The following is a 67,804-nucleotide window of genomic DNA, read 5'->3' as shown; positions in this document are numbered from 1 at the left end:
AGGCAGAGAGGGTGCATCTCCATGTGCAGCGATGTGTGTGGGTCTGTGTTGTGGTATCAGGTGATCCAGCATAGGTGTGTGCACGTGAGTGTGGCAGGTGATGCATGCGTGGTTCCTGTGTGCAGAGACTGGAAAGAGACCAGAAGAGAAAGAGCAACACCTGGATGAGGAGAGCGGTGCTGATGGGGGAGAAAGCCAGACTGTCACTTCTTTTGGGAAAACAGTCCAGAGTGTAGAGGAGGTGGGGGCAGGGCGCACCCCACAAGTTCACTACTCCTGCATCCTCCCACTAGCATCCTGAGAAAAGGCAGGGAGGGAGCGGGGGCCTGGAGCCTGAGGTTGCCGCCTGAGCCCAGCCACAGGCTGGCTGAGACCTGCATGCAGCTCACTCCTCTGGGATGCTCTGCGCCACTCCCCCCGCTTCCCATAAACCATAAACCCGGAAAGGAGGATTGAACCCAGTCAGAGAGGGCGGAACAGGAGGGAACCCCTCTTGCATCTCCTTTTCCCATCGCCTCCCCCCTTCTCTTTTCCTTCAGCGATCCTGCCCCTCTTCGCTCCTTTGACAGCTTCTGTCCTTCCAGGTGATGAAGTATTTGAGACCAGAGATAAGCCCAAGGGTCTTGCTGAGAAGCCTGTTTCCCTGTGCCCTGCTTTTTCCTGGAAGTTTAATGGGTTGGGGAGGACGGGAGGAGGGTGTTAGGGAGGCTGGGAGAGCAGGCGAGGGCCCGTGTCCCGCTAGTCCAGTGCACCCCTCACTGCCGAGGAGTGGCCCACGACTCAGGCCCTCCTTTTCTCCACTTGTTCCTGAAAATTTGATGCAGACGTCAGGGGCAGAGATCTTGCTGTCCTGCCCTGAATGGACGACCTTGTCCCTCTGACACCCTGCTTGGGATGCTGCCTCCTCGTCGTCTCCTTCAGGGCGCAGACAGCCTGCTCTCGCACAGGCCTGTGGGCAGTCAGGAGTCCGGGTCCGACCTTCAGCAGAGTAAATGACAACTCCAGCCCTGGATCCGGGGTCCTTGTTCTCCCACCACCTGGCTGCCCTAACCAAGCAGGTGTGGGAGGTGTGAGAGAAGACATCTTCCCTTGGAAGAGTTGGGAGGGTCATAAGGACCTATCCTGACCCACCTACTCGGGTCTCTAGGAGCCCTGCCTGGAGTTAGGAGGCCTGGGTGCTTATGCTGGTTCCTTGGTGGATCCTTTCCCAGCTCAGGGAGTGGACACTGAGAGATGCTGGCCATCCGCTCAGCTCCTACCCCAGGTGACTTTGACTCAGCCCGTCCACAGCCTGCCTCCCTAGTCCCTCTCTCCCTCCTTTGTTCTCCATGAAGAGTAAGACCATGGACTGGGGAAAATTCAATGTGACTGCGCCATCTCCCCCTGGCCCACCCTCCCCCCAGTGGCACTGCAGGCCCCAGCAGGGACTGGCTTGGCCCCCTGCTGCCCCCACCCACATTTTTTTCCTGCGCTGGAACTCCCTTTCCTCTATTAGTCCTTTATCTCTCCTCCTCTCTTCTCAGTAGCTCTCACCCTCTACTTCTCCTTCCCACCCTCCCTTCGGGCCAATCCCCACATCTTCATTTCCTTGGACAGTTTGAGACCAAGAGGGAACCCAGTGTGTTGGCAGTGGGGGTACAAGTCATTATTTCCTTACTCCCTGAATAGAATCAACCCAAACCCTCCTCTATCCCGGGGGGGACTTGAAGTGGACGGCCCTCAAGGGAAGAAAGAGAATGAGCGGAGGGGACAGGCTTGGGCCTCTCCTCCTGCCCTTTGGCACAGTGAACTCTGTACAGAAACCTGAGCGCAGTAACGGAAGCAGTGCCCCAGCTTTACAAAATAAAGTGTTTGTTTATTATGAAATTAGAGATGGAGGCCCCTCCCCTTCCTCCCTCTTTCCCCTTCCCCAGCTGCCTCCCCCATTCCTTCCCCTCCCCGCACCCTGAGGCCCCTGGGAAGCATAAAAGACAACGCCCAGAACTGGGAGGCCAGGGGCAGGCAGACAGCTGGGCAGAGCTCCAAGGAGGCGGCCACTGGGGCTGGAGCTCTCGCCCTGGGAGGTGGGCTGGCTCCCTCTCTCTGCTGGAGGCCGTGGAGCCAGGATGAGGCCATGAGTGATGGATGGAACCATGCGGGCGGGTCTGTAAAGACAGGAGAGCCTGGTTAGAGGTGGTGAGTGGGGGCGGGCCCTGGGCCACCCCTGTGCCCCACATGGTCTAGGAGCACTGACCTGGGACAGAATATCCCCTGCAGGAGGGTGGGCAGCAGTGGCTGGAAGTTTCTCTTGCTTTTGGGATGGACAACGAAAAAAACCAAAAAGCCAGTCACAGGGACCCAGAGAGAATGCGGGCAGATGTGGGCAGGAGACAGACACAGAGTGTGTGTGTGGGCAAGGGAGACAGCGAGAGCGTGTATGAGAGATTTAGAATTGAGGAGACAAAGACAGAGCCACGGAGAAAGTGGAATCACAGTGAGAACAGACTGCGAGTCGGAGCCACACAGCCCAGACGCGGACAGGGAGAGTGTTACAGACAGACAGAGATCCCTGGAGAGAGACACACAGACGACTCAGGAGAGGGAGGTAGGAAGGAGGTCGCCCTGGGGAAGCTGGGAGGAGGGACACGGGACCGGAGGAGGCCTGGGGGCTCCTGGGCTGCTGCCGCCTGCCTGGACCCCGGGGGGCTCACTCAGAGGGCCTGTGCGGGCTGCCCCACGGCGGCGCTCAGGGGCCCGGGGGCTCCTTGGCCCCGTACAGCTCGGCCAGGGTGCGGAAGAGCGGCCCCCAGTCGTCCAGCGGCTCAGCCGGGCCCGGGGCGCCGCCGGCCTCGCTGCCGGAGCCCAGGGAGCTGAGGGAGCCGCAGGAGGAGCCGCGGCCCTCGTAGCCGTACACCTGTACCGAGTCGTAGGGCGGCATGCTGGGGTCGTCGTCCGCCTCGCGTAGCCGCAGCGCCAGGAGCTGCGCCACGTCGGCGGGGCCGGGGGGCCGGGGCTGGCGCGGCGCCCGGGCGCGGGGCAGCACGTCGCGGCGCGCGGCCGGGCCGGGGGCCGGCGGGGCCGCGCCGTCGGGGTTCTGCAGGGCGCTGATGTCGAAGGCCTCCGTGTCCTCCTCGCCGCCGCCCTCGTCGTCGTAGGTGATGATGTTCTCGCGGACGTCCTCCTCCTCCAGCACCATCAGTGCTTCCTGCTTCTGCCGCCGCAGGGCCACGAAGAGCACTACCAGGGCTGGGGAGAGGCGCACACGGCCGCTGAGCCCGGAGCACGCAGACGGCTTGGGACAGAGCGGGCAGTGAGGCCTAGGGGTGGCAAGCCTCGTTTGAATCCTGACTTCACCCCTTACTTGCTGCGTGACCATGGGAAGTTGCTTAACTTCTCTGAAGCTTTTTGGCCCTTAGATTGCTTGTAGGGAAAACATATTTAATATTGACCTCTTAGGGTTGTTGGAAGGATGAAATGAAATACCACAGTGATGTGCCCAGTGCCACACGTGGCCCAGAGTCGGGGTCAATAAACAGTTCTTATGGCCTGTTCCTGTCATTACAGACTGGTATGTCAGGGATATGAGGCCAAAGCTTTTCTCTTGGATGAATCAGGCAGTGGGAACAGCCAGGCATGAGGGTTCCTTCAAACCCTACGGTGGTTTCCCTATGTCCAGGGTCCTGGCTCCTCTACATACCCCCTGCAGGCCTGCACCCCACATCTGTGTCCCACTGAGGCCTGACTCACCAAGCAGGGTGCCCACACAGGTGACGATGGCAAGCAGGGCCCCAGTGCTGAGCCCAGTGGGTGAGAGCTGAGCCTCAGGCCGGCAGGATGCCACGGAGCCATCAGGCCGGCAGCGGCACACGCTGACAGTCACGGTGGCCGTGCTGCTCAGTGCTGGCTGCCCCCAGTCCCACAGCTCTACGGGAACCAGGTAGGGGGCCTGGCGGGGAGGAGCAGGGCGGGAGGGCAGCAGCAGGCTGGCGGAGCCATCTGTGGGAGAGGGAAGGTGTTGGGGGCATTCCTGGGACACTTGCCCAGTAGGGTCGGTGCAGTCCATGGAGACAGCTTTCCATGGGGAAGGTTTGCAAAGAGCTAACATGTGCAAATCCACATCTACCTTCTGTTAGGTGGAGGGCCCAGAAAGGTGGGCAGGGCTCAGGTAGGCTGGGGTAGGGGGTAGTGGAGGAGGACAGGAGGATGAGGCAGGCATGGCCATGGTTGCATGAGGCCACCCACCTCGGTTGTCCCGGACAGTGAAGTTGGCATCAGGGCCCAGAGGACCTTGTAGGGAGACACGGCTACTGTTGCCGACTTCATCTCTGTCCAGGGCCCGGATAACCTGAATCAGCTGCGAGGAAGAAGAGAGGCCTTGTATGGAGTGGGCAGCTGGAGGTCTTGAGGTCCCAACTCCTCTGCCTCAGCAGCTCACCTGGCCAGGGGGTGCAGAATCACACACAAAGGTGTCGTAGGGCTCAGCCAGCTGGGGAGCATTGTCATTCTCATCCAGGGTCTGGATGGCCACTTGCACCCGGGAGGCCTGTGCAGAGCTGTCTGAAGCCAGAACACGAACACATACACCCCACACACGCACACACAACAGTTTATACACAACACACATGATGCATGGGCATGGATGCCACAGGGAGCACAGAGCACACACATGTAACACATGAAACACGCATGCAATACAGGTAGCAATGTTGTGAAATGAATGCAACAACACCAAGTGCATGCAACATTCAGGTAGTACCCAAGATGTGTGCAATACACATTATACATTCAACAGAAATGTAGCCCCCATGATATACATATACAATAACCCACATGCAGGGCACATGCAGCATAAACAAAAGGCAGACAGAAGATGCATACAGGACACACACAGACAATAGCCATGAAATATACAAACACATTCATACCATATATTCGATGTACACTCAGCGTTTAAAACAGATGCAACATACATGAAGTGGATATTTGATATATACAGTGAATGCAGTGTCCCACCCCGCCAGGGCCCAGAGAATGCATTTTCATGCACGGCACCGGTGGGATGGACACACACACACGCACGCCCCATCAGAGGTCTGGGAGCTGTGGTATAGCAATGAGTATCACTTAGAGTTGACTTTGGGGAGGGATGCACAGGGTACAAAGCCAGGCCAGCCTGGGCACCACAGCCAGACACAGGCCCTCACATCACACATCCCTTCATCAGGTGGCTCCCACCATTACCCTGCCTTGCTCCTCACTTGCCATCCAAGAGAGGATGGAAATCGTGTATCCCTGCTCTCTTCTCCTAGGCTGAATCTCCTGGTTCCTCTAGCCTTTCCCCCGGGCAGGGGGAGAGCTGGCTGGCCCTGGTGAAGGGGCTGAGGTCGCAGCCTGGGCAGAGGAGGCTGAGTGGGCTGCCTGGGTAAAGGGTCTGGGATGCCCCAGAGATGGGATGGGGCTGGGGTCCATTCCTTCACTTCAGTAAGGGTCCAGGGGCTTCTAGTTGATGTTGGGGTTTGGGTGGGGTTGCAGGATTTGACAGGAGGGTGAGAAGACAGTGAGGGACACAGGCACACACACACACAGGGCTACATATACACAGGCAGCTACAAACACGCTATGTATACACACATATACACACAGGAACATTCATACAGACAGATGTACATGCACTGCCACGCAACACGAAGCTGCATGGACATGAACGTGAACCTATACACCTACAGTTCCACACCCGAGAAGCAGTGTGGTGGAGCGGTGACAGCTCAGACGCTGCAGCCTCACTGGTCTGATGGCTCCGCCACTTCATGTCTGGGTGACTTTGGGAAGTTAGTTAGCTTCTCTTTGCCTGAGTTTTCTCATTTTAAAATGAGGAGATAATCATACCTCCCTCATAAAGTTGTGGTGATGATTAAATGGATTAATCCATACTTGGTACTTAGAACAGTGCCTGATACACAATAAGTAATAAGTTAATATTATCTGTCCACGAACAGTCACATACATAAAACAACATATACAGACAGCTATTTGTACCTATCACCGTACACATCCAATTATACATGTGCACAAATAATAGACATATAACTCTACACACTTAACTATATACACATATATGTTCAGTTACAGACATATACTTACAGATATATGTGTATATATATGTATTTTTCACACACATGGAATTATATACACAGGTAAGTACATGCCCAGGTGCACATACACATCTAGCCCTTTGCTGACATGTACAAACATCTACGCACTCAGCGACAACTCTCATAGACAGGACACACATAGCAGATGTGGGAAGCCCTGGGCATGAGCAGGGTGATGGGGGAGGTTCATAGAGGGGAGGGAGGTCTCCCCGCCTCCACAGGCCCAGGCTGCCCAGAGGCTGCTGGGGACTGGGGACTGACAGGGGCCCTCCAGTCAGCCCCCAGAGGAGGTGCCCAGCCCTTCCCTGGCCCCCGCCTGCAGCCTGAAGCAGAGAGTGGGCAGGGCAGGATCTGCCAGGGTGCAGGTTTGGGTTCATTAGGGGTTGGGAGCTATTTGAGGTTAGGTTTATTTCCAGGTTGGGGAAAGTCAGGTATGGGAGTGAATTTAAGGTCAGGCAGACCCGCTGTGCCCAGCCCAGCTCAGCCTAGACCAGGAGGCCTGCCTGTTGGTGATGGTCCAGGCTGGGGACCCAGTGGCTGTAACCACCCGTCCCCACCCCCACGCTCAGGGACAGCCCCTCTGCCAGGAGGCTGCTGCTTCTCCCAGGCCTCCTAGGGGGCCCAGGACTCCTCACCGAGCTCTGTGGCCAGCACTGTGATGTTGTGCCAGACATGAGCCTCGCGGTCCAGGGGCACTGCCGTGTGGATGGTGCCGTCTTCGGGCTCGATGGAGAAGCAGAGTTCCGGATCCGAGTGGGGGAGGATGGAGTATCTGGGGAAGGTGGAGCCAAGCTGGGGGCTGATCTGGGGGCAGGGCCAGAGCTTGCTGCCACCCCTCCCTCCTCTCTGTTCCCCTTGCTGGGCCTCATGGCTCATCTGGGCAGAGGGCCGGAGCTTGTTGGGCAGAGCCTGCCCCACCCATGCACCCAGAGCCATAATTCACATGAGGGTCCCCTTAAAAGATGAATATCCTGAGAAGTCATCAACATGAAGCACCTGTCCTAAGATTCAGGGGGACTGGGTTTCCTGGGTGAGGGGAGAGAGACACACAGAGGTGGAAGGGGGTAAACTCTGCCTGTCTTTCAGATGTCTGGGCCTGTTCTGGGGGCCCAGGGACCTGTGTTCTAGCCCTCCCTGCTCTGCCTCAGACCAACTGTGTGACCTTGGGCAAATCATTTAACCTGTTTACTCAACTACCGAATGGGAATGACACCAGCTCCTCCTTCAGTGCTGTGACAGGGATGCTGGCGGGGGTGGAAAGAGCGGCTCCTCTCCAGGCCCACAAGTCCGGATTTGAATCCCAGCTCTGCGACCTACTGACTGTGTGACCTTGGGCAGGTTACTTAACCTGTCAGGGCCTGGCCTCTCAAACAACTGGTGATGACAAAGCCTACCTCATAGGGCAGTTGTGAGAATTAAATGTTACCACGTGGGTAAAATAAACTGTGAAGTGCTGAGGGAGTGGTCAATAGTGACAGCGATCAATTGGTCAATCGCACTCATCAGATGAGGTAACATCTGATTGCACTGCCACTGGGAGGCGCCGCTCTTACCTGCCCAGAGGGACGGGGTAGAGTGGGGAGTGGTTAGCCAGGTCCTTCAGCACGCCCGTGGCCCCCAGACCCGCAACCGGGGAGACCACTGCCAGGAGCTGAGTGTGATTTGCGGTAAGAGGGGCACGTCCTTGGATGGAAACAGCCTGTCCTGGGCTCCTTCCTCGAGGCCCGGCCCTGCCCCGGCCTACCGCCGAGCTCACCTGATTGGGCTGGCCGGGGAGTCCAGGTCAGTGGCTGAGACCTGGCCCACCAGCGTCCCGGGAGCCTTGTTCTCGGGCACTGCCAGGTGGTAGGCAGCCTGGGTGAAGGCAGGTGGCTCTGGGGCATCCTGTACAGCCACGCGCACCGAGGCCACGTCCTTGAAGGGCCCTCGCCGCAGGTAGGCTGGGTCAATGAGCGTGTTGGTGGCCTCCACCCGGAAGGAGTAGGAGTGACGGGTCTCGAAGTCTAGGGGCTGTAGTAAGGGGAGATGAGTGGCTGAGGCGTGTGGAAACCAGGGCAGGCCCAGGCTCCTGGAAGGTGAGGAGTCCCTTCCCCACATGCATCCAATGCCCAGCCCTCCTGAGAGGAGAGGTGGGCAACAGGGGGGCAGTGCCTGGGTAGTCAGGGTGGGGGCAGATTAGTCAGTAGCTCTAGGTCTGCCCCCAGCTCCATCATAGACTTGCTATAGGAAAGTCTTGAGCCAGTCACTCAGTCCCCCTTTCTGGGCCCCAGGCCCTCATTTGAAAGATGAGGAGATGACCATGATCTCTGAGCTCCAGTATAGGGGTCCTGAGTGTGTTGTAGACCAGTTAGAAGTGTGTCTCGTGGGGCAGGAGGAAGGTGTGAGTCTGCAAGTGTTAGCAGACAGGAGGCTAACCTTGCGGACAGTGAGGAGCCCGTCTCGACCTTGGGAGTCTGTGCTGATGCTGAAGGCCTCGGAGCCCTCCCCATCCAGGATGCTGTATGCCATGAGGGCGTTGTCTCCCAGGTCTGGGTCCTGGGCCCGCAGCCGGCCCACCAGGGTGCCCGGCCCAGCTGTCTCCACCACAGAGAACTGGTACAGGCCTTGAGGGTGGATGGAGGGAGACACTCTTAGAGAGGTCCCCAGCCCTCCTCCCTCTCCCAGCACTTCCTTTTCCCCGGGGCCTGGATAGGGGAGTGGTGGGGAGGAACGGTTTCTCCAGAGGCTGACAGGGTGGGGTGGTCAAAGGATGGCTCAGGCTGAGCCCTGGCCCCTTACTCTGAGGGAACTTGGGGGGGTTGTCGTTGACATCGCTGAGGGTGACCGTCACCGTAGTGCTGCCCGACAGCCCCCCCATGTGGCCGCCCATGTCCTTGGCCTGAATCACCACCAAGAACTCCTCCTGCGTCTCCCGGTCCATGTTGGGGATGGCAGTACGCACCACTCCTAGGGAGAGATGCTGGGTCAGGTGGTGCCGGTTACCATGGCTGCTCCATCAGGCCCCCGACCTCCATCCTCACCAGTCTGGGGGTCCACAGAGAAGAAAGGCAGTCCGTCCAGCACGGTGTACACCAGCTTGGCGCTGTTCCCATAGCTGGGGTCATCGGCGTCGTGAGCAGTCACCTGGATCACTGACGTCCCTGTGGGGGATCCCGGCACCTCGCTCAGCAGGGGCAGGGCCGGGTGGGGAAGACCAGCAGATGAGGGGGACCCAGACATGAGTGAGGCCGAAGGAGGTGGGTTCTGGGGCAGAAAGCACTGGGGGAAGGAGAGGTGAGGGCGCTCCAGGAGACAGGCTCTGGGACATTTGGAGTTGGGGTGCTCACCGACGTTGGACATCTCAGGCACTGTGGCGTGGTAGGGCCCGAGGGGAAAGATGGGTGGATTGTCGTTGATGTCTTGCACCTTGATGATGAACTCTGATGGGGGCTCCAGGGGCCGGTTGGAGGCTCGGTCCACGGCTTGGGCCAGTAGCACATACTGTGCCTTCTCCTCCCGGTCCAGGCTCTTGGTGACATGAATATTGCCTGTGGCCTCGTCAATCACAAATACGGTGCCTGCCCCCTCCCCCGTCAGCAGGTACTTGGTGCGACCCTCGCCCCTGTCCACATCCGAGTGCAGCTGTAGGGGTCAGGGAAAAATGGCACTGGGTTCCAAGCATAGGGACAGAAGGTTAAAGAGTCCAAGTCTAGGACTGGGGGAGTGTTGGGAGTCCTGAGTGACCAAGGTCACTGCAGAGTGATGAAGGTGCAGGGCAGGGCCTAAGGGCCTCGAGAGTCAGGGCAGACATGGAGGGGTTGATCCTTACCTTGCCAATAAGGACAGGCTCTGGACCGGCATATTCCTCAATGACAAAGAACTGGTTCCACACCCAGCTCCTTCGGGTCCGCAGCAGTGTGGGTCCTGGGCCCCCCCGGGACCCTGCCCAGGCCTGGGCTGGGGCTGCCAGGCGCCCCATGCAGCCCCAGCCACCCAGCCAGGCCAGCAGGAGCCTCACCAGGCCCCACATGTTTGGGTTCCAGCCAGGGCTCTGTTCACTGCCCCTGGGTGCTGAGGCATGAGCTGGCTGGGCAGAGGAGCAGAGGCGTTGGGGCTACCTCATGGATCCACACCTGCGGGACAGGTAGCTGTTCAGGGTCAAGGAAACCCTTAACCCTCTCCCCCAACCAAAGTTAGATGCTGAAGATGCAGACCTCCAAGGAACCAGACACCCCACTGCCCACCCAGACTAAGACAGAGCAGACAGTCTGGTCCTTCCCTCCACCCAGGCTCGCCTGTATTCACCTCCAGCCCTCCAAGCTGATAAATCTCCAGCCAGTCAACTATGAGTAGAGAAGCTGGGGAAGAAAACAGGAGAGGGGGTGCTGGGAGCCCCAAATCTGGCCCCTGTCCTCCCAGGTTGGGCATGCAGCCAGGGGGCTGGAGGAGATGGGGGCTACCAGGGAAAGGACTTAAAATCCAGGGGTTGGGATCCATGGAGGTGTGGCCTCAGGGTGTCTAGGGTCAGGCAGAGAGATGACAAGGAGTGCAGCCTAAGACAGGCCTGTGAAAGTCGCTCCTCCACAGGGAACCACACCTCTCCAGAACCTGCCCCCAGCCCACCCTGCCAGCTGAAGACCTTGATGGGGCACCCGGTTCATGAGGCAGATTGGAGGGCCAGAGCTGAAAGAAGAGGGGGTAGAGTTGGGGGCAGGGCCAGGAGACTGGGGTGGGGGAGCAGAGGCAGACCCAGAGGCTAGAGACACAGCGTGATTGAGGGTGAGACCAAGACTCAGGGACTGTCTGGCAGAGACAGAGACAGAATGGCAGCAAGAGACAGAAGGAAAAAGACCAAAGGAGGCAGCTGGGCATCTGAAAGGCAGAGAGGAGTCATAGGTACCAGAGTTGGGAGAGTGTGTGTGTGTGTGTGTGTGTGTGTGTGTGTGTGTGTGTGGAGGGGTGGAGGGCAGGGGGGCTCTCATCCTGTGTGGTGGGCGGGCAGGGGCAGCCTCCAGCTGCAGGGGTCAGACCAGGCCGCCAGAACTTCATTCTGGGAGAGAGGGCAGCCAGGAGGGGCTGTGAGGGAGAGGACCCTTCCCAGTGTGTCTCCTTCCTCTCTTCCTGGGGGGACCCCTCAGGTAGCTGTGGTTGGGTCCCTCCTCCCCCAGAGCAGACACACACTTGACAGTCCTTTCCCTCCCTGGGGAGGAGGGAAGCCGGAGGGAAGCTGGGGGACCAGGGAGGGAGGCGGGATGAGGAGAGAAGGAAAGGGATAGAGGAGTGGGAAACAGGATAGAAGGAAAGGGAAGAGGAGAGAAGAGGAGGGGACAAGGGATGGAAAGGAGAGCGAGAAAAGGAAAGAAAGATAGAGGCAGAAAAAGGCAAAGAGGAAGAGGCGATGGAGAAAAACCGGGCAAGAGAGAGAGAGAAGGGTTGGGGAGACAGAAGGAAGGGGCAGAGAAGACAAACGGGCAGAGAGAAGGCAGGCGAAGAAAAATCGAGGGAGAGGAAAATGGGAAAAAGAGGAAGAGAGGTGCGAGGCAAGAAGGGAAAGAGGTAGAGCGCGGGAGAAGGGAGCCGGCAGTGGCTCCCAGCCGCGGAGCGCACCGCTCGGAAGACACCCGCAGCTGCGGGCCCCCTGCTGCCCCTCCGCGGATTCCCGACCCCGGGCTCCGGGGCAGTCGCCCTTACCTGGCAGCGCCGAGGGGCCCAGGCCCGGCAGGGAGCGCCCCCGCCCGCCCCCGTCGCCGGGTCCGGGGGCGCAGCCCCAAGCCGATCCGAGCGGGCGCCGCGGCTCCGCTGCAGGTCTGAGCGGCCCCGGCGAGAACAAGGGAGCGAGACGGAGGGGGCGGGGGAAGGAGGCTCCGCCTGCGGAGGAGCGAGGCGGCTCCGCGCCGCGCGGGAGAGGAGAGCCCAGCCTCCGACCCTCCCCGGCCAGCCCGGGCTGCGCGGCGGGGGCGGGGGCGGTGCCTGGCTCCCGCCCCCTCGGCGCTGCTGGGCCGCCGGGCGCATACAGATGCGACTTCCCTCCAGGGCCGGCCCGCAGCGCTCGGCGGGGCACTCGGGCGGGAGGACGGCCAGGCCGTTTCCGAAGAGCTGGCGGGGAGGGCGCACCCGGAGGCGCGAAGCGGCCCGGACGCCCCCGGCAGCGCGGCCCCCGTGCAGGGCGAGCGCGCGGTGAGGCAGGGAATTAGGGGTCCACTGCGGAGAGGCCCGGCTCCCCGCTCCCGGACCGGCCTTTGGGGCTGGTGTGGACCCTAGCCGCACGGCGGCGGCGTTTTGGGAGCCCGAGCAGGGAGGGCACGGTAGCTGGTCGGTTGGGGTGCGCTTAAGGACGGCAGAAGGGTCCAGAGAGTCCGCGGGCTGGGCCCAGGGAACAGGGACGGAGGCACGACATCGGCGGGAGGGGACGGAGGTGGGGAGTGGAGCGTTTTGGGGAAGCTCCTTTACAGGCGCCCACTGAGCGAGCGGCTGCCGCCCCCTGGTGGCAATTGTGGGAGGCACCTTGAAGGTGGTGAACAGGTGACCAAATGCCTCTAGCACAGGACCTGAACAGGGAACAGAACCCTCCTTTTCCCAGGGGGTCTTCCCCTCTACCCTCCAGTGAGAAAGACAGTTGTGGTGTGGTTAGAGCCAAGGCCGGGATGGAGAAGGGTGGGCAGTCCCCGCTCCAGGAAGCAGCAGCCTAAGTAAGTGTATGGAAAGGAAGTGATGCTGGCTCCATGCTACAGCCATCCTCTTCAATTGGGTTTGGCTCTCACCCGGGCCCTGCCCAAAGAAAGCCACTCACACACTAGTTAAAACTAAGTCAGATTTTTATTATTTTCCATAGACCACATCATTTAATAATAAAAAAAATAAAAATAAAAATTGAACGAAAGGAAAAAGGTGGATATAAAGTGGAACCGGTGGGCAAGAGGCAAAGGCTGCAGGACAGAGACTGGGAACTGCAGGGGCCCTGGGACTCAGGAGGAGAGGCTGATTCAGCTCATAGGTGACCCAGTCCTGGCCCCGGCTGTTCCCAAGAGGGGGTTGTGAGTGCCCAAAGGAGGTGGTGAGCAGGATGGAGGAAAAGTGAGAGGTTTGGGGCTCCTAGCTGTTCCCCACCTCTGGGCCATCTCCCTTCCCTAACCTAGCTCTTCCCCCCTCACAGACTTAACAATGGGGAATGAGAGGGAGGAGAGGGCCAAGTCCTAAGAGACAGGCTATGGGGTAGGGGGAGATGGCCACTGCTCCATTTGGTATGTGGGGACAGGTGGCAGCCATACTTCAGCATTGGGCAGATGGTGTGAAAGAGCCCTGGTTCCAGGGTGGTGGAGATTGTACCTATCCCTTGTGGCCTTGAACCCCCGGGGGCAGATGGCTGGTGCCTGCAGCTCTCCCTAGTGTTCTCCCAGCTAGCGGCGCCCACCCCGGTCCCGCACAGGTGTGCTCCGACTCCGGCTCCTGCTGTGGCGCTTGGTGTCTCTGCGGTCCCTCTCCCTGCCTCGCTCCCGGTCCCTTTCCCTATCCCGATCTCGATCCCCCCTGTCCCGCTCCCTGTCCCTCTCTCTCTCCCTGTCCCTCTCTCGGCTGTGCTCTCGCCGCTTCTCGCGCTCCAGCTGTCGGGTCCGCTCCCGCTCCGCTTCCTTCTCCCGCTCCTTCTGCTCCTCTTCTTCTTGCTCCTTTCGCCGCTTCTCACGCTCCTTGGCCCGTTCAGCCCGCTCGGCTTCCTTCTGAACAATCTGTTGCAGGCAGGAAAGGCAGAGAACAGGCACCTGAGCCCTGTGCGCAGCATTCCCGGCTGGTCTATGTGCCCCTGGACCCCACACTCCTAGCTCAGGGTCACTGTCAGCTTTGCTGTTAAGCAGGAAGTGAGGGCCCCCCTTTGCTGGGGCGGGGGGGTTCAGCAATCACATCTGTCCTTGCCCCAGAGCCCCAGTCGCTCCCTTTTATACCCATGACAAGTAGTGGCACCATCCATGCCTGGCCTCTGGTATTTCCCTAGCTACTTAGGGACAAATCTCTTCTCTCTTTAGTTGAGTAGCCTAAGCATAAAACTCCCAAAAGGCCCATCACAAAGAAACTTAAATTTAAAAAGCAGAGAAATGGATGAGTTTACCAAATACAGATTGCTCAGCTAACTAAAACCAATTTCCACGAAGCGAAGCTGGCTCAGCCACCTACCTAGGACGCACACAGTTCCTGTCTTGGCATCTCCCTTCACCCTCTGAGGTGTGGCTTCTCTACGACAGACTCATCAGCTGGTTCTTAAAACTGCCTCCTTGATGCTTAGTTCCTTCCCTCATTATCCTAACCTGGGCCCACTAGCTCTTGCAGGCTGGTGACTCCCCCCTTGCTCTGCCCCGCTTCCCTGATGCAGCTCTGAGCAGGGCAGGAGGCGGGCACTCACCTGGCTGTCAGTCAGCGGGAGCCAATAGATGCAGGGAGCTGCTTTGGTCTTCCGAAAAAGGTCGTCCAGCAGCTTGGCAGGTGGTTCCTCCTGAGCTTTCTCTGAGGTGGAAGAAAGCGAATCAGACTTGATGCCTATGACCCTGTGCCCATCCCACCTACCACTGAGCATGGGTGCCCCCAAGGCTAAGCACCTTTCTTCTCACTCTTCTTTTCTTTAGACTTTGCACGTTCCTTGCGGCGGCGGTCACGGGACCGTGATCGGGAACGGGGCCCTTCTCGAACTTTGTCCCGATCCCATTCGCGCTCTGATCGAGTTCGCTCTCGCCGCTCCATTTCCCGTTCCCGCTCTGCCCACTGTTCTCGCACTGCCCGCTCCTGTTCCCGCTGCTCTGCCCGGGGATGCTGTGGTGGCTGGGCTGGGGGTGGGGGCGGAGGGTGCAGAGGCCGTGGAACTCCCTGCTCCTCTGTCTTAGTTTCAGAGGGACGGTCCACCAAGAGGCCCCGATGATAATCTAGCTGTGGGCAGAGGAACAAGGACAGTCAGGATGGAGATGACATCACTCCCACTGAAGCAGCTCAGGACCCCAGGGCACAGAGACTTCAGAGCCCCATGGTTCAACTAAAGGAACCAAAGGGGAGGGAGAAGGAATCCCAGTGACTGCAGGTTTGGCCAGGATCTTGGCTGGAATCTAGCAGATACTGGCCTCCCTTGCCCCTCCCCTCCCTCCTTTCCCCAGGTTTCTTACCTCATCTTGCTCAGCATAGTCAGCACAAAGGAATTTGGGATTGGACTGGGGCCATTTGACCCCATGTAGAGCGGTACGGGTAGCAACTGCTTCCTCTACTGTTGAGTACTGAGGGAGGAAGGGAGAGGGCAGAGGGTCACGACAGGCCTTCAATCCCTCTCACTGGCCACAACGCCCTCAAACCTGCCCACACTGGTCACAAAAGGAAGTATATGCCACAACCTGGAGAATCAGCTTCTTGCCCTCACCGTTACAAAGCAGTGGGATTTGATCTTGTCAATCCAGAAGGCCTCTTCCACCAGAGTTCCCGTACGTCCCAGCAATTCCTTCAGTTGGCCTAAAGTGAAGGGACGAACCTGCCAACGAAAATGGAGTTTCAGGGTCTTGAAGAAGGCAAGAACAATGCACATCTCACTGGTCTCAAGATTTCCCAAGCCGCTGTCACAGGAGTACAGCTTCAAAGTCTGGATGAGGGCAGAGGTTAGGAACCCTCTAGTAGGAAGGAGAGAAGAGTGGTAACACTAACTGAGACATTATGTGCCAGGCTCGCTTCAAACCCTCAAGACAACCCTGCAGGCTGATGCTTTTTTCAGATGAGGAGACAGGTGTGAGATGAAGCAACTTGCTCAGAGTCGATGAATGAGTAAGCTGGCAGGTCTAGGTGCTGAACCTAAGAAGCATGAGTCCAAAGCTCCAACTCTTAACCATTAAACAAGGCTGCACCGTGGAAAATGACTTACCAAATTGGAGATGTGGACGATGTTACTGATCTTGCCCCGGGGCGGGGAGGGCACCTGAGCAGTTCGGACTGGGTCATCAATTGTAATGGAAACTCCAGACTTCTGCTGGCTAATGGAACGGCGAGTTAAAGTATCTCCTAAAGTCACTATCGAATAGAGCACACGAATGGTTTCAGTAGGGAGCACTGATGGCTCTTTCACCTCCAATATGACTTTCTTTTATTCCCTACCAAGCAGTCACTCTTCTGTCTAAATGTGCTGAGCACCTCTAAAGAGCAAGATACTGTCTAGGCTAATCTCCTGACTATGGAGATTCAAAGATTAAACAGATTCGAACCCAGCCCTCACGTAGTTTAATAACTAGAAGGGGGAGATAAGACAAATATGTAAAACACTAATACAAGGCAGAAAACATGAAATGCTGAGAGAGATCCAAATAAAGAGCTCTGGGAATTCAGGGAGCTGCATTACTTTCCACTCAACGCTTCACCCACCTTTCTTTACTTCATGCTCCACAGGTGGGGGCAAAGCCACCTCTACTGAAACCTGGGGAGGTATAGGGGGTTCTGCTTCAGGCTCCTTCTCTTCTTCCTCCTCTTCCCTCTGCCCATTCTCCTGGCCCTCTGCAGGCACTACCTGTAAGGTATCAGATAAAGTAGAGGTTCTTAAACACCAAACTGGCACATTCTTTTCAGCTCCTGGCTTCCTGGTGAGAGAGGGTGGTACACTCAACTTAGCATGTTCCTTCCACTGGGGGAAAGATTTCATTATTAAGTTCACCTCCGCCAGACCCTGGGATTGTTAATGCCTCAACTCTGCCATGAGGAAAACTAAGGCAGGAGTCGGCATTTTTCACATTTTTTCTGTATAGGGCAAGATGGTAAATTATTTTAGGCTTTGTGAGCCATACAGTTTCTGTTGCAACTGTTCAACTCTGACATTATGGCACTCAAGCAGCCACAGACAAGAGTAAATGAACTGGTGTGGCTGTGTTCTAATAAAACTCGATTACAGGCAGCAAGCTGGACGTGGCAGCCTGCTGACCCCGAGAAGGGCCAATCAGCCCCACCCTCTGCACAGAGGGGCGACTTCCCTTCTAGGACTCCACCTTAGCTCCTCAGCTCTGCGTCCGCTGCCCCCTCCCCTGACACTAGGGTGCAGGAGCCTTACCTGAGTGACGGTCCGGCATATTTTCAGCCCCTTGTCATGGGTCCCATCGTCACCATTACGCTCTGTTTCATCCTCAGAGATTCGGGAGTCATCAGCATGAAGATCCACAACAGCCTCCTGCCCCGCCAGGGGTTTGATGTCGGGGATGAGGCTCTGGGACACAGATACCGCCCCCCCCGTTACACTGGGCCCATGTCTACTCCCATCTCAACATGTCTCGTCCTCCCTTCCCCGGCTCCTCCCACCTCACCTTAAGTGATTCAGTGGTGATACTGATGGAGGGTTTCTTCTGTGTGGTGGCTGTGCTGGCTCCCCAACGCCGCTTCCGACCAGGCTGGCCCCCCTCTGTGTCACTGTTTCCAGCTGGAACCCCCTTGGAAGCTGCTGTCCCCAAGAAATAGGACCCAACAGTTAGATGGTCTCAGGCCCTCTGCTGGTTCACACCACAACACCCACAGATAGCCTTCGACTCAAGTTTTAGTAAAAGGTAAACCTAAGGAAATGATATTTGGGGGCTGGGGAAACCGTGCTTCAGAGTGAACAACAGAAGGACTGGAGCCACTGCCTGACAGACGGAAACTACTGATCTTGAAGGCAATGTGGGCGGGGTAACTAGACTGGTGAGCAGTTGAAACTTTTAGTGGTAGAAATATCTGAAGTGCTGGAGAAGACAGACTCAGAACAAGGGAATGCAGAAAAAACAAGACTACGTGATACTAAAATCTAAGTCAAGTTAATTTAAGATCATGATGTGATCTATAAAGATCTCTCATACTTTTCTCAATTCAGAGTTCCTCATTGGGAAAATGTTAAAAATGTCACTGTTTGAGGAGTAGAACCCTCTCATTTTCTCAGATGCTCTTTTAGAATAAAGCATAGACTGGTAAGCATTATATAGGAGCCCCTCAAAGTCACTCCTGGTTCTGCGGGTTCAGATATCTGAAAGAATAAATGCATGTAGGACTGCACAGGAAACAGTGAGACACCTCAGTTTATCTTACTAGAGTTAAGAAAGAAATATGACTGCGAAAAATGACAGGGATTGTCTGAAGTTTTGAATTTCAAAATGGAACCCTACATATGCCAAGAAGGTTGACTGGCTGGGTGGAGGTGGTGGGGTGGGAGGGGGTGACCCAAGAATCCCACTGAGAGCGAACAGGAATCTATTTCTCTATGAACTCGGATTTTCCTGGTATTCTTGACCTTGATCAGGGATGTGGGGCTGGACTTACAGACAACGGAGATCTTCCTCTTGAATGATTTGGGCAGCGAGCTCTGTATAGAGAAGAAAAAGGGAAAAAAGAGAAAGAGACACACCCCACAGAGAGGGGGGAAAGAGGTTAGATGGGGCAGTCTCAGCATAGGCTCCAAAGACACAGAGAGAGAGAGACACAGAGACAGACAGAGACCAAAACAGAAGCGGCAAACGGCAAAAACGAAGCAGAATCAATGCAAGTTAGAGAAAAAAATAAAACCAAACATCACAGCAGGGAAAAGTCATCTAGTCCATATCACACCTGTGTATTAGCTTAACCAGAAATAAGCTGGAAGAGGAATTCAGCAGTCTCACAGCCCTTTAAAGGCGTTGGTCATGCCCTCTTCCACTGTCTCTACAGGGCGAGAGGATGCCAGCCCAAGAAGCTGTGCCCAGAACTGGGTCATCTAGTCCTCCGAGGTCTTCCTTGCTACCTCGAGGAAAACACGAGGAAACAAGGAAAACCAACTCTGGGATGGCAACTTCAACAAAGTAACCCTCCTCCTTTTCTCAATGTCCAGCCTGACATCCACCGACAGTGGCTGTGAGTCACTCAGACAGCGACTGTCAGGACCGCCCAGACCCCCGGCAGCACCAGACCCAGCGGAGACGAGACTCCTGCGCCCAGTGGCCGCAGAAAGAATTGAAAGGTGTCTTTGCTAAAGGAAGGTTTTTACAAAGGCAGACTGTCCCCAGGGGAAGTCTCAGACTTCCCAACCACTGTACAGAGCTCTCGCAGAGCCTGAATGTGTCCTCTGTGGCCAGGGTTTAAGCCTTAGTGGCTCTGCCAAGGACCAGAAACTTCCAAACTTTCTTTCCAGCAAGTTTCTGCCCCAAACATTCAGTAGGGAAAGACTATGGACAGAGCAAAAAGAGGAAGAGAGAGAGAAAAGGGGAATAGAGCATTTTTAGATTTAAATGCTTATTTCTGGAAAAACTAAGACCTACCACCCTTCTAAAGGGTAGGGCAGGACCCTCTTGATAAAATCCCTTTTCCCCATCCACCCCTCAGCCCCGTTTGTGTCGTCTAACCAAGTCTCCTTGGTCTCCGTTAAGGGCCAGCCTGACCCCTAGCCGGGCCGCTCTCGATGGGTAAGTTAGTGAGAAAAAAAAAGGTCTTAATTAAAACAGGAAAACATGAACCAAATAAATAAATAAATCCAATAAAGAAATCAGAAAAATAAAGATAAAGAAAAAAATTAAAATAAAAGATTTAAAAAAAAGAAGAAGAAGAAAATAAAGAAGAAAATAAACTAGGAATATGACAAATGTTCCAGGTACCATCTCACACCTGGGATCTTCAGTTCAGCCAATCGCACCTCACTGTGTACTGTATCTAGTCAACCGCCGGTCCAATCAGAATGAGCCCTCCCTGCTAGGCGCTGTGCAATTGGTGGGGGGTTGGGTTGGCAAAAAAGGTGGGCGCACGGCGTGGTGGTCAGCACGGCACTGCCAGAGTCCTCCCAGGGGCGCAGGGGGGGCGGGAGGGAAACGTGTAGGGGGACGCTGCCCAGTTTCCATGATGTCAAGACAGTTCACTGGTGGTGGCCAGGCTCAGCGAGGGGTACAGGGGGAAAAGGGGCAGAGACATCAGTCCCAGCCCTGTAGGGGCATCATCTTGCAGTCCCTGATGAGATGGCCTGTGAGTAGCAGGAATGGTCCTGGCCTTTCATCGTGAGAGGCAGGCAGGACCCTATGTCCACCAGTGGCAGGCTGCAGCAACACCACCACCCAATACTTGGAATCCAGGTGATGACTCCAGAGTCCCTTTCTCCTCTGCCTGTAACTGGGGAGGGGGTCCTCTCACCGAGTGGGATCATGGAGCCTCTGATGAAGGCAGCCTGGGGGTAGTAGTGGATAGCCCCAGGACCCGGCACACATTCAGCAGCAAGGTCAGAATACTTTTCTTCTGAGTTGTGTGTGGCATCTCCTCAGGGACTCCAGCTGAGACAGTGGTTCCAGTCAGGTGGATGGATGAGCCCCTGCCTCCAGGGATGGAGGAGAAGTTGGAGCAACCAACATGCTGCCCTTCACCATGGACAACAGGGACCAAAGGGAAGTCCATCTGATGAGCAAGTGGTGATACATGGCTGGGCTGTCATCAGCATTAAATCCCTGGGCTCAGACCCTAGACATCTCTGCAGGGTTCCTAGTCGTCACAGCTTAAGCAGAGAGCCCCACTCGGTATTTTACAGCATGGCACTGTGATCACAAACATTGACTCTTTAGGAGGTCTTGGTGCCCTAGATGGGAATCCCAACAGTCTGTAGCAAACAAGGCAACCCACAGTCCTCAAAAGGGCAAGGGCATGTGGGCAGGCGCCCCAGCAATGATACAAGCTCTTCTTGGGGTGTCCCAAATAGGGAGATGATGCAAGTCCACCCCTTTCCAAATGACTTTTGCTTTCTCAATAGAAGTCTCTCCAGAACAGTGCTCTTCTTGGCCCCCTGATGTAAGCAAGGCAGGGAGGCAAAAGGGGGCCCATCACAGGATCCCATACACATGCCCCCCTCTGGCCAAGACACCTGGATAGCAGACTCGGCTCTGACTGGGCAGCTCAGTAGCAGCGGGTGGGTCCAGAGGAAGAGGCGGCATCAGCGATTGGCCAGTTGGGCAGGGTTATATTTTACGGGCGGATTATCGTACATGAGGTACTTGGACAAAGTTTTACGGGGAAGAAGGACCTTGTAATAAATAATATTCTGCACATCAAATCACTTTCACCGGCCCCCACCCCCGCAACACACACCAAAGAAAGGCTACACACACAACACTCCCTCCCACCCGTTTACCCACTCCCAAACCCAGCTAATTCTTCCTCCAATACTTTAAGAGCCAAGAAGACTTCGCTGGCTCTGATGGGGGGAGCCCCCTGAATTGGGTGCAGGACACAAGATAATATATATGCCAAAAAAAGAGGTAGAGGGGTCAGAGAAATGGAGATGGGGCCTTCAGGATCATGCCAGGTGCTGGCTTCCAAGTGGCTACATCTCTGCAAAGAGACCACTGGGGGGCAGATGAGGAACAAAAATTCCTCAGCATGGCTGGTCAGCTGAGAAACACCAAAGACCACTAGGTGGCGCTGAGCTCCAACAGGCTTTTAAAAAGGAGGGAAAGCTAAAGGAGTTAGTTACCTCAGGGAGAAGCTTGAGAAGGTAGCAGGGAAAGCTGAGCTCGGGTCTTAGATAATCTAAGGGCCATTAACTGACTTTCCCAATAGTTACAAACTTCCAAGAGACTGCACTGCACTACCTCCCCAACCAGGGAAGGGGAACGAATGAGCCCTGTCTCCATCACAAGGGGTCTCCCTTGCTAAACCAGCGAATTCTCCCTTGGCCCTATCCTGATCCAAGTCTCCATCTAGCCCCTTCTTTAACCTATCCCACTGTGTAAGAGGGATCACCAGAGTGTCTACTCTTTCCCCTAGGTCCACTCCTGCCCACCCACCCCAACAGGTGGCTTGGATATTTACCTCTTTCTTCTCCTCATCTTCGGCACTGCCTTCTGGGCGGTCATCATTGCTGACTTGGTCTGCACTAGGCATGGGGGCCTCGGGAACCTCATTTTCAGGTCTGTTTTCACTTGTGTCCATGGTCACTTCCTCCTTCTCCTCACTGACAGTATGGGGGGAGGATGGGAGGGAAGGGCAGGAAAGAACCAAGGGGAAGAGAGAGCAAGACTTTAGGTTTTGGGTCAGGAAACCCCCATGCCTCATCACTTGGGTGGGAATAGGAGGGCTGCTTTTCAGATCAAACTAGAGAGCTTGCCCCCACAGGAAGAGTGGGAAACCGTTTTTCTTGGGGAAAGAGCATAGATCACAGCAACCACATCCACCCACTGCCCAGATGGGATAAAGCTGTGTCGTGTGGGGTCAGGACTCCAACTGTTTGTTCTTAGGTAATTCACCAGAGTACTCATGTATGAAGAGGAGAAACACCCTCTCTGGAAACAATCCCTCAAAAGTGACTGTGATTTGCGCACAACCCTGTGGCCTCCCTATCCCCTGGCACCTTTATTTAACAAAACTGCATAAGAAACTAAGGGAAGGCTGATTCCTTAAAAAGACGAGCAGAATGGCCATGGTTGTGGCAAATGATCCCAACCTTGTGTTTAATCAACTGCTTAATAAGTAAAGGCCTACCGACCCAGAGGCTCTGGAGACACCAGGAATGGAGAAATGGTGGGGGTGGGGCTGCAGAGAAAGGAGGGCTGGTGAGGGTTCAAGCTTCAACAAGGACCCTCTCTCTTCCAGAAGGGAAGACTATAACTGCTGGAGGGTATGAAAGCTCAGAGAAGAATCAGGCCACTTTTACCTGCTCAGAGGTGTAGGAATTGTTCTTATATTCAGCTTTCGCCCAGTTTCTCCCACTCCCTCATTCCAACTTCCAAGAGATAAAGAGAGCAGGCCTCCCAGTCAGGACACGCCCTCCCCCACACCATGCACCCCCCCCAACACTGAACCCACTCCCCCACTGAATCACACAAGTTAGCTCCCATTTCAGGCAATGAATCCCAGAGATTCACTTCAGATAAACTATCTTCCCATTTTCTTTTTCTGCCTTCATCTCTAACGTCCATCTCTAATCTCACCCCCACTACCACCCAAACACTGGGGAAAAAATATCAAATCAAGATGATCAGAGGCCTAAGTTTCATGAGAGGGGAAAGCAAGCCTCCCCAGGCTGATAACCACCACCAAAAAACTCAGCATTCCTGACAGGCTGCCTGACACCCAGAGGTCAGAACAGCCTCCCCAGAGCAGGCAGGGAGGGATGCACGGGAAGGGGGAGGGGAAAATCGGAACTGTGCCCCCAGCTAACAGGCCCCCACAGAAACACGCGCTTCAACTGCTGAAATCTAAAGAAAAAGCTTATCCAAAAAATACCTATTTCCCACATAGAAAGGGCAAGTGGGGCCAATTAGAAATCGGGCAGGAAGGACAAAGGGGGAAAGCAGAATGACTGAAAACAAACCAAAACGAAAGACGGAGTGAAAGCCATGGGGAAGAGAAGGAAGATGAGGTGGGCTAAGCGGTGGGGAAAAGGGATACATGGAAACTTGAAGCTCTCACCCTTCTTTGCTTTCTGATAACATGATTTTTTTTCTCCCCCTGGAAGTGCTGTTTATCCCTTTCTGGAATGGAAGAAATAACAAAAACCAAACAAAAAAAAATCCTAAAAAAATTTTTAAAAAAACAAACACCTTCCTTGTCCCAAGATCCCACCACCTCCTCCCCAGCCACCCGATCCAGAGAGAGAAAATCAAGATGCAGCAACTGGGGATCCAAAAAATGGTAAATGGAAGGGGAGGTGGTGGTGGTGGTGAGGGGAGGCTAAAAGAGATCTGGCTTTTAAGAGATAAGCGTTAGGTCCTCACGGCAAACCCCGAGTTCAGCTGGATTGGTCTCTCTGGAGAAGGAGGAGGAAGCGGGCCAGGCTGCTGGTAGTGGCTGGCTCTATTGTATTGGCGGAGCGGCGGCGATCAGCCGGAGACATGCAGGGGAGCCATCTTGCCACTTACCCAGCAGCCCGTGTGTGCGGATGGGGGAGGGCCCTGCTGCAGCAGGGGAGGGGAAAGAAAAGAGGGAGGGCGCTGAGTGAGCAAGGTTCTTATCCTCTGGCAGGCCACAGGGAGCTCACTGCTGGCTCAATAGGCCTGGCCTTTTTCCTTCTTTTCTCAGGTTACAACAGCTACCGAGGCCTAGCCCCACAGGGAGAGGGTGCTCTCTCCTTGTCTTCCCAGGGGGCGGGGAGGGGGCTGGGTGGAGAGGACACACAAAGTTACAGCTGCTTGCTTGGAAGATTCCAGAGAAGAAAGGAAACAGCAGAGCTGGGAGTGAAACATGATTAAAGAAGGAAGATAACAAAGCCAAAGTTGAAAGAGACACAGAATGGAAGAGTATGAACAATTTTTTATGTGCCCACCTCCCTCTCTCCAAGAAGCCACTCGTGGAACACTGAAACCAACTCAGTCAGTCAGCTGTTCAAGGTGGGGAGGTGGGATGAGAATCGGCACTATCCAATCACTACAGTAAGTGGCTGCTCACCCCAGCAATGACCACGTGTTACTACTCCAACCTGCCCTCTCGCCAGGGATGGTGGAAGGAGTGGATAAGCAGAGAGTTCCTTTCTGAATTCCCTGTAGAGGGGGGAGAGGTGTCTCTGAAGAGATGACAGACAACTTTGTTTCACAAAGTCTTTAATAAGGTCACCCTGCCCCAGGGTCCACTGGAGCCAGAAAGGAAAAGGATAAACAGCACAAGGGGACCTTGGTTGGCTGAAGCCTGAAGGCCACTTGAAGCAAGGGCTCCAAGGTGAGGGCTGTGAAGTAGATAAGGGTGGGGGTGATCCGGCAGAAAGTGACTGGGAACTAAACGGAAATTATTAATCATGGGCATCTTCACCAGACTAAATGTGAAACAGGAAGCTGACTCTTAACCATTCAAAAAAACACTTGAGTAGATGTTCAAAATGCTCATTTGTTGACTGCAAAGGTGCTCCTTTTGTATCCTAGTGGCAGTAGAGGTTTAGCACTAAGACAAGCTTCTGGGTACTTAACCAGGAATAAAATTTCCTCCCTGCTGCTTAAAATCTTAAACTTACACGCCAACTGCATGCTAAAGCAGTCATGCTTACACATTACTCTAAGAGTTCCTTTTCACTGGGTAGTCCCGGTCTGCTCAGTGAGATTGAGAGTTCTAGAGTCAAACTGGCTAGGGCCCAATCTTGGCCCTGGCCCCACCCCCATATAAGTGATGTGATACTGGGCAAGTCCCTTATTCTGTGCATCTATTTCTTAACCTGTGAAGTGGAGATAACAACAATACCTATCTCACGGAATAGCGTGATAAGGGTTCACTCTTAAAAGTCTGGTTTGGACGACACCCCAGGTCAAGGTAAGGATGGGCATAAACACATATACATTTAATAGGCCATTATTTCATTTGATGCCACCTACGGAGTTTTGGAGTTTCCTCAAACAGTAGACTGCTCTTTCTCGGATGCAAAGGCATTCAGTAACTGGCTTGACAGATTTTCGGTAATGCCCTCATCACTGTATAATAACCGCTGGTTTACTTGCCCCTCACCTCCACTCTGCAGAGTTCCTCAAGGTCGGAGACTGCATCCCTTGGCCCCTAGCCCAGGGCCTAACACAAAGAAATTCTCAGTAAATATTTCTGAATTAGGTTGTCATTGTGGGTACCAAGTGGACACTTTAATAAATGCTTGCTGAACTAAAAGTATTCTTCTTAAAAATTTTTTTCAGATACAATTTCTACAGAGAACATTATCCTCAAACACCCTCAAATAAATGTTCTCTGTCCATCAATTGTCCTAAAATACCTTCAGCTGCCAATATGCCTCTCCAGAAGTAGCTTCCTTGGAGGAAGAATTTTCTTGTATTGGAAATTCTATCTCGTTTTTTCAAGAATAAGAATGTTACCACGTTATCTTTGGCCTTCTTAAGACACAGCGAGTTTGTGCCGCCTATTTCCCCGTGATCAATTCTGTGGGATCCAAGAATTCCCAAGACTTTATTTTCATAAGAAAAAGAGGAATTCTTGAAATTGCCCCAAAAGGGGACTTGATCTACTTGTAGGACCAGTCCCAAAGCCTTGTCAGCTATGTGTCAGAGCTCCACACAGCTTTTCTGTGTAGTCTCTTTGAGACAAAAGGCATCTCCCTTCCCACTTATTTAAGTTCTTGCACAAATGTTTCTGATATCTTTGAAAAATATGTGAAATTGCATGGGGGTTGGGGGTGGGGGATATCTATCCACAATTAAATAGCACACAAAGCATTTGTAGCCCCGAAGAAAAGGACAGAACTACTTGGAGGCTAGTAACATCACATTACAGTTCATATCTGATTATGAATGAGATTCAGAGAAGCTAATGGAAAAGGAAATTTCTGTAAGCATATATGTTTGAATTTTAGTTATTGTACAAAATTCATGAGCAGCTAAGAACCTGATGTGAAATTTAATAAGAAATAGTGGGATTTGACTACCCTCAGGCAGTGAGATTTAAATATAGAATACCCTCAGGAGCATGCTAGTTCCAAGATAATCAAGGACAGTATGATTTTGGGGGTGTGTGTTCTTAGATACCAATTTCTTAGTGATCAAACTCTACCGATGACAATAAATTCTACTTTTTTAAAATATGGGTCATTTGCTATATTGGTATTGTAGGTCCCCTGGGGAGTATCAATTACACTGTCATATTGGCTTAAAGGGCCATTTCCTTCCTCCTGCTCAGGTAAAAAGACAAATAAGCATAGTGCCAAGAACCCAAAGCTGCTATTGCCTGCAAGGTTTGTGTACACAGGAAGTTTGTACTCAGAAAAATTCAGGTTTGAATTAACTACTGCTAGATGATACAGCTGCCCATACAAAGTTCTTTTTTTTCTCTCTCTTTTTTTTTAACGTAAAAAGAGAGTACCATTATTTTCTGCCGTATGAGGACCTTTTGGTTATACGCGTAGCAGGCAAAAGACTGGATTCTGGAACAGGGCTCAACTGAAATAGGACTGAGGGCTCATAAATTCCTGCTCCAAGCAATGAAAAAGACACCTTACCTCATAAATCTAGAATTCCTTAGGCCACAATCAGAATCAGAATGTATTTAACCAAGCACAGCAAAAAAGTTAGGCAATGTCTTCCAAGTGGTGAGAGGTCCTTGAAGTAAAGCTTAATTTTTTTCTTAACATGTTATTGAATCAATAGGCCCTAGCTCTGTTTTTTAAAGTCATGTGACTTCTTGTTGAGACAGACAGGAAAACCAAGGTTAAGCCACAAATGGTCTTTTCCATTTAGTACTGTTGATGCCATTTCTAAAATTGGCCAGGACTCCAGAGGTCACCAGGCTGAACACTAGGACTCTAGAGAGGTGAAAGGCCAGGAGGAGTGTTGTGAATCAGTTGTAGGGCCTCCAGAAATGTAGGCAAACTTCTCAAAGATTCATTTACCAAATCCATTGCCAGAATAGCCCATGGGTTTAGGCCTTTGGGCATGTCTTTTGGATAGGCTGCTGAATAGACCATCTGGAAAGCAGGCAGAAGGAAAGCAGGTAAGAGGGATGCATGTGAGATACTCCTGAGCTCACACTGCATTTCTAATCTATAGGCTGCTCCACTGAAGCCTGCCTAGGCAACAATGGACAACCTCAGTATTTGCCCAAGGGGCCACTTGTCTATCACCTTGCCAGAATCAATGTGACTAGATTACCTCAGTCATAAAATGAAGATCAAAGCCACCCTTACCTGGGGAGAAAAACCCTGTATATGACTCCAAACTTCATCTGTCCTGGACTTGCATGCAAAAGTCCAGAAATAAAGATGCTTCAAAACAGCATAAAGTGCCATTCTACTGCCAGGATGTCATAGAACTCCAGGGCAAGAAAAGAGCTTTTCAGAAAATTACTTGTTCTCAAGGTGCATAGGAGGCAGTTGCTCAGGCCCAATTAGTAGCAGGCTGTCAACACCTACTTCGAAACTGCCATTATACAAACGACACGCGGTACCCCCTTGGGATGGGGGAGGGGAGGGCAGCTATTATCTCTGGTTGATGGATATGGAAGGGAAGGTGTCACCCCATCTCCTCATCGATGGTGTAGCTGGGGAATCCTGAACACCTTCCAGAGAATCCGCTGGATTTTCACTTTATGGTCCTAGAAGAAAAACTCTTTTCCAAAGGATAATGTACCCATCCCAAAAGGGAAAAACAAAAACTTTTCAAAGGAAGTAGAGTGAAGTTTTGGCTTTCAAACCAAAAATGTAATGGCCACAAGATGGCAGCAGAGGCAAAAATATTAGAAGGGACAGTAGCAAGGGTATATCCCAAGGCAAAAGATACACAGTAAGGAGCACAAAACTATTATTAAAGTCATAAGGAAATGAGATAATAAATCACGTCACCTGCCCACCACCCTCCAAAATCACAGGCAAAAGACAGTCTGAAGCTCTCAGAAGAATGTAAATCATTAGTCTTTTACATAAGGGGGAAAAATCATACTGATGGTATTAGTGTTAAAATGACATAAAAACAATCATGGAACAACTTTAGGCCAACTGTCTATACAGGACATTCCCCAAAGCAGTACAGGATTCCTGAAGTCTAAAAGCTAAGCCATCTTATTTCCACAATGCTTTTCTTGTTCATTTCCCAGGAGACTTTGAAGTCAGGCATTTTGTTTCAATGGCTTCTTAATTTATAACATCTAGCTCAGAATAACGAAGGATATACCTGTTCAATTTCAAATTTTAAACTGATATAAGAGATTTTTCTAGGACTAAATATAAGGAATAAAAAACCCACAGTATTTGTATAAATGATAAAATCAAGGGTCTTAGGGGCCCAGGAATAAGCTTCTGACTTGATATGGACTTTACCTTTTGCTGTACTGTATGCTAAGAGCTAACTAAGATAGACTGTGCTTAATAAATTTAATGACAGATAATAACCAGGGAAAATACAGACACTAAAAACCAGCACCCTCTTGTGCTTTTCTTTGTAGACCCTCAGTATCCTTTATTAAACTGTTCCCAGGCTCAGTTGTAGCTGATAAACGTGAGCTACAGATTGAGTTAAGATGCCCTGAGTCAATTTCCTTACACCATCTTTAGTTTGGGAACAGAAACCTCTGCTGACTGCTCCTTAAAGGAATTATTTTGGTTAGATGATTCCAGATATGGGTTTCCTTACGCTCTCACCGCTACTTTCCAGACTACTTTAAGAGTTCTGGTGGCAGCTGCCAACACAGTAACTGAAGTCTAGCCTTTGTCCAGATAAAGCTCTGCCTACATGTTTTAAAAGGAAACTAGACAGCTTCGTCAAAGAACTCCAGGGAGCAAAGAACTATGACACACTTCTCGGTCCCTGTTACACCCCAGGTGAGATATATCACTTACACTGTGAGACGACTCCTTTCTGATTCCGGTAGGTGAGAAGTCTGAGTCTCTGAGGTTTGGGGCTGTGTGGCAGCTGGTGGCTCTGCCTCTTCAGCTTCACACTTCTTTGGGCTCCCCTGTCAGGACAAACATAGCAAAACAAACATAGCAACGTACTTAAACCTGCTTGGTTTCTTTTCTTTAACGTGGAGCTGGTAAAAGGCAGAGCAGGACACAGTACTAGCTCCACACACAGCCCTATATATCTTCGTTATTTCATTTTAGAAAGTGGAATGGAATACTGCTTAAAGAACTTCTACTCCAGCAATCATTTTATTAGAATTCTTTTTTGAGGGCTGGCCCCATGGCTTAGCGGTTAAGTGCGCGTGCTCCACTACTGGCAGCCCGGGTTTGGATCCCAGGTGCGCACCGACGCACCGCTTCTCCGGCCATGCTGAGGCCACGTCCCACATACAGCAACTAGAAGGATGTGCAACTATGACATACAATTATCTACTGTGGCTTTGGGGAAAAAAAAGGAGGAGGACTGACAATAGATGTTAGCTCAGAGCCAGTCTTCCTCAGCAAAAAGAGAAGGATTAGCACGGATGTTAGCTCAGGGCTGATCTTCCTCACAAAAAAAAAAAAGAATTCTTTTTCGAGAGAACTGAGAAAAGGCTTCCTTTGGGGCAGAAAAAAGACTTTCTGAGGAAGAATGACCTTGAGAGCCTTGGAGATGAGAACTCTGCTGCTTGGCCTCATGTAGAGCTTCCATGAACCCAGGAGTTAGAAATGAGTTAAGCGGAATCTAACAGGTATCCCAAACTCCTTCATTTCTGTTGAACCCTGTCCATACTGACCTTTCAGTTTTATAGCTAACACAACAAGGAAAATCACGCCTAATCTTCCATCTCCCTCTAGGGAGGGGGCATGATAGCCTACCCGGTCAAGCTGTAACCTCTGGGTCACATGCTTTTCGGCTGGCTCAGGTTGGCTCATACGCCTCACTTGGATAGAGGATGACGTGGAAGTCCTCTCCTTTGGCTCAAGGACCTGCAGTTGTGGCACTGGTGGAGTTACAACCTCCTGACCAGAAGAGGGATCTTTGGTTTCAGTGTAGCTGGTGCTGCTGTCCCTGGAGACTCCAGGGCTCAGAGACTGAAGAAATGAAACACATAAGACAAATTATTTTATATAGTATATATTCAGTAGATCACCGAGTTTTCCAACTTACATTGACCCAATTTAATACTTTGGATCTTTCTGTCCCTATGTTTATTGCTGTTTGAGTTACTGATCTCCCTAACTTCCTAGACTACTCAACAAATTATTTATTAAGTCCCAACTAGGTGCTGGGTACTGGGATACACACATAAAAAGGCATGGCCATACCTTCAAGAAGTTGATAGTCTAATGGAGGAGATGGGTAAGTGGATTCAACATTCTTTGGAATCAAAGGGATTCAAAATGAAAAAGGATCCTATTTAGGGATCAATTAATTGAAAATTTAACTCTGAAATGAGGGGCAAGTAATCACTGAACTGGGACTAAAGGAAGCTTTTCCTATTCCTGCCAGAAATCATGATAGGTTCTCCCGGGGTTGAAAAACACTGGAGTACAGAAAGAACATCAACGCAACCAGGATTTTCCCACACTTACTTTTCTGCTGCTGCTTGATGCTGAACGGGAACGAGAATGGGAACGTGACCTGGACTCTGATGTTGATCTAGAGCCCATCTTGGATCTACCACAAGGGTTGGTGTGAGTACGTGCCCGAGATACATCTCTCTGCTTGGATCTTGGAGGTGAGTGAGACTGAGAGCCTGAGCTGTCAGGAGAGCGAGATCTTGATCTAGAACTGGAGGATGAAGATGAAGAGGACCGGCTAGAGGATGAGCCAGCTGATTGTTTTACTCTGTGGCTTGAGAGAAGGGTATGAGAAGCCCTTCTGTCTTCCTTCTGTTCCAAAGAAGGCTGTTTCAGAGACTGCTCAGTGACCCCTTTGGCCGGTGCTAATTCCTCGATTTTTAGAGAGAGCGGTTGAGCAGATTTTTCTGATTCAGTTTCAAGACTCTTCTGGATTGAGGATTCAGCTAGTGTGCTTTTCTGAACTAGAGGCAGGACATTTTCCTTGGGCACTTTCTCTGCTGGAGATTCCGCTTTGGTGTCTGCAGGACTTGACAAAGGAGACAGGCCTCCCACCGACTGGACAATATGCTGAGATATTAATAGCTCCCTGGCCTTAGCATCTGTATTAGGAGGAGATAACTGAATGAGGACAGGAGGGGCTGGGCCTTCCATGGGCTCTATTTCTTCTTCACTTTGGAGTTGTGTATTAGGTGGTGAAGATGCTTCCTTGGTAAGTAAAGGTGGGGGAGTCTCCTCCTCACTGGCAGTCTGCTCTGGTTGCAGCACAAGAGGGGCCTTCTCCAGATCTTCAGTCAATCGAGGAGGGGAAGGGGACTTTGATTTTTCCTCCAAGCGTTTTGAAGATTTTATTTCTCTTTCTTCTTCCTCAAGGGGAGAAGTTGTTTTCACCTCTTTCTCCTGCTGATGTCTGGCCAGATGACTTCTTCTAGCCTCTTCCTGGGACCTTGTAACTCTCCCTCCTCTCTCTAACCCCTCCTGTTCCTGGGATCTTATGGTTTGGGGTCTCTCATCCATCACCTCCTCTGGTTTTGCAATGGGTATCTCTTCTCCCTCTTCTTTCTTAAACTGTTTCAGGACTGGTGCATCCCTAGATTTTTGTCCCTCATCTTCTTCTTCCTCCTCTCCCTCCTCTTCTTCCTCTTCCTCTTCCTCCTCTTCTTCTTCCTCTGTTTTCAAATTTCGATCTGCTCTGACCCTCAGGTTTCTGGAAGGTGTTTCTTGATCCTCTTCCTCCTCAACAGCCTGGCTGCACTCAGAAAGTTTAGCTGCTCTTGCCTGAAAGAAAAGATATACAATGGTTCCAAGTGTATTTGCTCACTATCAAGAGAGGAGAAAAAAGTATCTCACGAGACACACACAGGAAGGAGAAACTCAATGATATACACTTTCAGCAACCAGAAATAAGTGTGACAGTAGACAAGCATGACTAACACACGCTCTTACAGGACTTAAAATAGAGTGACCAAGAGGAATAGAATAATGAAACTGCTAGTAGTTCATTTTTTAGCTTCAAGCTTTAAAAATAAATATAAACTGAATATCTAGAAAGTGTGTGTGGGGGGGACTGACCTATTATCACTTAATGTGATTATTTTTTATCATTTTGGTATATTTAATTTTCTTCTCATCATTTCTTTTCCACAGTCATAATTACAGTACACATATACTTTTGTATTCTGCTCACTTAACATCGTATCATATAGCTTTAAGGTTTTAATTGAATAATTATCTCTTTTCTAATAATGTGCTTCAGGAATATAGACCAAGCCTAACTTTTACAAGTTACTTTTATTTTCTATATATTCACTTAAAAATCTAAAGGCCAGAGCAGATCTAAATTAAAAAAAAAAAAAAAAGCTGGGCCGGCCCCATGGCGTAGCAGTTAAATGCATGCGCTCCGCTGCTGGTGGCCCGGGTTCGAATCCCGGGTGCGCACCACCACACCGCTAGTCAGGCCATGCTGTGGTGGCGTCCCACATAAAGCAGACGAAGCTCGGCACGGGTATTAGCTCAGGGCCAGTCTTCCTCAGCAGAAACAGGAGGATTGGCATGGATGTTAGCTCAGGGCTGATCTTCCTCACACACACACAAAAAAGAGAAAAAGATGATAAAGAGGAGAAAGATGACTGTATAGAAATCTAGAGAAACACCCATTCTGTAAGAGTCTGAGGAGGAAGAGGAGGAGGAGCTGTCCAAAGCACTACCCAAAGAGGTGATGGAAGCTTTAGGAGGTGTCTGGTTACCTGTCTGACCCTGGATGATCGTCTTTCTCCTTTCCTTGGTTTCTCATCATCAGATTCACCTTTCTCTTCAGAAACAGAGGAGCTTTTTCCTATCAAATGAAAGAAAATCAAGTCACACTCATAACGTGAATGTTCATTCAAGGCTGCCTTCTAAAATTCAATCATAGCATATGAGCTGGTCTATACATTATCTATATCAATTTTTTGACTTCTTTGCAGAAGAAAAGACTACACACAGCCCTAAGGGTCAGGGTCTTATTGATAATTCCTGCTGTGCATGTCCGGAATATTTTTAATATCCCAAAGGCAATTCACATATTACAAATAACTCAAATAAATGTAAAATAATTACCAGTGGCTTCAAATTGTCTAGCAGGGATGTACAAATACAAAGTGCTGTTATTTCTATAAAATGTTTTGTCACTCTGAATCAAAGCTCAAGACTTCACTATGTTTAGTGTCCATTTTTTTGGACCGCCTATTGCTACCACTAGTTTTGACCAAAATATTATGACTAATATACCAGTTGTAAAACAACAATCTCACAAAATAAGTACTTAGATGAATGGTTTTCAGGGCCCTAACGTTCCTAGAAATTATTTCAAGCCAACTGGACAGGGCCTCAGAAATGGGCCCTCTCAATTATGTTTTATATATGGGGCTCAAGGTGAGATTTTTTTAAGGAAAAATAAGTTCTATTAAAAGAAAGCTTGAAAACCACTAATCTAGGTCATTCCAAAGAATAACTCCGTGTAAAACTGTAAAAAAATTTCACTCACATTCCATGAAGGAAGGTAACTGTGGGTAAATCAATTAAATAATTTGGGTCTCAATGTCTTGACTGAGAAAGAGGGAATGGACTGGAAGATTTCTAAGTTTCCTACCAGTATTGAACTATTACACAGAGTAGCAATGCAAATATTGATAAGAACCAGTTTAGAAAATGGCCTAAAGATAATTATCTTCTAGACACTTACTCAGCTAGATTGGAGTCAGTTTTAATACAGTGCAAAGGGTGTAAATGATTCACAAAACCATGTTCTACACGAACAGTATCTAAACTAGTGCAGATAAGGCAGACAGTGTGAGCTCTAACCCAACGTCTTCGCTCATTTCTGTATCCCAACAATCTAAAATGAACTAGATCTTTGCTTTTGTAACTAAAAGAAGAAACTTCACTTGATTAACAGGATCTCTGAATATATACTATCTCATATCTGGGTTAGTGAATAAAAACTTGCATTATGAGTGTGTGTACAGGATCTGTGGTTAAGATATATAGTGACAGGCCAGATTCTTTAGCAAATATCTGAAGAATAATCTGTAAGAGATTAATAAATAATGTAGTGGCTGTAATAATCAATGATTTCATAACTAAATGACCTGAATAGGTTAAATTACAAAATGAGTAAAACCAAGACAAAAGACATTATTATTCATGAATTTTAGGCCAAGCTCCTTTGCAAGTATAAGGAGAAGAAACTTATTATAGTTTAACAAAAAAGGAAAAAAAGGCAGGGGGGAGTGATGAATAGGCAGAGCAGAGGATTTTTAGGGCAGTGCAAATACTCTGGATGATACTATAAGGATAGATACATGTTATTATACATTTGTCCAAACCCACAGAATGTACAACATCAAGAGTGAACTCTAAGGTATCTACGAACTTTGGGTGATTACGATGTGTCAAGGTAGGTTCACCAATTTTACGAAGTGTACCACTCTGGCGAGGGATGCTGATAATGGGAGAGGCTATACACATGGGGGGGCACAGTGCATATGGGAAATCTCCATAGCTTCCTCTGAATTTTGCTGTGAACCTAAAACTGCTCTAAAAAGTAACGTCATAAAAAAAAATCATTATTCAGATGCTCAAGAATTAAAAAGAAAAAAAGTAGGGGCCAGCCCGGCGGCATAATGGTTGGGTTTGCGTGCTCTGCTTTGGCAGCCCGGGGTTCACAGGTTCGGATCCGGGGCACAGACCTACGTACCACTTATCAAGCCATGCTGTGGCAGGCATCCCACGTATAAAGGAGAGGGGGATGGGCATGGATGTTAGCCCAGGGCCAATCTTCCTCAGCAACACGAGGAGGATTGGCAAGAGATGTTAGCTCAAGGCTAATCTTCCTCACCAAAAAAAAAAAAGAAAAGAAAAGAAAAAGAAAGAAAAAAAAAATATACACCAAAATATCAATTGTGGTTATTTTAGTTTGTAGGACTACTGGATAATCTAAAAATTTGTTTTTTCTAGTTTTGCAAATTTTCTTTAACGAATATACTACTTTTTGTAATAAGAAAACAAACATTTTTAAAAGTTTAAAAGCCTACACTCTGGAGGGAAAACCTATAGAAGAGATTCTCAGATACTTCTCAAATACTATAAACAGCTAAATTCATAGGCCTAGCCATCCCAAGTACTCGCTTTTATCACTGCAAGTTTTATATAAGAAACATTTTCTTGGTTGTTTTCTTTTCAATTTAAATACAAGAGTGATAAGCATATATTTAAAGTCATATGAAAGATGCTTTGTGGTAAATAACAGGCTTTCAGTATGCACATATATGCTCTGAATAAATAAATGTGATTTTAGGGAAGGAAAAAAGGCATGTACAAAGTTGGCCACAGATAAATGTGTTAAACAGATCAAATGAGAGCTTTAGAGTTGCGGTTTTAAAATTAGATATGTACAAGCAAATAGCCTCTTTCTCCACCTATTACAAGCTGTACACTATTCTATTAGATCATAATGTTATTTTGATATTGTAAAATGGCAGCGATAGGATTCTAGATGATTATTCCTCTGGAAGCATCTGAGTAATAAGTCATCAAAGAGGTGGGAAAAATGGACAGGGCTCTTCAGAAAGTTTTGGTCCTCACTGTTTTGCAAAAAAAGTGATAATTGGAGGGGACCCTCAGACATGAAATAAGCACTTGGTAAGCAATACAAAATATAAGGAAGAGATGAGGAATCTCGTTCTAGCTCCTTGTAAGGAGCTGATGTGATGCAGACAAGGTTCTGGGAAAAGTGACATCTATTATGAGCACATGGCCAATGAGTGTCTGAAAGCCAGATGTTAATACGTGTAGAAACTGAGCACCTTTAGCAAAGAGGAGAGGTAACACGTTAACAAATGTATTTCAGGAGTTGAAAAGCAAGTCAGGATGAATGTAAGATTTCTAAGATTCTGAAGCCAGAAGCCTTCAGGAGAAAGGAAAAGGTGGCTACTAGACAGTGTAGAGTGTATTAAAGTGAACAATGTTTAAGGGCCATATAGGAAAGTAGTTTCTTCATCCTAGAAAATAAATCTCTAGGCAGAGTTTGCAGGACCCAAATAAGGTAGCTAGAGATCACAGCAAAGCCTGTGGCCAAAAGGTAGCCTTGGGTATGAATAAGAAGCAGGAATTAAGAGAATGGAGACCTGGCAATGATGCCCAACCTAAATGTGACTCATGTTAGCTGTATAAGTAACTCATCCAGCATTTCTCGAGAATCTCAGCATCCAGATCTAACGTGAGAAAAAGGAATGAGGGCTACATGCCAAAGATCCTGGCTAAGATCCCACGGGGCTATACTTTTCTTAAAGAATCTGTATTCTGAATATCCATTTTTAAATGTTGTTGTATTTTTCCTCCTAAATTTCCTAGATTGAGCTCTTTTTGAAAAAATTAACTGAAGGCAACAAGGACTTTTGTATACTCAGTCATGGTTTAGAAGGGAATCCAGACAACTTCTGAGTATGGAGGGTGGATACTGACTCCCAACACTTTAGAAAAATCTGAAGAAAATGGTGGAGAGATAAGAAGTCGAGGAGAAGAATCCCATGGAGGACTTTATAAACCAATTCTTCCTTCCTGTTTGGGATTTTGTCTATAGAACATAAATGGGAGGTTGCTGGAATATAAGCCAAGGATCTTGATTAAAAATAATACTGAAAAACTATTCCTTCAGTTAGTCATTCATAAATTGAGTTGATCAACAGAACTACCAGGGGACTTAAAAAATGTAGAGTTCCAGGACTCACATTCTCTGAGATTCTTGGGGTCAGGCCCAGGAATCCACATTCTTAAAAACAGTAATGCTAAAAAAAAAAAAAAAAAAAAAATCCTCAGGTGCTACTACTGATTGGCAAAATATGTTACTAGGAACCTTCCTTTAATCAAAATCTTATTAAAGAGAGAACCCCAAAACATCCAAAGCCACAAATAAGCTGGCATCCCAACAGTTTACTGGCTTATGGTGGACTAAGACGACACACCTGAAAGAATCTAATTTCTGGGTAAACTCCAGGTATTACCACTGATCTAACTAAGCACTGCCACAACTCCAAACTACCACTCCATTTAGGACCTTGACCAAATTCTGTACCACATCTATAACGAAATTCATATTCTAGCCAAGATCTGATGTAGGAAAGTTTATGACAGAGAGTACACTGAAGAGCACATATGGCAATTACCAGCTTACTCTACAATTTACTACATTCTTCTAATTTATTTTTCACCCCTCTCTTTCCTTTTCTTTTACCTGTTATCTTCCCTCCATCAATTATAGCCATAGGCAGAGTCCTGCTGATGGCATAAAGCACTGAAGAGACTGGCTACGCTCACTCTAAACCTTTATTTGCTTTTGAAACTTTATTTCTATTTCAGGATCCATTCCTCAGTTTCATTTCAAGTTACATTTAGAACTGAGAGAGTCTTCCTTTTCTAAGAAAGAGTTCTTTATCAAATCATGTTCCTATCAATAATTTTGAATGGTTCCCCCATCACCTTTAGAATAAAAAAGCTCATACTCATTGGCTTGATATTCAAAGCCTTCCGCAATATTATCCCCATCTACCTTTTTAATTGTTTCTCTGACTATTCTTGAATATGAAAGAATACTTGATGCTGGCTAGATTCGTTTACTACTTCTCCTTTAAAAATATCACCTTGACTCCTAGCTCTATGCCTTTGTACCTTCCAAAAAACCCTCGTCTCCTCTGTGCCAATTCAAATCCTACCTATTTGTAAGGCTCAGTTCAAGTCCTATACCTTCATGAGGCTCTTTCTAATCACTCCAGTGCTCAGAGAGCTTTTACTCTTCTGAATTCCTTTGGTACATGTGTCTGTACTATTTATATGTCACTTAAAAACATACTATCTTCTATTGTTAGTTTTACATACAATTGTCTTCTTTCTAATAGATTTTACAACGTGCTAATTCCCCATGTATTCTAGCATGGAGATATGTATATAGAAGGAATTCAATAAATACCTTATTTTTTTTTTTTTTGGTGAGGAAGATCAGCCCTGAGCTAACATCCACGCCAATCCTCCTCTTTTTGCTGAGGAAGGCTAGCCCTGGGCTAACATCTGTGCCCATCTTCCTCCACTTTATATGGGATGCCGCCACAGCATGGCCTGACAAGCAGGGCATCGGTGCGCGCTCAGGATCCAAACCCGGGCCACCAGCAGCGAAGCATGCACACTTAACTGCTACACCACGGGGCCGGCCCCAACAAATATTTTTTGACTGATTTTTATTTGAGAAGAAACACTGACAACTCATTTATAAAAGAGTTTTCCCCTTCCTCCTGGCTTTTTATAATCAGGGAAAAAAAGAGTGCTAAGGGCAAAATCCATCAATTGAGGGTCTGCTACTTTTATATTTGAGGAGAAAAGAGATCTTTAAATAAAACTTGTTTCTCTCCCACCATTAAATATCTCCTAAAAATCTATCTTCAGGAAGGAATTCTGTATTAATCAGAAGAGCTAGCAATTTTCATACATTCTAAAAATACAAAGTATGGAGTGATCACCTTCCCCATGACCACTAACATTAATAATGATTCAAAATACTTGTTAATTTACACATTGGTTTAATATAGCTACCTACCATCCACATGCCTTATATACATGTTCTCCTAAAAGTATACTGTCTTAGGTAGTTCTTAGAAGACAAAGGCTGCATTTACAGACTTTTTCTTGAGATATTATGCAAAACTGGGTGCTTAATATTTTTTATAACGTGAAAAAATTAATCTTGCCTGAACCAACTCCACACACTGGGTTAGAGCTTCCTGTAATATGCTCACATAATACTCCACGCACTGCCTCGCATAGCACATAGCACACCTGTAACCAATTATGTAATAATTTGCTTAACGTCCATCTCCTCACTAGATTGTATGTTTCATTAGGGCAGAAACTTGTCTTTTTCTCTACTACACTCCTCGTGCCTAGCACATGCCTAGCATACAACAGGCACTCAATAAAAATTTGTTGAATTAATAAACTGCAGCAGATGCCCACTTGGAAGGATGATTGGATGTGCAACACATAATATATACAATTGGTAAAGAGATGAAAAAGAGTTGAGACTGTTGCTAAATTCAGAGGGAGAAGAGGTTAAAGAAGTACAGATGAGAAGAAAAATCATACTGCCTTAAAAAACATTCAGAGGTTAACACAACATAGAGGTGAAAGCAGACTTCAAAAGGACATAATTTCCACGAAAAACAGATGTCAAATATCATTGTCACAGAATTTCCCTGGGACTTTAATGGAGGCTTACTACCTCCCCCCACCAACTACGCAGGATTGACAAAACAGCGCAGTGGGGAGGGAGATACGTACTGGGCGAATGTCTGCTGAGCTCCAGCTCTGGTCTCTCCAGGCTGCTCTGAAAGTCAGGAGGCAGCAGGGAAGCCACTCCCTCAGGATGGATCATCTCGTCCTCCGACTCAGCTGAAGCTTCTGCAAAGCACAGATTGGGTCGGGGCAGGGAGGGAGTGAAGGGCTCAGCATGTGGGAACATGTAGAGGAGTGACGGAGGTCAGGCAAAGTCACAGATACAGAGTATATACTAAAAAGAGCATTGTACATAGAGAAAAACTCCCTAGGATTAAGCTCTACCTCATCTCAAGGGTAGCTTAATTTACTTATAACTCTTCCTGTTGGCAGGAATCCTCTTCTAACGAGATAGTCCAATTAAGTGTCTTCTTCCCTGACAAAAGGGAAATAGTAACTTACTCGGTTCCATAAACTACCAAAGCAAACAAGTAGCAATCTCAGCCTGACTTATTCCTGAAACTGCCTAGTTACACAGGCCCATCTACACAGTGACAGGAATAAGAATGAAGAACTCCTTGTAAGAAGAGACAGTCTGGGGTTACCTTCAAGTTCTGCAGCTTCTCGAGCTTCACGTTCCAGACGCTGCCTAAGTAGCTCCTGCTGCTTTTCCAGATACTGCTTTATGAAACTGTTCTGGCTCATTTCCTCGCCAATCTGTGCAGAGGACATGGGAAAAGAAAGGCTAAGAAAGCAAACCAGGAAAATACAAGGGAGAAAATTCCATGGAGCAAAGGTCTACCCCTTATATTTGGACCTAAGAAAGATAATCAAAACGTTGGTAGGCCCTTTTCTAAGCTACTCCTATACTGAGGATCAAAATAAATAGTGCTATGATTCATAAAAGATGGCAAAAAGAGAGACTGCACATAATTTTTTACTTTAAATATTCAGTTCCCAACCAAAGAGTGATGCACTAATAACTTAAAAAGAAATCAAAATTCCTATAAAATTATGCCTTTTTATCTAAATTTTCAGATAATCTAAAATATTATCTTGGGCCAGCCCCATGGCTTAGCGGTTAAGTGCATGCGCTCTGCTACTGGCGGCCCCAGTTCGGATCCCGGGCACGCACCAACGCACCGCTTCTGCAGCCATGCTGAGGCCGCGTCCCACATACAGCAACTAGAAGGATGTGCAACTATGACATACAAATATCTACTGGGGCTTTGGGGAAGAAAAAAAAAAAAAAGGAGGAGGATTGGCAATAGATGTTAGCTCAGAGCCGGTCTTCCTCAGCAAAAAGAGGAGGATTAGCACGGTTGTTAGCTCAGGGCTGATCTCCCTCACCAAAAAAAAAAAAAAAATTATCTAAAGATAATCTAAATTTTCCTTTAGTTAAATCTTTTAGTAATATCAAAAACTGAAAGGAAACATACTAGTTCATCTTTTGTTCATAGAAAAGATCAATCTTCAACTATCCAGGAAACATTCTGTCAAACATCTCCAAAATTCAAGTACAGTACTTAAAAGCATGAAAGCAAGAAACTAAGAAAAGGGATGTCCATTCAGCATTTAGAGAGAGTTCTAATTCCATTTTCTTTGGATGAGAAGAAATCCTTGGTAACAATATTTAAAATCCAGGAGCTTAATCCCTTTTCCCATTTTTGTCTGAAACAGACTCTCATGTCACTTTTTCCCCTTCAGCTTTCTCTTACAAGTCTTCCCCCTGAGAACCTTCTTGCTTAGCAAGTCCTATCAGAGCTTCAGAAAAAGAAAAAAAATCTGAATAAATACTTTCTATGTTATGAGTCATCTTTCCTAAGCATGGTAAATGTTTATTTTCACCTAAAGTAGAGATGAGTCTCTTGGTACTCAATGGACATTGATGAAGTGTGGGCTGCTTGTATTAGAGACATATGTATTTGTTGCAAAAATCCTATGTTAATAAAAGCAAAGCTTCAAAGACTAAAATGCAATGGACAAAAGGAATATAACCATAAACTGTTTAACTTTTGCAGTTTCTTATGCTTGTTAAAGTATTTCACTAAACCTCTGTAAGCTGGCTAGATTATGACACTTACAGCTTAATGAGGTGATAACAAGGGAGTAGGAAGGCTCTCTTGCCACAGTATCTTGGGACTTCATCTAGGACTAGAGATGCACACCATTGCACACACAAAGATCTGGACTTTTCCTTTAAGTGCATGACACACTATAATGAGGGGATTTTAAAAGCTGAAAAGAATCTTAAGAGATCACGCAATCTAAGAATTTTAATTTTTTTAAACCGTGGAATGATTTCTTCTAAAAAAAATCTTGCACAAACTCAATATACAAAGCAGATAAAAGTAGATCCAATCTAGTTTAAGAGGAGAGTGTGAACTCCTGCTCACTTGAGAAGGCATCTTCCCTAGGAAGCCCCCAAAAGCAGCTCCACAAAACCCTGACAGAGCAGTTACAAAACTACGGATGTAGTCCAACCTTTTCTCATATTACGTACAGGGAAACTGAGGAAACCAAGGCCTCCAAAGGTTAAGTTTCTTGCCCTAAGTAACAGAGCAATTAATGATATTTAGGAGTAACAGCATAGTTAGTATTAACACTAGTAATGATAGATATTTCCAAAGGATTGAATTCTTGGAAAATCTATGTCAACACAAGAGTTCCTGATCAGCAATTATTTTCCTACACTGCTCTACTGATTGTCTACTTCATATCTTCATTCAAAGACATCAACTACTTTTCCAGAATCAATGGCAAATAACTGACTTCAGATTCCTGTACTACACTTAACTAGAGGCACATCTTTCTGCACACACCATTTCAAGTATCAGAAATTAACTAAAAGCTCCTCTGATTCTGTTCTTGAATTCCTTATCAGAATTAAACTGTCCTAGGGGCTGGCCCTGTGGCGTAGTGGTTAAGTTTGTGCGCTCTGCTTTGGGGGCCCAGGGTTTGTAGGTTCGGATCCCAGGCGCAGACCTACACACCACTCATCAAGCCATGCTGTCAGGGTCCCACATGCAAAACAGAGGAAGATTGGCACAGATGTTAGCACAGGGCCAATCTCCCTCACCAAAAAAATAAAATAATTCAACTGTCCTGGCATGAGAACATCTCCAACCCAGGGAATTGAGGAAAATATTGGTGAGGGATTAAGCATCAAACATACAACATCATGTCCTTCCACGTGTCTGTGCACAGAGCCCACCCTATCTAATGAACCTTCTTTCTTACCTGGGAATTTGGCTGGAATGCAGCATGGGGTGTTGAGTGTTTCTGTAAATTTTCTAGCATTAGAGCCTGGTATAGAAAAGGGCAAAAGTCAGAAACAAAGGAAAAAAACCCCACCCCTCCCCCAATCTCTTCATTAAATGCGATGACTAACCATACACACTTAAACTGTACTCCTTTTCCAGGGATCTAAAAGCCCTTTACTAGTACTGTTCTCATTCATCTTCAGAAGACCCTTAAAGGTAGCCATGGTTACTGCTCCCAAGTGCACAGATATAAAATGCAGGCACATAGAGAAAATCAGTGACCTGACTATGTAATAATATCAGTGACAGTGACAGAACCAGTACTACAATCCCTATTATCTTCTGCCCTTCTGACTAGTGCCCCCTTCGCCATCTGGCCATGCAGGTAAAATCACTTCAAATAGTCAAATCAGCTTCAAATACATGAAACCAACATGGGGCTGCTGATTCTGGCCTGACTGAATTACTTGGTCAGTTACCCAAGACTAGATCTACCTGAGTGAACGCCTATCGTTTCCAACGGAGTGGCACCTAGATTTATCAAATTTATGAAAATTTCAAAGATGAGGCTACAGAACAAAATGACCACAGACTCTATAAACTGTGGTCTGACCCAAACCTCACACACACAAGAAACCATCAGCTTCTGTATAGGCAACGGTCTGCCAACTTAACCCTTGAGCCAACCCAGCCCTAATCTTAACTATGCACCACGTATCCTAATTAACACCAAGATACCATCATCTTCCCTCCGTCTACACCAAACCTATAGAGACACACAAATCCACCCGCCTACCTCAAGATAATCCCACCCTAATCTACTCAAACCGATTCAAACCCCCCAACGTATATCAACCTGCCTCACCTCTCTCACCAATATTCACCAAACTCTTATCCACCCAAATTGCTTCTGGACGCCCTATAAATTATACACCCCTCTAACCAAGTCCCTTCACATCAAGGCTTCTCTTCATCTCACCTCCTAATCTAACCAAGCATTTTCCCCAACCCCAATCCTATGCTTCCGGATACCAACACCAACCCCATCAACCCCTCAGCCCAACCATACCCCTAACTCCGACCCAGCCCAACTCGCCCCTCTCAGGCCAGCAACGCCGGTGGTTGTAGTGGGATTTAACTCCTTCTGCAGCGCATGCGCCGAAACCACAGACACAAACAAGGAGCGGGTGGGGGAAGGAGGAAGGAGCTTAAGACACTCCGGGAGAGTAGCGTGCACCCTCCCATTTTGGGCTCGCGCCCCTGCCGTTAAGGCGGGAACCGGCGCTATCTCTATTCCAGCGCGAACCTCCTCAACCACCGTGCGCGCGGATCCGGAGGCTCGCGCTGGCGGCCTGAGCAAGCTCGCGCTGAGCCCGGACACTGCGCCTGCGCCGCGGCAGAGACTCGTCTCTACCGGGTCCGCTCCCCTCCGACACCCCAGCAACGCCGTCTCCTCACCCCTTTGAGCCGCTTGACCAGGGCACTCTTTTGCCCGCTCTTGGCTAGGCCTCGCTGCTCCAGGGCGGCCTTCAGGTCGGTCACCCGCAGCGCCTGAAGAGGCTTCCCGTCCAGAGTCACCTCCTCCAGCTCCGCCATCTTGCGTGAGGTACTCGGGTCCGTCCCGACGGCTTCGGGCATCTTCGGTAATTTCCGCCAACGCCCTTCGAACGTACTGAGCTGACCCCGCCCACTGCCATAGTCAACCCGTCGATTACCACTCAAAACTCCCCGGGTTCCTCCGGAACTGCTCGGGTGTTTCCGTCTCCACATCGGCACCAATCGGTTCTTTCCATCCTCCCAGCCGCTCCCCCTCCCTCGCCTTGCTTTCAGAGCTCGGTTATCTTCGTCTCACCGAGACTTTGAATCGAATCTATTCGGAAGCCCTCGACTCTGGCATAACCATAATCGGAGTTATTCGGCTATCTCCGGACCTAAAGCTGAGGCGCTAAGGCGCTTGGGTGTTTGGGGCTGGCCCGGGGCCGGAAGTGCGTGGGCTGCTCGGCTGGCCCTGCTTAGAGTTGTCAGGAAACATGGAAGCGGCGGCGATAGTTGGAGTCTAAGCACTGTTGTGACGGTGTGCGGGTGCCCTGTGAGAGGAAAGGGGAGGTAAGCGGGGTAGAAGTCCGTCCCTGGGCCGGGTCAGCCTCGGTGTTTGCGGGTTACTCTAGTAAGGCAATCCTCCTGCTGCCCTGCGGAAACGGCTGCCGCCTCCCATGCTCTGAATCCCCGCCACTCCCATCTAAGGCTGCTCTTTGCGACCTCCGAATGCCAGGCTCCGTGGCCTCTAAAGGGACAAGTGGCAGCGCCGTGTCTTTGGACCTAGATTGTAAACTAGTTTGTAATCATTGAACTTGAGTTTGCCGTGGAAGCCATGTCGCAAGACTCGGGAAAAGTTCTCCCTTTCCCCCGAATAAGAGAATCAAGTTCCTTCAAGAGGAATTGCTTTTTGTAGGGCCACTGTGAAAAAGGCAACCTCCCTGGACTGTTTTGGTACTGAACTGATGTTAATTGCTGGAGGTTCCTTTCTTTGTCGCTACAAATAGTCCAACTTGCAGCAGAAGAAACACAAACAGTAAAATAGCCATAGACGGTAGTTTCAGGTTTTCATTGTTAAAAATTCAAGTTGTGGGACTCGAAAACTATTCAAGTTGGCTGACGGCCCAATTGCATTAGTGATGCAAATCAATGTCAGAGCATCGATAGGTATCATAGTAAACATTAAGGAAAATTGTTCAAAGATATGAATTAGTCATACATCTACAGCAGTATAACACTTGTTAGTCCCTAAGCCACCGAACCAACTAGACTGTTTTTTCAGTCTTGAATCAACACGTGGCTTCTGCTGTTTTTCTTACTGTGTTATCTTATTTTGGGCAAGGCACCCTCACTTACTCTGCTCTTTAATTTTTCCTGCTGCTTTACAGGAAATAATAGGGAAGTAATGGATGTTATGAAGTTCTTGGCATATTTCAGAGGCTCTTTGCGCATTGCAGAGAAGGCTCTTTCATCATATATGAGGTTTTTTCTTTTTTCCCCCCACTGTTGATAGCTCTGGAATGATTAGCATCTAGGCCCTGACCAGCTGTGTGTACTAGATTTAAACATGTGTACCTTTGTTCATTTTAGGGAAGAGGTGATGGACGAACATTAATCACGGTTTTTTTCTTTACTCAACCTGGAACATAGAAGTGGGCGGGAGAGAATAAGCAAGAAATGTGTTGGTTATTTTTAGATTCTTTATAAGAATGATGGAGGGAAGCGGTGGTTGGGGCAGGTTTGAAAGAGAGAGGAAGGTTGGCATATATGAAATAAAGTTATTCTTGGGTGACTTCTCTAAGGTAGTTGGATAATAGTCTAAAGAAGGACCCTGCCGCTTTCCTGTAAGTCAAATTGGTGAAAAGTAATTTTCTCTGTAAATGCTGATTGAGTGTGATAAGATTCTTTGTTGTTGGGAAGTTGTATTTTGGTTGCTCTATTTAGAGAGTACATAACAGTGCTTTTATGTTTCAGGATGTCACTGGAATCATCCTCCTCTTCGATGCCGCTATCCTTTCCTTCTCCCTTGCCCTCGGTACCAGACGGTATTACTAACTCTTCCCCTCCGCCAATGTCTTACATCACTTCCCAGGAGATGAAGTGTATTCTTCACTGGTTTGCCAGTTGGTCAGGCCCCCAGCGTGAACGTTTCCTACAGGACCTGGTAGCTAAGGCAGTGCCAGGAAAACTACAGCCACTGCTGGAAGGTCTGGAGCAGCTTAGTGTGTCTGGAGCAAACCGACCACCTTGTATCTTTGAGTGCCAGCTGCGTCTTTGGGATCAGTGGTTTCGAGGTTGGGCTGAGCAGGAGCGCAATGAATTTGTCAGGCAGCTGGAGGTCAGTGAGCCAGACTTCGTGACAAAGTTTTACCAAGCAGTGGCTGCTACAGCTGGTAAAGACTGATAGGCATTAAAATCAAAGAAGATAACCATAGCTGGCGGAGCGGAGGCCACAGCTTTACAGTGAGAACTTCAAATGTGTCACTTAAAGGTCTGGGGATGGTATCCCGATCAGCTGACTGAACTCACTGACCAGTACCAGGCCTGGTTATTTCAATGTTAACAGCATATCAACTGGACTTCTAGTGTAAATGTTTTTCATCTAAGCAAATCGAGATCAGCAGTCTGCCTCCTAGCTTGCTTCTTTCCAAGCGATGTCAAACCCTCAAGAATTTAATGGCTTCTTTTGTAATTGTAACCAAAAGGAACCTACACATGATAACTCAAGCCTACTGCTGAACCCATGGGGCCGTAAAGGAAAACCCTCCTCCTCCAGAAACAGGAGAGAAGGGTAATAAAAAGCTGTGTTTTTATAGTTTAGCTGGATTCAGATGGCTGGTTTCACCACCCTTACCAGATTCTGACTTAATTATGTGACATCCAAACCACTAGCTTTCCTAGTGATGATTCAGTAAAATTATGGAAAAAATCAGGAGAGGGAGCTAATTGGTTACTCCACACTTTCTCCATACTGATGTTTGTTTGAATCCAAATAGCAATGACTTTTTTCTAAAGCATATACAATGTCTTTGGAGCTGGTAGCAGATGTTCCTATTCTGTAAGTTTGCTCTACAACAACATGAAAACAAGTGACACTCTTTACAGGTTAAAGGGTTTATTTTTTGTATCAAAATAAAGAATGAATCTTCAAAACCATAAGTCTCTACCTCTTTTTCATTGCGAGGCTAGTATAAAGTGGATATCCAGAGAAGGGCACTCTGTGAAAAGTAGAACTTAAGTGTAGACAATAGATCAACTTTCCATCCACTTGTCCCCCAAGCAGTAATCTCTACCCTACCCCCGTCATGCTCTGGGTAACATCACACCTCCCTTATTCCTTCAACTGGGCCCCTTGTGCCTTGGAGCTCTGGTGAATGGTAAGGGGCAGATGGTCCCACCTGAAGAGTAGCTCGTTTCTGATAGGCCACTGTTCCCAGTGCACCCACCAGGATAAGCAGCATTAGGCAGAGTCCCATGGACAGACCTAGATGGGTCATGGAGGGATTATGGTCCGAGGTAACCAGAAACCTAGGAACATAGAGGTAATATTGGGCCTGGAATAATGCCCAGGCTTAGGAGGTAAAGGGCTTTACCTTTACTATAATACACAGAACTCATGAAACCCTGCTGCATTCCAACAGCTAAACAGGAAATTAATAAGAGGGAATATAGAACCTGAAAGTAGGAATAAGACCAAGATCCAAGTCTTCCAGCAACTTAAGTTGTTGGAAAGAGACCTAACTTGGCAGTGAGGGAAGTGGCTTAAGGGAAGAGTTAGACTGTGGTGTTTAGGTCACTGGACATGATGCCTGGGTAGTCCTTAAGAAAGGAAGGGGGCTAGGATCCCTATGGCCTAGCCATGGGGGAACTCCATTATTGTGGGAGGGAGAGGTGGCCCAGAGTGATAGGCTTGAGGTGGTCTTGTTAGTCAGGGATCCTCGTTTTCTGAAATAATAACCCTGTCTAGGACAGTACACATATGGGTGAGTGCTTAATAAATGTAATTTCAAACATCTAGACTCCAGGAATTTGGAAGAAGGCTACCTGGAATATTATCTTACTTGCTGTATTCTGCGGTAAAGCTGGCTCCTCCATAATATACTTCTAGAGGCTGCTTCTGGAGAGTCAGGGTCAGGGTCCTGTGCAGCATACCAACCGAAGGCCCTTGGCAGCCAGGAGACTTCCACATATGCACAGTGAACACCAGGCTAGTGGTAATCGAGGGGCCGTGGAAGTAGCACCTAAGTGGACATTTGGATCTCTTAGTGGAGGGATAGTCCCAGAAGAGTCTACCTCATGAGACAGGCTCAGGCTTAGGTGTGGGATGAACACAAGTCTTCCGAGGACAGTTATGAAGTAAAGAACTTAAGCGTTCTCCCTGGCCCGTTGCATAAATCCTCAGCCTGCCCCATCCCTTTACCTGCCAGTGCCTCCTCTGCTCACCAGAGCCTTTAGGACTGCTTCAGTCAACTCTTCTCGCTCTTCCTTCCCCAGGGAGTGGGCGGGGGGCCCAGCTGATCCTAAAGCCAGCTGGAATACCAGGTCTTGGGTTGAAGGACTCAAAGCTGGGGAAGTAGCAGCATCGGTACCTTCATTAGTCTGACACAGCCGACCCCGAGGACAGAAGAGAAGACCGTGGTACCCAGGTATCTGCAAGGAAACACGGAGCAGGGTATAGTTATAGCCTCAATTGCTTGCTCAAGCCCTCCTAAAGAAACTGTACAATCTAGATCAGAGTCATGGACTCAGTGGGTACTTGGTAAAAAAAATGAGCGTTGAAACAGGGTGGATAGTACCACCGTACGAGCATTTCCACACTTCTTCTTGCCTGCATGGCATGGCTGTTTCACATGTGACACCCACCTGAATAGCCTTTCCTGGAAGGCAGGAGGCCCAGGGTGATCCCTCCACCTGCACTTTGTATGCTCCCCTCTCTGTGCATTGATGTAAGTAGCAGCGGCCAGTGAGCTCTGCTTCCTTTAGGTGTGGGATCTGAGAGGGATGCCTGATCTGGTCCCCTGGGAGCAATTGTGAAGTGAGGTTGGCAAGGAAGCAACGACTCTGGGAATGGTAGATCTCCCCGTGGGGATTCTCTGCCCCAGGTGGGACTCCATTTTCCTTCTTCCAGCATTCACTCTGAAGGGCAGGGCAGAAGGCAGAAGAGTGTTTGTCCAGATGCCGTAGAAGTTGACTCCTCTCCAGGCCCACTCAGTTGCATGCTCTGTTCTCCAGTCTACTCACCCCGTTGGCCAAGGGCTTGAACATGCGGCAGCCTTCCAGCGTGGGGTCTGAGGAGCAGCTTCCCTTGTCCAGGTGCAGGTAGTGGCAGCCCGGCCCACTGTGTGGAAGGGATGTGTGTGTGTGTGGTGTGACACGAGGATCACCGACAGCTGGACAGCCCCTCAACCACTCAGTGCACATACCTGCCAGTACAGAAGAAGTCTGAGGAGCCGGTCCCACAGGTGCTCACCAGGCCAAATTCCAGGCCAGATCCTGCTTGAGAGATAGGAAAAGAGAGAAAGAGCCCTCAGAACAAATGGAGCCCCAACCTCAGCGTCAGCTATGCTTACAGCTTCAGTTATACCTGAGCAGCAGACAATCCTCTCCAACCTCTCTCACTTCCCCCAAGCTGACCTGGGTCCTGAGGGCCCCTCTGCAGTTCCCCCTGATTTCTCACCCTGGCCCCACAACAGCTCCTCGGCAGCGCTGTGGTTGACTTGGTACCAGCCTGAGTCTTCGAAGGCAGCCAGGGTGATTGGGTCGAGTCGAGTGCGCTGGGCACCATCGAAGGTGGCAGTCATCACAGAGCCCTGGAGCAGCCGGGCCTCCCAGTGTGAAGACAACAGGCCCTGCTGGAGGAGGTGGCTGGCTGCCACCTGCTACTCCCTCCTCCTTCCACCCCCCCCCAGGTGTTCTCATTCTCACCTCTTCTTCCAAGGGGACGCCCAGTGAGACCCCTAGTACTCCCAAGTGTTTGGCCAGGCTGTGGCTAACAGTTGGAGTGGTGAGAAGCAGCTGTCCCCACTCGTCTCGCCTTGTCACTTGTTGCCTTGTAGAACAGTTCTCTCTGACTGACTCCAGCAAGGAGAGAAGGCAATACGAGGAGAGGAAAACTTAGGAAGGGTGAGGTAGAATCGGAAGGAAGGAGTTCATGAGACAGTAGTGATCCCCTCTGGTTGACCTGGTAGGAAGACCTCTCCCTCATTCTGTCCTTTACCACTGGGTCCTGAGGGGCAATCCCGCCACTTCTTGAAGAGCTGTCCAGAGAAACCCAGGGCATGGAGCAATTCATGTAGCGTAGCCTAAGGGCAAATGGCGCAGTGAGGGGGACTGGATTTGCAGCGGGACTGACCAGCCCCTCTGCCCAACCAGCTCTTCTTAGAGCTCAAGGCACCTTCTATTCCATCCTAGGTTTTTCCACTTCATGGGAAGCTGGGTGACCTGCCCCCCTGCCCAACCTGTTTGCTTCTTCCCATTCATCATGCAGCAGTCACCATGACGATGTCACTGTGGCTGAGGCTGGGGCTGGTGAGATGTTGGGCACAGTAGACAATGGTACCAGCAAGGGGCCTGTCTTCTGAGTCCAGCTGGCAGCAGGCAGCATAGGCTATGATAGAGGGCTGAGGATGGGCCAGGACAAGGTGGGGGCGGAAAGGAGGGAAGAGAGGTAACACGGAAGAAATCTTCCTGAAAGAAGAGGCCCAGGGAACTCAGCAGGGGTGGGACTGAGGGATGGCTTGGGGGATTTTTAGCCCTGACCCAAACTTCATCAGCATGCCTCAAGTTACCCCAAATAAGCACAATTTAATAAAAACTGCTTTTATGCTCCCTACCCCTTCCCATGATATTTAAGGTCAAGAGAGGCAGAGCAGGGCAAAGGGATCCCATTTGAACCTCACCTCTCGGTGGCACTTGGAAGTGTGGGCAACCCGCACATACAGGAGGAAATCAGTGTTTGGGACCCCAGGCCCATCTGGTTGGACCAGTTGTGGGGGACCCTGCTCTGGCCACAAGGCATAACCATGGAGATGGGCATCAGGGATCTGGTGGGGAGTGAAATGTAGCATCTAGCTTAGCAGACGGGCTGGGAGATAGGGCAAAAGGACACTGGGTACGAGGAGTGAGGGCAGAGAGTCTCTATCTTTAATCTGCCTTAGTCTCATCTAGGCAGCTGGCTGGAATAAGGGGTCCTCCCCCAACCCAAGTCTCTGATTTAATAAATTGCCAGGGGGAGAGGGGGTTCAGGAATCTGCTTTATCAGGAAGCACGTTAAGTAACTCAGATGCTGGTGGTCGTGGAGAGGTCTAGGCAGCCTCCCCAAGAGGATCCCCAAATCTGAGTAGTTTCTCTCACCTTCGCCCCTAGGCAACTCTCTCCTTTGTACCCGGGGTTCAAGAGGCTGCACCTGCCAAGAACGAATATCTGTGGGTGAGCTGGAAACATTTCTGGGGACCCCTGAAGAGGGACTGTACACATTCCCAATGACATGAACTCACCTGCGGTAGTTTGGGGTATCTGGGTCTCCCCAGACACCGTGGCAGTACTGTGCAGGGTCTCGACTCAGAAGCAGAGGGCCTCGCACTGGAGGGACTTAACGAGACCAGGAGTCAGTTTCACCTCAACGTCTTAGAGTTCCCGTTCCCCTTCTGTGGCATCTTCCTCCCTGGCTCTCTGCTCCTCAGCCCTCCCTGACTCCTGTTCCCCCACTCACCTGCTAGGACACCCTGGAGGCGCTGAGCAGCCTCTCTCACTGCGGCCAGGGCTCGGGATCGCCCTCTCATCCCGTCTCCCTCAGGATCCCAAGCTCCATCTGATACAGGATCTCCTATATAGCAGATTTGGATTCGGAGGGGTTGAGGATCCAGGGAGCCAGGGAGGGTGAGGGAGGAAGAGCGGAAGTTTGGGGGAAGTTGGGAGAAAGAGGGCCTGAGAAGGCTGACAGACTTCTGTGTCTCATCATGTAGACATCTGCTCGTGGCAGCCCCCAGGAGCAGCAGCAGCAGCAACATTTTCCTTCCAGGGTCTCTCCAGAGCCTGCCCTGGATCCTGTCTTCGGCTCCCTTCACCTTGCCTCCTTACCACCTCTCTCTATATCCCTCCAACACTCGTGCTTTTGTTTTCAAGATTTGAGTGTTGTTGACTAAATCTACAGTTCCTGCCAGGAGGTCGGATGTGAACCACAAGGGCCAAAGCTTTCTCCCTGGGAGGCAGAGATGGGGAGCTGGGGGAGGGGCAGTATTATTCCCGAGGCCTCAACTGACCTTCCCCAAGAGGAGCCTGCCCTGTCCACGGAGGAACTCTCCTAACCCTCTTCCATCTCTCATCTTCACCCCCCTGCTGTTGTGAGTGGACAACCTTGGAACCTTCCCAGAACTAAAATATTGGTGTTCACATAATGGTGTGTGTGTGTGGGGCATTCCTTACTTTATAGGTGCCTGCCTATCTCACTGGAGGTGGGCAAACAGGGCTTCTGCACTTCACTAGCCTCGTATCGGCGCTGGGTGGACTCTGAACTGGCAGAGGCATCTCCAGCATCTGGGTTGGGCACTTCTTAGGTGCGCAACAAAGACGTGTTGGTTGACTGACACTTCTGTGAGAGGCTGTTGTGTTAGCTCTGTGAGGCTTCACAGAAGCCACTTACAGGCTTGCTGTGGAAGGAAAGCAAACTCTTAAAATGGACACTAATAGAAGATGCTCAAAGACGTTCTCACTGAACTCTTGGAACTCCCTTTGTCTTCTTTGCTCACGCTGTGCTTTCGAATCCTGTTTCCCTGCCTGGAAACCCCTCCTTCCCTGCCGGCCTCTCGCTAACTCCTACCTTCCCTGTGATTACCCTGGGAAGCCTTTTTTAACACCTCCTGCCCACATTCCACACCTGCCTGTGCGGAGGGGCCTCTCCCGCTCCCAACACAACACTTATCGTCCTCTATTGTAGTTGTTGGCTTAGTGGCTCTCCCTCCACATCCTGAACTCCTCCAGGGTGAGCTGCTTCCTGGCTGGCTGTGTCCACAGCACTAGGCACAGCCCAGCAGGCCAGTTTGGGGATGAAGGGAGAGAACCCAACCCCATCACTGAACTTTGGAAGAGGCAGGTCAGGGGTGAAGTGACGTAAGGGGGCGATAAAGCCAATTAGTGACAGACAAGGACTAGAGCCTAGAGACGGGCTGCTGACTTCCTAGGAGGGTGGATTTTATACTTTTACCTTCCAGAGCTGTGGCTGGAACTACTGATTACAAGGAAGACATCCAAATTGGGGCCAAACCAACCCTGCTGCTTTCTATCTATGTCACTTTGGCCAAGTGCCTCAGTTTTCCCATTTGCAAAATGGAGATGATTGTACTTACCTCACAGGGTTGTTATGAGGAGTAAGTGAATATCTGTGAAGTGCCAGGAACAGTGTGGTTCATGGTAGATACTAGGTAGAGAGGACACATTCTACAGACACTTGAACTCAGTGGAGAGCTGGTCTGTTCTTATCAACATGTGCACAAATCTTCAGGGGACTCTTGTTCTTTTTCTAAGACAAACCCAGTCATTGTCTCCACGCGTCGGAAGCCTTTTTTCCTCCTGGCTTGGCCCGCCCACTGTGGGAACAAAACGTCCTGGTCAGGATTCGTGATGGATTCCAGTCTGTCTCTCTTCAGGTTTTCTGGCCGGTGCCTGCAGCCGCTCCTGATGCTTTGCTGCCCCCTTGTGGCCATACTGAGCTAGGGCGAGCCCCTGCTGGGGGAGGGGCTCATTCTAATTTCACACATGCGCGCGGAACTTCGTACCTTGTGTTTCTCGTGCGCCAATACCTCTCTCCCGCCTTTGCCTAGCAAATTCTACCTCATCTTTCAAGATCCAGCTGAGGGGTTATCTGCCTGCTGAGACTTTTCTTTACTCCCCAGGCAGAGTTAGTTTGCATATCCTCTGTTCTCTAGCAGCGTTTCTTTCACATCTTTGAAGTAGCATTTATTATACTCTCCTGACTTTTGTTTTTGTGCTGGTTTCCCTGCTAGACTGTGGGCCGGGGCTGAGCCTGGGGCTGAGTCGGTGAGTCTTTTCATCTCTGCCTCTTTATGTTTTTGTTTTCGGTGAGGAACATTGGCCCTGAGCTAATATCTGTGCCGTTCCTCCTCTATTTGTATATGGGCTGCCATCACAGCATGGCTTGATGAGCCGTGTGTTATGTGATCCGAACCCGTGATCGGAACCTGTGAACCCTGGAGCGCGCAAACTTAACCACTGTGCCACTGGGCTGGCCCCCATCTCTGCCTCTTTAAAGAGGTATGAAGTAGGTACCAGGGACGATGGAGGTAGAAGATGAAAGTGAGGAAAAAGAAGGGACTTAGGGAGAGAGGGTGAGACTAGCAGTCATTTTATTGGCACTTCCTTTGTGCCCAGACATTGTGCCCAGCGCTTTAGACTCATGTGATCCTTTTGGCAACCTTAGGAGGTAGGTATTATTATTGTCCCAATTCTACAACCGAGGCACAGCAAAACCAGGCAGGTGGTAGATGTGGGATTTGAACTCATGTAGTTAGGCTCCGGGGCTTTAACCCACCACACAGTGGTGCTTCTCAAGTGCACTGCATGGAGGAACAATAAAGTTGTGATGAGAGGAACATGGTGGGAAAGATGAGGGGAGGATGAAGGCGACAAGAGAGGATGGGGTTAGAGAGGAGAATAGAGGTTAGAGAGGATGGGGGTGGAAGTGAGAAAGAGGGCGTGGAGGCAGGACGTGAGATAGGGATAAGGAGAGAGGAGGCTGTGAGGAAGGGGTGGAGATGAACGAGAGGGTGTGGGACGTGGGATGTGGAGAGAGGATGAGGCTGACCAGAGCAGTCGTCCTAGGTGGTGTCATCATCTGTGTGGGCACTCCATCCAGCCTGATGACTTCTCAGTTCCTTCCCCTCTCATCTCGAACATTCTTCTCCATTCCACCTTAGCAAGCCACTCCCAGGGTCATACGGGAGCCTTATCATCACCAGAAACTGCAGCACCTATGAAATAACTGAATCAAACATCCCGCTCTCTGATATGATCTCCTTTCCTTATGGTTTGTTTGCTCAAGTCGCCTCGCTGCAGCTGTTCTGCGAGTTCATTGAAGAACCACTGGCCCTTCTTGTCTTTTCATCTCTCCTTACCGGCCTGAGGTTCCAGGCTTACCACTAAACCCCTCCTTTGCAAGTGCCTTCAACTCCCCTTCCCAGTCTATCCTGCCCATCCCACCTCCCTGGGGAAGCCTCAAGCCCAGATGAACCCAACATTTGTCTCCTTTACACTTGCTCCCGAGCAGCTAGGGGCCCGCTGAAGGAAATCACCCGGGAGGACAGACTGTTGTCACTCTGAACTGTCATCATCGACTTCAAATGGGCACCCCAAGTCAGAAATCTTAGCAATCAGCTCTTGCACTCTCAGCAACCAAGATTTTACTGAGAGACCCTCAAGCCGCCTCCTCAGAGCCTCCTGCCCAGTCACTGCAGTCACTTCTTCCATGGTGAAGGGAGAAGCCAGCCTCACCCACTACCAACCTGTCTGCATGTGTGTCTGTGTTGGCTGCCCTCCCTCCCTCCCTCTCTCCCTCTCTCTCTTTCTCTCTCATTAGGAGAGGACACGTCCTCTTCCTTTGGAAAGTGTTCCTCCCACTGATGCTCTAGATCTCATCGGGCAAGATCTGGCCTCAGCCCCTCTCTGACCTGAGCTCTGCCCCTTGGTCTAGTCTGCCCCACACCCCAGCCTCTGTCAGTGACCAGGAAGGACCTGCCTGGGGCCTTTGCAAACACTTCTCTCTCTGCTGGGAACCTCCGCTTTTTGACAGACTGACTCCGACTCACCTTTTAGATCTGCTTATATGTTCCTTCCTCAAAGAAGCCCTTCCTGACCCTCACACTTGAATCAGGCGCCCTTGTTACTCTCTGTTGGTCACCCCTGTCCTTTTGCCACACAGCACTGCCCAAAATTTAGAATTATGTATTTGTCTGTGGTATTATGTTTGTCTGTCCCCTGCGTGAATCAGTAAGCCCCGCAAGGGTAGGGACTGTCCTCCTGCTTTATCCTGTAGCTCCCATAATGAGCAAAGTGTCTGGCCTGGAGTAGGTATTATTAAGTATTTTTTTTTAGCAAATGAATGAATGAATGAGTGTGGTGAGAAGGCAGGAGGGAGGGGAGGGAGGAGGAAGGGTGAGGATGGGAGATGGAAGGCGAGGAGAATGGATGGTTAGTGAGGGGAGAGGATGGTAATGAGCACAGTGTGCAAACGTGAGGTGAGGGATGGAGGGGAGAAGCGGTGAGGGGAGGACCGGGCAGCAGGGGTCTTTGCGCTGGGCCTGAGTAAGGCTTCCAGACCCGAGTGGGCTTCCCAGGAGCGCTGTCTTCTGGCCACGCCAGCCAGCGAGGTTTGAAGGCAGAGCCGGTGGGCGGGGCTAGACTTTATCTTGGGGCGCAGCCCTAACCTCAGATGGTGACAGAGCTCAGCCAGCAGGGGTTTTGCAAACCGTCCCGATTGCAGCAGGACGGCTGTCTCACTCGGGATGGCGGGTGGGGCCTGGGCTTATCTCCTGAGGACAGTCCTGACCTCAGATAGTGACAAGGCGGGCGCTCGCGGGCGTTTTGCAAACCGTCCCGATTGCAGCAGGGTTGGATGGCCTGGCCAGGGGTGACAGTGCTAGCACTGTCCTGGGGGACCACAGGGGTTTGGAGAATTTGGGGCGTCGGGGTGAAGCTTGGCTCGTGGGGTTTGTGGGATTCATTCTATGTACGGCTCGCCTCTACCTACCTCAGATCTCTGTTTCTAAGAGGAGGGAGGCTGCACTCTGCCGGCGGGTCTCTCCCTGCTAGGAAGCCTTCCTTTTCCCAAGTCCCGGGACCCTTCGGCTGCTCCCTAAAGTCAGAATGGATGGCCAGTTGCAGCCTTTTCCTCTGAAAATACCCACAGGGTAGCCTCGGGGATTTCTCATGCACCATGAAAGCTTATCTGAGGCCAGGCCAGGTTGGACCATTCCCACTTTGGAGTAGCCCAGGCTGAGTCCTGAGAGGAGAGGTCTGTCTGCTGGGAGCTAGCAAGGGTGCCGGGAAGTGACTGGCCTGTTGAGGAGGAGGTACAGGGCCCTTAGCTAGCCCTGGCTATTGTTGCCTTAGCATCTCCTATGCAGCCCCCTCCACCCCATAGTCCCCTCATTGGCTTGGGGCAGGGTAGGGGATGGAGGTGAAGAGGCCCCTTTCCACCCCCACAACCCCAACCGGGATCTTGCAACACTGGGATGGGGGCCCTGGGGGCCCAAGAGTGTGGCAATCATTGGGGGCGGGGGGGAGGTGTGCACCGAGCGGGGGACCGGCTTTCACAAGCGGCCACCGTGCCGACTGACCTTGGCAAACTCACCTTGGGCGGCTTCCTCCCTTCCGTGGTGTCTCCAAACAGCCTTCCTTCTTGTCTGCTTCCCTGGGGCCCAAGATCCTGTCTCTCAGCTCAGGACTCTTGTGCTGGTCCCCAGTTTTGCTCATGAAGGAAAAGTGGGCCCGAGCTGTGGATTCTAGAACACTAGGAATGCATGTGTGCTGTTTGGACCTTGACTTGCTGGTTTTCCAAAGTGATGGTGTCCCCAGGCCTGGCGCCTTTCCCCAGGCAGGGGTGGGGCTACTTTCCTGCGTGGGGCTCCTTCCCTCTGCCATCTCCTCTCCCTGCAGTGCGGCGCACTGGGAGGAGGGGTTGTGGCGGGAAGACTGCTCTCCCTCCCACCCCAGCTTCCTAGGGCCCGGCCAACGACAGAGGGAATGAGAAGAGTCCTTTGCCACTGTTCTGGAGGAGGGAAGTGTTTGTCATGCTTATTCTTCTCCTCCTCCTCTCCATCCAGACAGCCTCATCTGGCTTCCTTTCTTTTTGTTGATCCCCCAGACTCCTTAGGGCTCTGCATTGCTCCCCCCTCGGCTCACCCTTGCCCCAAGTTTGGCACATCTGCCGCCTCCTCGAAATTTTGTAGGTTTCAACCTCCTCAGAGAGGACTTCCTTGACATCCCCAGCTAAAATACCCTCCCTTCCTGCTTGTTTATTTGGTTTCCCTGATGGGTGGATTCAAATGGGGTAACTGGTGACTTTAATGAAGGTGCTTTATAGAGTTGGGAAGGAACGGGATTAAGGGAAAGTGGCAGGGAGTGGTGAAGTGGGGCAGGTGGCCATCACCATCCCGGGCCTTAAGGGCAGGAATCCCATGAGAGGAGAGTACCTGTCCTGTCCCGGATGGGTTGAGGGATAAGCACCCAGCTTCACTCCCCTGCTGTCTTCCCCTGGAACACGGCAGGATGACCAATGGTAGAGGGGATCTGGAGGGGCAGAGGAAGACCCCAGTGTGCTTGCTTGTTGCCTTTTTCTTCCTACCCCTTCAGCTAAGAGCTGGGTTTGTCTCGGTCACCACAGTGTTCTCAGCACCTCGCAAGGGCCTGGCGGAAGCAAGATGCTCAACAGATACTTGTTGAATATGTTGCTTTGGCCCAAACCACTTAAGGTCGGGTTAAAAGCCTCATCCAGAAAATGTGACCTCTGGCTACCTGTCGCCTCCCTGGGATGTGATCTGCCACAGAGGATAGGGGTGTGCTCGCCACCCTGGGTCATGGGGGACCAGGCATGCTCTTCTGGAACAGTGGGGCCATGGCTCTTCTCCAGACCTGGAGCTGGGCACCTGCCCGAGGAGCCTGCGGGGAGGTGGGGGCTGGCAGGAGACACAGTTCAGAGCTGTGGGAAAGAAGCTTGAAAATAAGTCAAGGGGCAGTGGTCTTGAGCTGAGAGGAGGAAATCCGGAGGTTGAGTCACTTACCATGTTCTGTACAAACCCCCCTTATGCAACCCATCCCCTGGGCTGAAAGGAAGGTGTGGGATTCTCCCAGGCATCCACAGACTGGCACCTCCCCCTTCCAAACTCTGGCAGCCCAGGCAGGTGAGGGAATAAACCATCTAGTGAGGTTCAGATCTGTCTGCCCAAACCAGACCTGGGGCAGGGGGATCCAGGGCACAGATGTAGGAGAGATGACGCCTGAGAGACATGGAGGCAGAGGCAGGAAAGGACTGAGTCCCGGGGGAGGCAGGCAGGCATGGTGCACACGGATGCCCAAGATGTGGGAAGGCTGTGACACTGGGGATGTGGAGACAGGAGAGGGAGAGAGAGGCCTGGGAGGATCCAGACCCCAGTCTCTCTCCCTCTCAGAAAGTTATTCCTTGAAGTCTTTCCCAGCGTTGGCCCACAAGTCATTGGTGGCCTAGGAGAGACTCTAACCAGCCCGTATGGTGTACTATATCTCTGACTCTGTTGGCAATTCCTGATTATTTATTGAACAAGATTCGTGTGCACCCGCCTGCCTCTGAGGGGGGAAGGTGTGAGCACCGAGTCGAGAGACAGGTGCCGGGTGTGAGACAGCAAAGGGCCTGAGTGAGCTTCAGGAGAATGTCTCACCGGCTCTGGCCCTCCAGGGCTTTATCTATCAAATGTGGCTCACACTATCTTGCTCGTCTGAGGGCGAGCCCACTAGATGATCTCTTGAGGTCGCTTTCAGCCCCTCTTGACATCTGTGATTTTAGGGAGCTAATTTTGGTCCTGCCTCAAACCAATCGTGTCCCTCCCCCTCTCTGAGGCCTCAGTTTCCTCACTTGCCAAATGAGAAGTTTAGATGAGATCTCTAAGGTCTTTTCAGCCCTCTAAAATTGGAATAACAACAACTATGCCTGCTTACACAGGCCGGGCCCTGTTTACCTATGAACATAACAGCACTGTGAGGCAGGTGCTCTTTCGCCTCCCATTTTGCAGATGAGGAACCTGAGGCATGGAGAGGAGTAACTGGCCCGAGGTCACACACCTAGTACATAGCAGAGGGAGAGTCAAACCGAAGCTCTCAAGCACTGAACTCTGGTGTCCCTCAGACTAGAGTTCTATGGAAAGGACAGTGCTTTGAACGTGGGGGCTCACTGGCACAGGTGGTTGTCATCCTCCTCATGATCAGTTTTCTCATTCCCCAGCCCCAGGGGATGAGGGACAAAGATGGGGGCGAGTGCGTGGGAGCCATGGGGGGATATCAGTCTGGTGGACTAAAGCTGAGGAACTGGAGAGAAGGGATCGAGTCCTGGATCAAGAGCTAAGGGACCATAAATATGGCAGAGCCATCTAGAATTTTCCCTTGGTCACCTGGGGCAGGAGCTCCCAGACTTATACCTCAAGGTAAGAGAGCAGGGCTAGGGTCAGCAGGCCTGGCATAGAGGACTGGGTGGTGCTGGGGTCTCCCTGCAAGCCACAGAGCTCCGTCAGGAGAGTATCTAGAGGCCACTCCAGGTCCTGTGGGAGGTGGGGGTGGGGGTGCCTTCAGTGTCCAGAAGGACAGACTGGGCCGGGGAAGAGGGGGACAGAAGAGCAGAGTGACAGACACCAGCCTGGCCATGTGGTGTGTTGGTGGAGAGCTGTGGGCAGCATGTCTGCTGAATATTTGGGAATATTCCTGAATACTCATTTGGGCATGGAATCAATAAGTATGCACACCTAGCCACATGCATTCACCACCCTTGGAGTCCCCCATGCCACACATGCAAACACACACACACACACACACACACACACACACGCACACACACACAGGTCCAGTGTACAGCCCCAGCACTGAGTCATGGTGTAATTTTATTCAGCCACAGAACCATCACGCTGGGGCCTGCCCTCCTCCCTTGCCACCCGCTGCCGTTTGTCCATGTCTGTGTCTCAGGCTCGGCCTGTGAGGGGCTCTAGGACCCCAGCAGGGTGGGAGTTCCCACGGTCAAACTGGGCCACGGGGCTGGTGCCCACAGTCTGCCAGCCGGGCTTAGCTGCAGCCCCCAACGCCCTTGATGAGGTTGGCGGCCTCAGGGATCTGGCGGAAGAGGTTGCGAAGGGTGTCCAGCTCCTGGGTCAGCTGCTCCACGCGGCTGCGGAGCCGCTCGTTCTCTGCCATGTACTCCAGCACCTTCTGCTGCGTCTCCAGAATGCGCCTCTTGGCCTTGTCCCGGCTCTTGCGCACAGCGATGTTGTTCCGCTCCCGCCGCAGCCGGTACTCCAGGCTGTCCTTGTTCACCGCCTTCTTGCCCTTGTGCGAGGGGCCGGCTGGGGAGGGCGCTTTGAGGAGGGGGCTGCAGGGCGGCGCAGCAGCGGCCAAAGGGGCCTGGAGAGGAAGACACAGAGGGAAGAGGTGACAGCTGGCTGGCAAGCAGAGTGGAGGCAGGGCGGGAGTCCCAGCAGCCAGAGCACTCTTGGGCATCAAAGGGATATGGGGTTCAGAGCAGGCTCCTGGCTCCCAGTCAGGACAGCCCGTGCCCTGCCAGATGCAGAGGGTCCTCTGCTCTGACTCAAACTCCTGTCATGTTCCCACACTCTCTGAGGACACTTTCTTTCAATCTATCTTGAGTCTCCAGTTCTACGATCAGCAGGCATTTCTTCTTCTAGAAGCAGGAGGCAGAGAAACAAGAGGAGTGCAGCAAGCTGGTGGGGGGCCAGAGGTCAGGGCAGGTCAGCTGGCCACAAGGGCTGCAGACATGTTGGGTTCCAGCCACATGGTGAGGTTTGGGGTGGGAGTGAATTCACAGAGAAGCAAAGAGGGGTCGTGGTTCGGTGGTGAGCACGGAGGGCTGTGGGGAGGGTAATTTCGCAGAGCAACACCAAACACAGACCCGTTAGGTAAGCAGGGAGCTCAGAGATCCCCCATCCAGAGGGGCATCTCTGCAGCCCCGGGGTGGCAGGAGGAGAATTGACCTGTTCTTACCTTGAGGACACGCAGGGGCTGGCTGGGTGCTGCCAGGGCCGGGGGCAGGTGCATGGCCGTCTGCCCACAGTGCGCCACTTGGTACTGCAGAGGATTGTAGCCGCTGCGGCTGGCCCCTCGACTGCCCTCTGGCCCCCGAGGCTCCTCCTTCACGGCCACAGCCCTGGGGTCGTAGTTCCCTGGGCTGCTGTAGATGCCAGGCCCCAGCGCCTTCCTGTCAGGGCCGAAGGTATGTGGGGGGTAGGCGAAGGGCCGCGGGTCAGGCGGCAGGTAGTGGGGGAAGGCAGGGGTTCCGGAGCCCTTAAGGCCTCGGGCCTCAGGTGCAGGCTTCACAGCGAAGAGGTCAGAGAGGAGCTGCTCCTCCCCAGACTCGATGTAGGCGGAGAGGTCGATGGAGGCCTCATGCTCACACATGTCCCCCAGCTCCCCAGGCCCCGCTCGGCCCCCTGAGAACTCGAGTGGCTGCTGGCCAGCCCGGGGCTCACACTCGTAGTAGGTCCCGTGGGACATGCCGGCCCGCCCCCTGGGCTCCCCGCCCCCGCCGCTGTGCTCTTGGGGCACGCTTTGGGATGCTCGGCTTGCCCTGTCTCGATCTCCCCCTGCCCTAGATCTGCTCTAGATCTGCCCTCTCCGATCTCCTCTGTCACCCACTCCTGTGTGGCCTCTCTCCTCCCTCCTCTGCTGTTTCCTTTTCCTTCCTCTGTAGTCAATGCTTCTTTTCTCTTCCCTTTTTTCCCCTCTCTCCCTGGGCTGACTCAGGGAGGGGCAGGGTGTACCCCGGAGGAAGGGATGCAGGCCTTAGAGCAATGGGGCCCCGGACCTATTTAGCAGTTGGGGGCACTCTGTGGTCAGGGTCCCAGCCAGGGTTCTGAGATGCCCAGGAGCTGATGCTTCTGGGAATGCCTCCCCCTCCCGTTGAGTCCAGGGGATTCCAGAGTCCTCGCTGAGGGCAACACCTCACTCTTGAGTGTCCTCCTCCCTCTGACTTCCAGAAAGTTCTATGCAGAATGAGGTGCCAAGTCAGAATGAACAGAGAACACCCTCTTCCAGTGCCGACCCCCAGCCTGATCTGAGCTCCTCCTTTGACACGCCTCCCTCTGGGTCCCCCGCAGTGCGGGGCTCCACCTACCCCCAGGGGCAGCGAGTTCCTTTTGTAGCCCCACCTCCAAGGGCATTCTCCTGGGTGCAGGCCAGGGATGTTGTTTGAGGGGTTTAGGAAGCAGTGAAGGTCTGGGACCAAGCTCTACAAGGAGGCCTGTACCATGGTGCAGAGCATGCTCATTTGCTCAGTTTTTGCACAGGGCCTGTGCAATAGCCCAAACCCTCACATGTTTCCAGCCCTGGCCAGCTCTAGCAGTCTGGCACTGTCCCTGACTGCCTGGGCCTGGCTGGGGTGCCTGGTCAGGTCTTGGGCCCTGTGCCCCAGGCCCGGGAAGCCTGCTGCCCCAGGAACCGAGAGCTGCACTCCTCTGGTGGCCCCAGTGCCTCCCTCTTCCAGCTGCCCTGCACTGCTAGAGCCTCAGGCTGGCACTCTGCCCTGCTCTGGTCCTGAGGCTCTGCCCCATTTCCTGTGCCCTGGGCCGCAGGGCTCAGGCGCTCTGCAGCTTGGTTTGCTGTCTTTCCTTCTGCACGGCCGTTCTCTGACCTCGATGCGTGTCTCTTGGTCCACTTCCCCTTGTGAGGCTTGAGAAGCCTTCTCTTTTGTCATCACCTCTTCCTGAGGCTTTGTTTCAGGGTCTCCAGGAGAAGCCCAGGGTTCACTCTGTACTTTTGCTCTCCTGCTGGGCTCCCTCCCTCCTTCCCTTTTCTTTTTCCTCTGGGAAGCCCCACTCTCTCCTGCCAGAGGCACCAGCTGTGGCTCTGATTTCACCTGTCGAATTTCATCTACAAAAGGGACTCGAGGTCCAGTGTAAAGGACAGGACACATAGAAATGTGTCGTTGGCTCTTTTATCACCAGCAAATGCTGTGAGGGCCCTGTGGAGGCCAGAATGTTTTATAAGTCGGGTACACCAAGGCCAGGCCCCAGCGGGGCAGATGCAGAGGGGATATGTGCGGCGTTGAACGCTAAAATAAAGTCTGCAAGCGTAGACAGGGCCGCCTACAAGTCAGACTAGTTAGCATCCTCCTTCCTCCCTTCCTTCCCACCCCTACACCTACCCCAAGAGCTCTCTTCGCGGGGCTTGAGCTACTTTCTCTGAAAGCCCGGACGTGGCGTGGGGACATCTGCGTGCATCCCTGAGACGGGTCTCAGGAACCAGATGGGGAGATTTCTACCTTCTCCTCATTTCGAAGGACCCTGTGGCAAACAGGTACCAGAGCTGAGCTACTTGTGTGGCGGCAGTGCCTCTTTTGACCACCAGGTGGAAATATTGGTCCAAAATTCAGGCCCTGAGGGGCTGCCATGGTCAGGAATCAGGTGGACGGCAGAGGGCAGCCTCCCACAGCCCCGACCCGGGCAAGGCAAGGCTGGGCCTCCATGGAGGAGGAAGAAGAAACATGGCCAGGATGGGGGCTTGCGGTGCAGTTACACGCAGAGTGGGCAGGTTGAGAGCACTGGGGCCAGGGCCTTGTCTCAGTGAGGAGAAATTTTATCCCCTCCCCAACTTTGAAATAGTGATGGTGGTTAAGGCCTGGCATTTTCTGGTGTTATGCTTCTCCAATCATTGAAACATACTTTTCCATGCTGACCATTTCCCTGTGCGTTAAGTTGGAAGGTAAGCAAAAGAGACAGTATTTTTACCCCTACCTTATACACGAGGAAACCAGGCTGAGCTGCCCAAGGTCATACAAGGATGCGTTGATCTTGGGGAAAAGGGCAGTGCCCTAGTTCTTGAAACCCCCAGGCAAGAGGGGCTAGGGAGAGGGGGAGCTGTGTGACTCAGAGAGCCTTCTGTGCCCTCAGTCACCCCCCCAACCCCCCCGCGGGGGACGGGGAGACTGCGTGGACAGTGATGCGGCGCTGGAGGAAGCAGGGAGGTGTGCAAATAGAGCTGGCAGGAAATGAGAAAGCTCGGCCATAGAGATAAGGGATCTCGGTCCCTCATCTCCAGGCTGGTGGCTGACGTCGCTGGCGCACTGACATCAGTGTTTCCCAGTAACCGAGGAGTGGAGAGTGTGGCTGGGCCAGCGGCGGCGCTCTGGATGTCGGGGCAGGAGAGGAGGGGGCACTGGACAGGAAGCGGGTGGGGAGGGCAGTGCCAGTCCAGGGCTGGGGGAGTGTTGGGGATTCAGGAGCAGAAAGAAGCCCTCCCTGGTCAGCAGGATCCTCTTCTCCAGGCCACTGCTGTTGCTACCTGTTTGCATGAACTGGAACAATGCCTGCGTATTATCTTAGTGACTTTGGGACAGGCCTCAGTTCAAACACCACCTCCTTCATCAAGACTTTCCAACAGGGAGGGGGTGAGCATGGTGGTGAAGTATCAGAACTGGGCTCAAATCCCGCCTCTGTCACTTACCCGCTAGGTGACCTTGGGCAAGTTACTTAATCTTACATGTAAAATGGCGGTAGTAATGCCTACTTTGTCCTGTCGTTGAATTAAACTTTGAATAAGATAATGTATGGAAAGCAATTGGTCTCAGTAAATGTTCAGTCTCCTTCCGCCCTTCCTCTAACTGCCCCTTGTGGTTTATCTGTGTCTCCTACACAGAAACACTCTCTGCAGCCTCTTCTGAGGCCTCAATTTGACAAGCGTTTTTTTTTATACATGTATTTTTGATTTTTTTGTGTGTGTGTCAGGAAGATTGGCCCTGAGCTAACATCTGTTGTGAGTCTTCCTCTTTTTTCTTTTTTGGTGAGGAAGATTGGCCCTGAGTGAACATCTGTGCCAATCTTCCTCTATTTTGTTTGTGGGTCACTGCCACAGCATGGCTTGATGAGAAGTGTTGGTCCGTGCTGGGAACCCAAACCTGTGAACCTGGGCGGCTGAAGCGGAGTGTGCCAAACTTAACCACTATGCCACCAGGCTGGCCTTGACAAGCGTTTTTGAGCACGTAGGTACCAGGCACTGGGCAGGCTCTGGAGATCAGGCAGTTCAGCCCCGCCTGCAGCAGCTCACAGCCCAGCTGGAGTGGACGGTCAGTGATGCTGTGAAGTGCACACTTATGTACCACAGGCCTTCTTGCCGTCTTTCCCCCGTAGACTACACCCTCCCTGAAGGTAGGGTCAGATACATTTTTTGGACCTCTTCAGCTATGGTCACCATGTTGCCTGAATTAAAATTAAGGACAGGTGGATTGATACAAATGAGTGTGCTTATGGAGACAATGGCACAAAATATTTGGAGTCTGTGATGATTTGGAAAATTCAGGGATAAGTTTGCTATTCTTACAGCATATAGCAAAATCCTTGGACACATGGTTATAAAAAGATGTGTTGTGTGACTTTATTAATAAGTGAATGCTTAAGCAGCTATGATTTCAGCCTCCAAAAGGCTCCCAAATTCCCTAAGTTCTGAGCATCTGAATTCCTAGCGTTAAAGTGACTGACAGGGTTAAGTCAGGGTAAAGGCCCAGGTTAAAAATAAATGCATGTTGCCCAGGAGGAAACCCATATTTGCCCATTTGACCAGGTTGAAAAGATCAGCAAGTGTCACCTTACAGAGAGAGGGAGGGGCCCCAGGGACAAGTGTCTCCAGGGAGTGAGAGGGGATTGGGGAGAGAGGGCTGGACTTGCCGGAATGAGGCCACATGGAGGAGACCTCAGGCAGCCCAGGGATAGGAAAGTGTGTGTTGGGGGAGAGGGGTCCCAAACTGTGGACGTGGGGTGGAGAAAGGCCTCCTGCACAGGACTAGCTCTGCCCAGTTCTGCCCTTGCTGTTTTGGGACAACCTTGGATTGGGGGATTGAGGAACACTTTGAGATTAGGTTCAACTCTTCTTTTTTTCTCTCTAAAAGTGCTAAATAGATGAAGTGACTTGCCCAAGGACACACAGCTGTTCAGTGGCTGACCTGGGACTCCGAGTCAAGTGTCTGTGCCCCTGTGAATGGCGAGCCTCCAGCCTTGGTCTAGAAGAACGCCCGTCACAAAGCAAGAGGGTTGGGGCCGGGCCAGGACGGGACTGGAGGCATCTTGCCTGCCTGTGTCCTCACAGTGTCCCAGTTGGTGGAGGGTGATGTCTTAACACCCCTTCTGTCACGTCTGTCAGCGGTGCTGGCTCTGGAATGATGCTGTCCCAGGACAGGCGGCCCGGAGGGCTGCCCACACAGGAGGGACTCCAAGCAAGGCCTGGGGCTAATCCCTTCAACTTCCTCCAGCGATTACCCCAAAGCACCAGGCCAGACTTGTCCCTCCCTTAACTACTTCCTCCTTTGTCCTCCTAGTCTTCCACCTAGAGATCTTCCTCCTGAAGGCTCTGTACAGCTGTGTGGACCCCCCTGCCTCCCCTCCCTGGCCCTCCCATCAAGCCCTGTCGACCCAGCTTGGCACTCTCCTAAGTCCCCTTCTGGGTCTTTCCACAGACTCAGCCCCTCCCTTCCTTTCTCATTCAGCTGTGGCTGTCCTGGTGCCAGC

At 50.7% G+C, this 67,804-nt stretch overlaps 5 protein-coding genes across 15 annotated transcripts; 1 reads left to right on the top strand and 4 right to left on the bottom strand.

Annotated features, from left to right (window-relative positions):
* Positions 1–2,239: 2,239 nt before the first annotated feature.
* Positions 2,240–11,883, bottom strand: CDH24 (cadherin 24). 4 transcript variants are annotated; one of them, XM_058540950.1, is made up of 13 exons: positions 11,802–11,879; positions 10,416–10,468; positions 9,940–10,243; positions 9,458–9,752; positions 9,152–9,271; positions 8,910–9,077; positions 8,547–8,734; positions 7,888–8,141; positions 6,767–6,903; positions 4,415–4,536; positions 4,222–4,333; positions 3,727–3,975; positions 2,240–3,225 (listed from the first exon to the last, which is right to left on the bottom strand). In XM_058540950.1, the coding sequence occupies exons 3-13, from the start codon at positions 10,138–10,140 to the stop codon at positions 2,726–2,728; spliced, it is 2,346 nt and encodes a 781-aa protein (XP_058396933.1). In that variant the 5' UTR covers positions 10,141–10,243; positions 10,416–10,468; positions 11,802–11,879; the 3' UTR covers positions 2,240–2,725. The 4 variants fall into 4 exon arrangements, with proteins under 4 accessions (XP_058396933.1, XP_058396931.1, XP_058396935.1 ...); XM_058540948.1 differs by lacking the exon at positions 10,416–10,468 and having other exon boundaries at positions 11,802–11,883; XM_058540952.1 differs by lacking the exon at positions 10,416–10,468 and having other exon boundaries at positions 9,458–9,638; positions 11,802–11,883.
* A 1,024-nt stretch (positions 11,884–12,907) lies between these two features.
* ACIN1 (apoptotic chromatin condensation inducer 1) lies at positions 12,908–44,798 on the bottom strand. 8 transcript variants are annotated; one of them, XM_058540940.1, is made up of 20 exons: positions 44,472–44,624; positions 42,991–43,056; positions 40,356–40,467; positions 39,817–39,936; positions 33,198–33,286; positions 30,964–32,229; positions 30,247–30,462; positions 29,326–29,441; positions 25,503–25,562; positions 21,888–22,029; positions 18,393–18,435; positions 17,411–17,544; positions 17,161–17,313; positions 16,485–16,626; positions 15,991–16,136; positions 15,499–15,606; positions 15,251–15,358; positions 14,696–15,020; positions 14,503–14,603; positions 12,908–13,834 (listed from the first exon to the last, which is right to left on the bottom strand). In XM_058540940.1, the coding sequence occupies exons 1-20, from the start codon at positions 44,607–44,609 to the stop codon at positions 13,508–13,510; spliced, it is 3,912 nt and encodes a 1,303-aa protein (XP_058396923.1). In that variant the 5' UTR covers positions 44,610–44,624; the 3' UTR covers positions 12,908–13,507. The 8 variants fall into 8 exon arrangements, with proteins under 8 accessions (XP_058396923.1, XP_058396925.1, XP_058396924.1 ...); XM_058540942.1 differs by having other exon boundaries at positions 17,161–17,277; XM_058540941.1 differs by having other exon boundaries at positions 17,411–17,541.
* C5H14orf119 (chromosome 5 C14orf119 homolog) lies at positions 44,587–47,708 on the top strand. Its single transcript, XM_058540991.1, has 2 exons — positions 44,587–45,119; positions 46,524–47,708. Exon 2 carries the CDS (start codon positions 46,525–46,527, stop codon positions 46,951–46,953), a length of 429 nt encoding a protein of 142 aa, XP_058396974.1. The 5' UTR covers positions 44,587–45,119; position 46,524; the 3' UTR covers positions 46,954–47,708.
* Positions 47,654–52,610, bottom strand: CIROP (ciliated left-right organizer metallopeptidase). Its single transcript, XM_058540992.1, is given in 14 exon segments — positions 47,654–48,077; positions 48,611–48,790; positions 48,970–49,199; positions 49,413–49,685; positions 49,791–49,887; positions 49,973–50,042; positions 50,227–50,401; positions 50,475–50,620; positions 50,767–50,851; positions 51,044–51,236; positions 51,351–51,592; positions 51,903–51,954; positions 52,046–52,130; positions 52,261–52,610. Coding segments are annotated over 14 exon segments (2,334 nt in total). The 5' UTR covers positions 52,559–52,610; the 3' UTR covers positions 47,654–47,869.
* An 8,571-nt stretch (positions 52,611–61,181) lies between these two features.
* On the bottom strand, positions 61,182–63,360 carry CEBPE (CCAAT enhancer binding protein epsilon). The gene is made up of 2 exons (XM_058540983.1): positions 62,295–63,360; positions 61,182–61,697 (listed from the first exon to the last, which is right to left on the bottom strand). The coding sequence occupies exons 1-2, from the start codon at positions 62,802–62,804 to the stop codon at positions 61,362–61,364; spliced, it is 846 nt and encodes a 281-aa protein (XP_058396966.1). The 5' UTR covers positions 62,805–63,360; the 3' UTR covers positions 61,182–61,361.
* Between the last annotated feature and the right edge of the window lie 4,444 nt (positions 63,361–67,804).

The sequence above is a fragment of the Diceros bicornis genome, chromosome 5 (assembly GCF_020826845.1).
Source record: "Diceros bicornis minor isolate mBicDic1 chromosome 5, mDicBic1.mat.cur, whole genome shotgun sequence".
Classification (NCBI taxonomy): Eukaryota; Metazoa; Chordata; class Mammalia; order Perissodactyla; family Rhinocerotidae; genus Diceros; species Diceros bicornis.
The sequence above is the reverse complement of the archived record's forward strand: the minus strand, read 5'-3'. Positions and strand labels throughout refer to the sequence as shown.

What these genes read in the sequence shown, in the direction of transcription:
- CDH24 (XM_058540948.1), bottom strand. Translation starts at nt 10,140, where the DNA reads ATGTGGGGCCTGGTGAGGCTCCTGCTGGCCTGGCTGGGTGGCTGGGGC. An exon ending in GGCTCCTCACTGTCCGCAAG is followed by an intron (nt 8,142 to 8,546) that starts GTTAGCCTCCTG and finishes CCCTTACTACAG; the next exon opens with CCCCTAGACTTCGAGACCCG. An exon ending in CACTGTCCGGGACAACCGAG is followed by an intron (nt 3,976 to 4,221) that starts GTGGGTGGCCTC and finishes CCTCTCCCACAG; the next exon opens with ATGGCTCCGCCAGCCTGCTG.
- ACIN1 (XM_058540943.1), bottom strand. Translation starts at nt 44,783, where the DNA reads ATGTGGAGACGGAAACACCCGAGCAGTTCCGGAGGAACCCGGGGAGTT. An exon ending in AAGATGAGGAGAAGAAAGAG is followed by an intron (nt 18,436 to 21,887) that starts GTAAATATCCAA and finishes TTCTCTATACAG; the next exon opens with AGCTCGCTGCCCAAATCATT. An exon ending in AATCCCACTGCTTTGTAACG is followed by an intron (nt 15,359 to 15,498) that starts GTGAGGGCAAGA and finishes TTCCTCCCTCAG; the next exon opens with TACTCAACAGTAGAGGAAGC.
- C5H14orf119 (XM_058540991.1), top strand. Translation starts at nt 46,525, where the DNA reads ATGTCACTGGAATCATCCTCCTCTTCGATGCCGCTATCCTTTCCTTCT.
- CEBPE (XM_058540983.1), bottom strand. Translation starts at nt 62,804, where the DNA reads ATGTCCCACGGGACCTACTACGAGTGTGAGCCCCGGGCTGGCCAGCAG. An exon ending in AGCCCCTGCGTGTCCTCAAG is followed by an intron (nt 61,698 to 62,294) that starts GTAAGAACAGGT and finishes CTTCCTCTCCAG; the next exon opens with GCCCCTTTGGCCGCTGCTGC.